We start from the raw sequence: 72,089 nt of genomic DNA on the forward strand, positions 1-72,089 counted from the left end.
ATAAACTATACATGAAAGCGCGATCGAATTTGCTATCATTAACTAAAGAAACTAAGGTATTTTTGGTTTTTGAATAATCACCACTAATTATTGCCTCTAGTATTCTTCTTCATATTTTAGGTTCATGTTGTTGGGTCACTACTTACTACTCGTTTAATACTCTCTGCAAAATCATGAAAGGATTTTAATGGTCGATGAAATTCGAATTTGTTACGTTCAAATTGTATGCTAATAGTCTTCATATCCTTGTTAGACCATTCATCTTAAAATGATACTGTTAAACATATTCCCAGCAATGCTTTTATTTGTAGATTACTTGTCTATGCTTCTGATCATTCCGCTCTTTTAAGACGCCAGTCAAATGCGTCGCTACGCCTTTATCGGCTGAAGGATTCGCTCTCCGTGAGGCAGTCCGTACCTGTGCAAATCTGGGATTGAAGGCGGTGATCTTCGAATCTTACTCTGTGCAAACTGATCAAGGCAGTGAAGTCTGAAGCAGCCATAGCTGAGCTCTATAGTATGGTTGTGGATATTATCTCGTATGTTTCAGCTTTTGAATTTGTCACTTTTTCTTGGATTCCTAGAGATTCCTAGAGAGAAGAATGTGCTAGCTGATTGTTTAGCAAAAGATGCATCGACTGCATCTAGAACTCTGGTTGTTGGTGATGCTTTCATAACTTCCAACTAACTCTCTTAGTTAATCAAAATGTGTTTAAGAAAAAAAAGCTTCTGATCATTCCAAACTTTTAATGACAAATAACTATCCGCCTCACTATTATTCAGCAAAACTATCATTACAGTTTTATGAAAGTTCTCCAAATATGCATATAATGAAACCACAGGTATATATACTTAGCAAAAAAAAAAAACAAGGGTATATATATATACAGGGGCAGATCTACCATGGGGGGGGGGGTCAGCTGACCCCACTAAAATAATAAAATCTCTACATGAGCAAGTGCTCTGTTGGTGAAAAATCTTTGCATTGAACCCCCCCTTTATCAAGATCGATGCCCCTGTCTGCACCCACGTTTGATTTTTTTTTTATTTTCTGTTTAATAATTTGGGCCAAGAACATAATTAATGGAGGGTTCTTAGGGTGGAGTTCATAGCGGAATATAAGAAACCATCTCTTAACTTTTAACTAAAAAAACTAAGAACCAATCCTTAAATATTAATCATCCTCTAAAATCCTCAATTCCAAAAAAAAAAAAAATCCTCAATTCAAAGTGAAAGATGGGTCAACCCAGTTTTTTATTTGCCTTCAAACTTCAGATATTACAATATTTTCTTTCTTTTGTTTAGATAAAAACATGTGATTTAGTTTTAGTTGTTTTACCATACTTTTGCTTCAAAACTCTATGTACAACAATTTAAAAATCCTTTTAGCATTATATCTTTTGTTTTATTGATTTAAATTCCCTTAAAATTAAAACAACTTTCCAACCTTTAATAGTTTATTAAAAGCAATTTTAATAATATTAATAAATTATTACTTTTAATTAAAAAAATTTAATTAATTAATTATTATCCCGTTAAAATTATTTTCTAGTTCCGCCACAGTATATGTATCAATATAATTGAAATTCAATCATGCTTTTTATTAGTTTCACATGTTCACAATTTTGATCCGTATAATACATACTCTTTCAATTTCAGAAAGATGTATATTTTAAGATTTTCGCACTTATTAAGAAAACATATCAAATTTTAGTTACCAATGCATTATTTTTCGTTATCAACTATTTTCCATAACTTTTAACCAATAAAATCTTTATAAACACCATTATATTTTTTGAAGTTTACAATTTGAAATTAATTTACCCATTGAAAATATAAAACGTTTATCTTTTTGAAATAATTTTTTTTTTCTAAAATATGAATATTTTTGAAACGAAGGGAGTATTTTATGGTCTAATATATCTCCAATAATGTGAGACATTGTGGATAGATATCACAGCTGTCGATGGACTTCAAAAACTCGTGGGCATCCCTTTCTTATTAATGGAGGAACATTTTAAAAAAGAAACCTTCAATGTGTAAGTTATTTACAAGGGTGTCATGCTGAGGTGACATCACCACAATCACTCTCAGCCTACATATTAAACTATCCATTTTTTACTAGAGTATTTACATCAAATTCCATTACTATATACAATCATCGTTGGTCCTTCTCTCTTGAACATTACCTTATATTAAAATTTAAATTATCGTTGGTCCTTCTTAGCTTGAATCCGAGAAGTTTGACGAAAATATTACGTGAACACAGCCACCTGCACTATTTAGCCATATTCAAGGTTTTTTTTGTCTATATTACGTATGCATTCTAAACAATCAAATTGACAAAAGTACATAGAAAGAACAATGAATTAATAATTTTTTTTTAAATTACACGGACGGCACCAAATACATTGTTCTCAGTTCATTAACATACCTTTTTAACTGAAACATTGTTCTTTGTCAAATTAACATAATTTTCAAGTATTCATCCTTATGTTTTTTTGCGAGAAAGTTTGTTCTCCATACAACTGACATTTTTTAAAGGTTTTTTTGCATGAATTCGATGAAGAAGAACCAGATTAAACCATGATCTTTTAGTTATTGATTATTATTCTTATTGTATGCCGGTTTATGGAATTTGAGCGTGGAATGTATCTAGACTAATAGTTTACTAAGTACGTCCCTTAAATACGTATGATATGCATTTTTTAATTTAGGTTGGTATTGACAAGGGTAATTATTTATAAGCCACGAAATCCCTTATATATCGTCAACATTTATGTTGATTGCGTGACTTAATACTACATTTATAGAGAATATTGTATCAATGACCTATCTATGGTAAATAGAGAATATATGTTGTAAAAAAAACAGAGAATATATGTTGTAAAAAAAAACAGAGAATATATTAGAAGTCCATTTCAAAGTGATTGGCAAGCTAATTCGATTCCATTTATTGCCTATGATTACGCATATATTTGCCATAAGTCCATTGTAGATCCTATATAAACCAAGGAGGATGTTAGTCATTCCTTCATTCACTATGCCAGAGCAAAAAACCCAAATAAAGCAACATGGCTGCGTTTCACTTTTAATGGTAATTCAAGCGTTCGGTATGAGGTACTATCATCCTACATTTTCCTTAACCGAGGAAGTGTGATTGTGTATATAATTTGTTAGTAACTGTCTGTTATCTATTTGTATTCAGAACCCATACTGAAGTTGGTGTAAGCTTTCAGCTTTAATTATCCAGTAAAATTTGAAGTTTGTTTTAGAGTATCCTCTATTTTTGTTTCTTTTATATGCGTTTCACAAGGTTTTTTTTTTCTATATGTTTTAAGAGACTGTTCTAGAAAATAAAATATTTGCTTTATTCAGTATCCATACAATTATACTACTACTTACTAAGTGTGGTCACTAACCAGGAGATCAATCGTACACTAACCAGTATTCAAATTATATCAATCAATCTCAGAAAATAGAAAGAGGAAACTAACCATGTTATTGTGTGGAATATCTCTTATGCAATCTAGAGAGCGTATTGCAGGGACAACAATTGAGCCCTGAAGACAAACATTAAAAAAAAAAACCTACTTTGTCACAGGCATATTGTATCACTTAGATTTTTCATCTTCTAAGTAGCGTTTACCTAAAAAAGCATCCAAGCATGTATGAAGGGAACCTCAAACTCTTTGAGAGAAGTACTTGCTGATTCAATAATCTTCTCAACATATTTGTTTTTTTTAACTCAGTTGGGTTCCCAAAGGATTGCTACGTTTTAAAAAAAAACGAAACCTAAAGACTAGAACCGTTTATGTTTTAATAATTTTTTTTTCTCTAACTGGTTCAAGATAGTCTATTTTGTGTTTTCTTGGCAAAAAAAAAACAAGGAAAGCAGCGAAGAAGATTTACATTTTGATACATCGAAACCAAAGTGAAATAAGAAGTGCAAAGTTCCGCTTATGCCGTCTCCGCACCATGTGATTAGCATAAGAAGAAGATTTACATTTTTTTTCTCGGCACCAGGTGATTTAGTACTTTGATTTATCAATTTTACATGTGTTTAACATATTATACGACATATTAAACATGTTTTATCCAATTTTAGGCAATGTATATATAAAATGTTAAATACATAATAAGTTTCAAATCTAACTCTCATCCCGCGCAAGGCGTGGATCTTATCCTAGTAATGATACTATTTGTGTTGATTTTACAGATAACCATTTCTGTCACAATTATCATGACTCCCAATGAGTCCCAAATATCTTAGTCAGAGGTTGCTTAATACTCTCTCTGTTTCATTATAAGTTTCGTTTTAGATTTCGACACAAGGATTAAGAAAATCATTAATTTTGTACATTTCCTATAAAAAAACACTATTACCTATACACCTAACCATATTTCAACCAATAGAAAAATAAATTTTGCATAAAATTAATAAATTTTGCATTGAAAATCGAAAACGACACTTATTTTGTAACGAAAAAAATTCTCTAAAATGACACTTAATATGAAACAGAGGGAGTAGTTAATATTATAAATGATACTTCCCTACGGTTGTATCATATTTAGTTGGTTGAGAAATTAATATTCACACCTTTTCTTATAATTATTTTTTGGCTGTTGTCTAGAAATAAGCTATTTGGCGACCTGATCAGATGACTTTTTTATAAACCCTAACTTGTCGATTTTGCATTCCCTCCGTTTCATAATACTCGATATTTTGTTTTAATGCACAAAAATTATATTTAAAAAAACAATTTAAAAATATAAATTTAAAATAAATTAACCAATTATAAAAATATTATAATATCTAATTGGTTAAATAGTTTCCAATAAACTTAAAGTTAATCTTAAAATTTCACGTAAATTGAAATAAAATAATCCTTTTAAAACATTATTAATTATATTGAAACGAATAGATCCATGCAACGTTGATTACGATATATACAACAAAAGAATGAAATATATAGTTTTTTTTTTGAACTTTTTCGTCGAAATATATAGTTCTTGTTATGAACCGTTTAAGTGAATGTCATAACCAAAGGCGGTTTAGACTTTTCCTTTTCTTTATTGGTTTAGGATTTGTAATCTTTCTATTTATCTATGACGGTCTATAACTCTTGTAATTCCCTATATATAAAGGGCACATTATGTTATGAATAAGAACAACTAATTCCCTCTTTCTCTCTTTATTTACAACACGTTATCAGCACGAAACTCTAAAAAATCCTGAGCCAAAGTTTCCGACCCTAAAAACCCTAACCGGTGAGAAAACCCTAATTACCTTCTAAAAAAAATCGTCTTGGTTCACGAGATTTCCATATCGTTCCTTTTGCCGATGAAGACGTCTCCGTGATTTGGTTTATCGTTATCCTCAATGTGAGGGAGGACACACTTTGATGAAACGAAGAGGTCGTCATTACCAATTAAGATCGAAGACATCTCCGATCTCCCCAACTTTATTATATAACTAAGATAAGTATGACTAGTCTTCTTTTAATCTTAGTCTCACTTATAATCAGAACGTGACTCACAATATAATGAGATAACTCCTACTTAGATTAGTGATATCTTGCATATTTACATTGTTTATCCATTCACCCATGTGCATTTTGATCATATAGACTAGGATTTAGCCATGTTTAGGTTGCATTTTGCATACATGAGTCTTTATCAGGTATTGGAGTACCACATGAAGTTCTTGGAGGCATTTGGGTGCATTTGGAGCTCAAAAGAAGTGTTTAAAGCGATCAACGGACGAGCAGCGCACCAGAGCGACCTCACCGGAGCGACGCCGTGAAGTCGCTGTGACACACATCCCGTAGCGACTTGCCAGAGCGACACTCCGAGGTCGCTCGCGTTTCCATGGCGAGACGACACAAAACGAAGCCCGGAGCGACCTCTCAGAGCGACCCACTGAGGTCGCTCCCGAAGTCCGGAGCGACTTGTTGGAGCGACACACCAAGGTCGCTCGCGTCCTCTCGTCCGGAGACACCAAAGTCGAGCATCCTGGAGCGACCCCTCAGAGCGACCTACCAAGGTCGCTCCAAGCCAGAGCGACCAGCCAGAGCGACCAGCTCAAGTCGCTCGCGTTTTGACGGGGCGAGACACGAAGAAAGCGTCGGGAGCGACCTCCTGGGAGCGACTATGCTAGGTCGCTCCGCGTGTTTGATTGGACGATTTTTATGTTATTTCAGGGGCCTTTTGGTCATTTGTTTTATTGTTTTTAGATTGCAAAAACCTAAGTTAAGTACTCTTGGTAGCCACCAGGGCAGATTATCTTTGGATCTATTGAGAAATACACAGAAACTCTCTGGAGAAGTTCATCTCTTGGATTTTGATTGTTATGTTCTTGTGTTATTGTTGATTTCTTATCTATTTCTCTACATGATTAATCTGAAATCCAATATGGGTTTAAGAGAAATCATGGAGATTAGTGAGTAATCACCTTTTGAATTCATGGGTTAGGGAGATTAAGGGTGATTAGGTTAGTTCTAGGATGTTTTAGTGTAAATCATTCTTGTTCCTTGCTAGTAGAGTATTCCTAATGCATCTTCTGAGTTGGCCACTCAAAAGTTGATCAATAGGCATTTCCCACCCGAAAGGTGTTTGATGAAATGCCTGAGACAACTCTCCTAGGATTTTAGTATACTTTGCCAAAGACATTTGTTGTTAAAGATACTAAGATAGCTAATAGACTTGTTAGTAATGATTGCTTTCATATTATTCAACCAAAGACATTTGATGTTTGAGATATGTTAGCAAATGAGCATTCATCTAGGCATAGAGCTTGCTTAGAATTGTATCTAGGCTTAAGGTTGATAGTTTGATTGATCATTTGCCATCCTTAGTTCGATACTTGATCACCCAAGGTCTAATCCCTATGCCCATGAGTTCTCTTTTCCCTTAGTCAAGAAAGTATCATTCTGTTATTGCTTTCTACTTTTAGTCATAGCTTAAAACCCATCTAAATCATTGGTTGCACTTAGATTAAGTGAGTACTTGCATTCTCAGTGCTTTGATATCTCTCAGAACTGGTTCGACAATCTTTTATACTACAACATTTGTCTTAGGAGCCTTGAAAACTCCTAACATCAATTAGGATAATTCTATATTTCCTGATAATGATGTTTCTAAGTTATCGTTATTTGTCCTTATCATGTTAGGACTTACATGTATAAATACTGAGCCTCTTGCTCAGAGATGAATAAGACTTCTATTCATACTTTACAAACCATTACATGGTATCAGAGCGGAAGATCTTGACCTGCTCTAATTCTTAAATTTTTTTTTCTACTAAAACGTGTTTCTAAAGAAACATGGCCGATAATCCAGCATTGGCATCTCAAGGCGCCATCATAGAGGCTGCCAGAACCTCTCCATACTATCTTCATCCTTCGGATAATCCGGGGGCTCTTATCACCTCTGTTATACTTAAAGGAGATAGCTATACTGAGTGGGCAACGGAATTATCAAATTCAATCCAAGCAAAACAGAAGCTAGGCTTTATCAATGGTACCATCGCAAAACCGACGACGGAACCAGACCTTACTCGCTGGTTGGCAACAAATTCCATGCTGGTAGGATGGATTCAAACCTCCATCGATCCAAAGATAAGATCAACAGTGACGTTTGTCCCTGAGGCTCACAAATTATGGGAAAACCTACAACGCCGCTTCTCTGTTAAAAACGGCGTACGTATACATCAAGTCCGAGATTCTATCAACACATGTCAACAGACTGGACAAAGTGTTATCTAATACTATGGTCGCTTGACTAAACTCTGGGAGGAACTTGATAATTTAACGACAACGCGAGCGTGTACTTGTGAAGCAGCGACATATATAGAAAAAGAAAGAGACGAAATCCGAGTACACAAATTTCTGTTTGGCCTTGATGAATCACGTTTCCGCAACATACGCTCACAAATAATAGACGAGGATCCGTTACCAGATATCAACAAAGTTTATTCTCGCGTGATCAGAGAAGAACAACACAACAACTCCCGACCTGCAGAGACAAAAACAGAGGCCATTGGATTCTCTGCTCAAACGGATTTAACTTCATCATCTTCATCAAAACCAGATCCTCTCCAGGCTGCAGTGGTTCGCAGTCGTGATCCTAACAGAGTATGTACTCATTGCTCTCGTACCGGTCATGAGAAATCAGAATGCTTTCTGTTACATGGTTTCCCGGAGTGGTGGAATGAGCAACCAAGGAACAACTCAGGTGGAGGATCATATACTCAGCGAGGTCGTGGAGGACGCTTTTCTAACAATCGAGGTCGTGGGGGTCGTTCCAATACAACTCGAGCAACAACCAATAATGCAACATCATCAACCATCAACAACGATCAGATCGCTCAGATCATTCAGCTGTTGCAGTCCTCTCGTTCGAACATATCATCTGAAAGATTGGCTGGTAAAACAAAATTTTCTGATATCATAATCGATACTGGTGCTTCTTATCATATGACAGGGAATCTATCACTTTTAAGTGATGTCTCAGACGTCCTACCCTCTTCAGTCAAGTTCCCAGATGGTCGTTTTTCACAAGCTCTCAGGAAGGGCACACTTGTGCTCAGCCGTGATTACAGTTTGAAAGATGTTCTATATGTCCCGGATTTCACCTGCACCTTAATCTCAGTATCTTGCTTACTAAAACAAACCGGTTGCATAGCTATTTTTACTGATACTTTGTGTGTCTTGCATGACCGTTTTACGAAGACCCTGATTGGAACGGGTGAAGAACGAGAGGGGGTTTATTATTTCACGGGTGTTGTGGCTGCTAGTGTTCATAAGTCTGCATACAAGAACTCCTCTACATCAGAATTGTGGCACCGACGGCTGGGACACCCTTCCTATAAAGTGTTATCGTTTTTACCTATTTTAGACAAGTTGTCTTTTGATTCACACCAAACAGCATCTTGTGAGATTTGTTTTCGGGCTAAGCAAACCAGCAGTGTTTTTCATGACAGTTCTAATAAAGCTTCCGATATTTTTTATTTGATTCATTGTGATGTCTGGGGTCCTTATCGTACACCTTCCTCATCTGGCGCAAAATATTTTCTTACCATAGTTGATGACTACTCTAGAGCTGTCTGGACATATCTTATGCTTGAAAAATCAGAAGTCGCAACCTTACTACAGGAATTCTTTGCTATGTGTGAGAAACAGTTTGGGAAATCTGTTAAAAAGATCAGAACCGACAATGGATCTGAATTCATGGTGCTGTCATCCTTCTTCCGTAAAATTGGTGTTGAGCATCAGACCTCCTGCGTTGATACACCTCAACAAAACGGTAGGGTTGAACGCAAGCATCGTCACCTGTTAAACGTTGCAAGAGCATGTCTATTTCAAGCCCGACTTCCATCTACTTTCTGGGGAGAAAGCATCCTCACTGCCTCACATCTGATTAATTACACACCATCTCAAGTCCTTGACGGTCGCACTCCTTATGAGCTCCTGTTTGGCAAGAAACCTGTTCTTGATCAACTTCGCGTCTTTGGCTGTCTATGTTACGCTCACCGCAAGTCTAGAGACAGAGATAAGTTTGCTGATCGCAGCAGACGATGCATTTTTGTAGGTTACCCCTTTGGCAAGAAAGCCTGGCGTCTGTATGATCTTGACTCTCGGGAATTCTTCTCTAGTCGCGATGTAGCATTCTCAGAATCTAAATTTCCTGGTGTTGGAACAGAGGAGTATGTGACGCCACCAACAAACTCTTATGATCCGGCTATTGATGATTGGTTACTTCCTGCTACTGCATCAAGGGGGAGCACTTCTTTTCCCACGACTGCAACAACTCCTCCTGTCACAGAACCTACTTCTGCAATTTCTATTCCTAGTACTTAGTCTGAGCCCGTTATGAGCTCTCCACCGGAACTGCCATCAGCACCTACTGCGATAACTATACCCGATAACACAGCACCTCCTTCTCCGACACCTCAGGAACCTCGCATCAGTTCTCCTCCGGAACCTTCTTCTCCAGGGATACCTGAGATTCTTGGTCGTGGTCAGCGAGTGAAGACACCTTCTGTTCTTCTAAAGAATTATGTCACACACTCAGCACACGTTGATAATAAACCCTTTCTTTCTCTTCCCACGACTGATTAGTGTCTTCTGCGAACATCCTCAGGTATCACTCCGTATCCTATTTCTAGCTATTTATCTGACCATGTCTTTTCAGATGGTCATCGTGCCTTTATGGCCGCCATTGTTACGAGTGCGGTTCCTCTATCGTATAAAGAAGCAGCACAACAAAAAGTCTGGCGTGATGCTATTTCCAAAAAAGTCAATGCGTTTGAGGACACTGATACATGGGACGTCACAGACCTCCCTCCTGGCCGCAAAGCTCTTGGTAATATGTGGCTTTTCTCCGACAAATATGATGCTGATGGGAATCATCTTCTCCACAAAGCTCGACTGGTCGTCCTTGGAAATAATCAGATAGAGGGAGATGACTTCAATGAAACTTTTGCTCCGGTAGCGAAATTAACTACAGTTCGATTTATTCTAAAAGTGGCAGCAGTAAAGAATTGGCTTGTGCATCAGATGGATGTTAGCAATGCTTTCTTGCATGGGGATCTTGATGAAGAAATAAATATGGAGCTTCCTCAAGGATATAAAAGCGCGGATCCGAACAAAGTCTGTCGTCTTAAGAAGTCTCTGTATGGGCTTCGTCAAGCCCCTCGCTGCTGGTATGCCAAGCTCACAAACGCCCTTCTACGGTTTGGGTTCTCACATGACTACGCGGATCAGTCCTTATTCTCTAAAGTCCGTGGGTCTATCTGTATTCACATATTGGTTTGTGTTGATGACTTCATCATCGCTTGCAATGATACACAAGCTCTTCAAGACTTCAAAGACTACCTCCACAAATGCTTTCTAATGAAGGATCTTGGCAAGTTAAAATACTTTCTTGGTCTGGAAGTTGCTCGCAGCAACTCTGGTTTTTACTTGTCACAGCGCAAGTATGCTCTTGATATTATCGCCGAGACTGGTCTCCTTGCATCTAAGCCATCTCCGGTACCAATGGAGCTTAATCATAAGCTCGCCAAGGCTGAGGGTCCTTTGGCAAACGCGCAACAATACCGACGCCGTGTAGGTCGCTTAATTTATCTCACTAACAATCGGCCTGGTCTTGCGTACTCGGTTCATATACTAGCCCAATTCATGCAGAAGCCACTTCTCCCACACTGGGATGCTGCAATCCGAGTTGTACGCTACCTGAAAGGAAGTCCAGGCCAAGGCATCTTCTTCAACGGTGATGATTAACTTCGTATTAGTGCATTTTGTGACGCTGACTGGTCGGGTTGTCCTCTTAGTCGTCGTTCTCTTTCTGCCTACATTGTCTTTCTAGGTGATTCGCCTGTTTCCTGGAGGACTAAGAAACAAGATGCAGTGGCGCTCTCTTCTGCCGAGGCCGAATACAGGGCCATGTCTGATACGGTTAAAGAACTGAAATGGATGAAAGGTCTTTTCTTATCATTTGGTATCTCTCATCCTGATCCTATGCGTCTCTTTTGTGACAGCAAATCTGCTCTCTACATTGCTTCCAATCCAGTTTTTCATGAACGTACTAAACACATTGAGAGGAATTGTAATCATGTTCGGGATGCACTCAAGGCAAAGCTTATCGCCACAGAGCATGTCTCGTCACGCAATCAGCTAGCTGATATTCTTACTAAGTCACTTCCTCGCCCTCTCTTTGAAGAATTGCTGTCCAAGTTGGCTGTTCGCAATCTCACACTTCCAACTTGAGGGGGAGTAATGAGATAACTCTTACTTAGATTAGGATAATTCTATATTTCTTGATAATGATGTTTCTAAGTTATCTTTATTTGTCCTTATCATGTTAGGACTTACATGTATAAATACCGAGCCTCTTGCTCAGAGATCAATAAGACTTCTATTCATACTTTACAAACCATTACACAATAACCAAAATATGAGTCACAAATAGAGTTAGGCTTACGCGGACAGATTTCTTATTCGCTTGTTATGTCGTTTGATGCTTTATTGTTTATTCACATCTATTGCTTGTTCACAAGTCAACCTGATATGCTCTGTGAATATATTATGATTCATTTAGTTTGGTATAAGTTGGTTAACTTTCAAATTTGTTCAGAACGGTATATATTAGAACAATTTTGGTTTCTTTGAAATCATTGTTCATTCATTTGATTGTTTGATGAGATGACACTTGTTATTATGAGCTGAGAAATTAACAAATAAACAAGGCATAGTCACGAATCTCATAGTTAATATATTTTATGATTTTGTGGATATATTGATGTGTTGTCATGATCTCATGAATTGCTCTATTGTATCATTATTTGATCAATATGTTCAGTGAATTTATTGGTTATTGTTTTATAGTTTTAACATGGGCCAGTGACAAACCGTTGGTTTGTTTGATTCTTTATAATATGATTTAGTGGTCTGTTTGAATAGATTAAGATAACTGTATGGTTACTGAACAATGTTTTTGATAAAACATGTTTTATGGTTTACTTTTTATTGATTTAAATCACTGAACGAGTGGTTATGCTTAGTATTATAGTTGATATTAATGTTTACTAACATAATAGCCATGTTTTCATGAGCAAAGTTTTGAATAATACAGACTTGTATATGTTTTGTAAACGATGAGATTTTACATGGAGCTTAATCAACGGAGAAGTATAAATCATTCCCGATGTCATCATTGTGTCAGATCTCCAACGATGCACTTCTCCTTATTAAGATAAGTATTTTATTTTATGCTTTATACACAAGGTTAATTAAAACTTATTAGATAAAATAGTTTGCATGAAAATTGGCACAAGTGATATAAATTCGTTCACTAAATTCGTTCGCTAAATTGACTGATTGATCAAACCTTGTTAAATAGCATGAAAGTAATAATCTAGTCCATAGAGTATTATCTATTTTTTGATATAATAAAATACTTGTGATTATACATATTTTTATATAAATTGAGATAATTTATTATTATTACTATTATATATGTGAGAGTTTTAAGTTTAAGACTTGGCCTTAAGAGAATCATAAGTTTTGGAAAACAAATTCAAAGAGGTATAATCACCTGAATGTGATAACTTAAAGCTCATTATGTATTTTGCATCTAAAGATTACAAGACCTTTACTCTGTAAATATAATTCAATTACTTTGGATGTTCAGTTCAAAGTAAAATTTCTCGGAAAATATTTAATGATGCAAAGATGAGAATACATATTCAAACAAGTAATGTTGTCCAACAGGCAAAAGAGATTAAAGAAGTTTATATTTGTATCTTGTCTCTTTGAGACTCAGAAAAACAATGAGCTATTAATGTAAGGTCAAGATCCAAAGAGTTTCTTTTTAAAACTCATACTCTCACTTGAAGTTGAGAAAATAAAGATGTTAATAAAAAGAAATGATATGATTTAACCATCTAAAAGTGAACGAAAATTATTGTGAGTACAATGTCTTGTAGTATCAAGATTATTGGAAGCTCTAGAAGAGCAGATACGTATGCCTATGGGAACGAAACTTATACTTTCCAAAGTCCCAAAGATCAAAAGGATCTAAGATATAACACAAGACCTTAAGTTGGGTATGTTGTTGATTTTCTGTTGAGATTCTTTTCGAGATTGACAAAAATGTAGTGTTATCATCTCGAGGGGGAGAATTAGAGAATCTCACATCCCTAGTAAGTGGAACATCCAGAAGTATGTTCATACTGAAAATAGACTTGAGACAATAAGTAAAGGGAAATGTTGAATACTTTCAATCACAAGTATTACCCAAGGCACTATTATATTGTACTACACAATGATTAGAAAATGGAGATAACTGTAATAGTAAACCAGAAGTTTACTGAACGTGTAATATTTGGCAAGCCGGTTATGCCATCCCGGTTTATTAATAATGCGAAAGATAATCATATAGACATTCATTGAAGAACCAGAAGATTCTTACGAATGATCTTCTATATGCTGCTTGCTTATAAGGCAATATAAGAATACGGTTTTCACCAATCAAAAGATTTGGAGTCTATTTATACAAGGAGATGTTGTGGGCTTGATCACCCACTGGTGGACTGATCATCCACCATATGTTTATAATTAATGCATCGACAAGAAGGTCGCATGTATCCTTGTCATAGATCTGCAACCTAATGTTTGCGAGACTAATTGGTAATACTGGTGAATTCACAAGCCTTTGATGATTAGTTTTGCATGTGAGGATACATGATGAACATATTGTATCTAATGTTTATACGTAAGATGCAGCAGCATTGATTCGCATAATGCCAAAGAGTGATTAAGAACTCTCCCCATCAAATTGGTTTTGGGTCAGAAACCAAAGATGCCCATATAGAAAATTTGGATAAGTTGTAGTTGCTCTACCACATCAATAAAAGATGGGACCTCAAAGGAGGTTATGAATATGTTGGATATAATCTCCACTGATGATAAAATCTAGAAGATTTTACAAGATTTATTTAAAGACTCAAAGTTAGTCTATCCAACATTAGGGGAAGAAAATAATCAGCTGGAGAATTAACGTGTTGAAATGAATTATCATTGATCCTCGGACTAAAGAGCGCGAATACAAGTCCAAAATGAATGTATAGAGATAATTCTATTACAAAGATTAACATATGAGTTGCCAGACTCGTTAACTGACTCTAAGAAAGTGATTAAGTCACAAGTACCAGCTGTAAATGCTCCAGTTAATATAGATGTCCCAGAAGGACAATTTCAAACTGCTAATGAGTCTAAAGATCACCTGAAGCGTGATAGACCTACCGGTTCCAAATATAATAATCCTCGAAAAAGAGAGCATGAATGAGAATGGCAGGAATTGAGTAATGAAATATTAAAGATTTCGAGAAGAGATAGAAAACATGACAAGAAAAAAATTCAAATACCTGAGAATAAAAAAATCTCAAATAGCTATGTCATGTCTAGAATAATATGGAACCGATATCAAATCGACGGCGTTAAATATTTATGCATGCAATGTAGGAGTTGATTAGAATGAGGATCATAAACCATCTATTGAAAAGTGTACACAATATGATAAATGGCCGAAAATGAAAAGAATCAATAGATGCAGATCTCTTGGAAAGAGAGAGTATTTGGACAAGTAGTCCATACACTTGAAGGTGTAAAATCAGTGGCATATAAATGGATCTTATGTGAAAGAATCAATGAAATGATGAAAAAAAATTGTGAGGTGCAAAAGAGTAGTTGCACAAAATTTCTCACAAAGACCTGAAATTGTTATAAGAAACACATCATCATGTGGTGGAAGCATCATCTTTCAAGTTTCTATAGTCTGGCAAGAATTGAAAGCCACTGGAAAATGATGATGATGTCAATGATTTAAAATAATATAAACTGCAAGAAGCAGTAAACTCCTAAGAATTTGGTTTGCTAAAAGCAGTAAATACTAGTTCTCGAGAACATTACGCGATAGTATTTTGAGTATATAAATGAAATAATTCTTACTCATGAAGTACCATGAAATTGGAAAATTTACAGATCTCTTTCATGATTGAAAGATGTGATTTTGTATGATAAGATGAATGGTCATACTATTTAATTTTATAAGAAGAGGGGGGAATAACTCGTATGTACAATATACATGTTTAGAAGATTGTCTATAAAAAGGAAATTTGGACATGGATTCCAAATAGACCAATATATGATCTTGTGTGAAAGTAATGTTATGGGCAAGAGTCCAATGGTCTAAGAGATTATCTCACAATCAAACAAGTTTATTCTCTAAGAATATGCTTATAGCAATTCCTAAAAGGATTATAAATATGATGAGAATACATCTCCCTAAGATGATGCTTCCAGGGGGAGAAATATGATGATGTTTCATAGTTGTACTTTTTTTCCTTATCATGAGTTTTGTCCCATTGGGTTTTCCATGTTAAGGTTTTAACGAGGCAACAAAGAACACTTAATGATAGATACCTAAAGATGAACGTTATCACTTAAGTGATAAAGATATCAATCTTCTAATGTATTTTTGAGACTGAGAAGAGAATGATCAAAGATCAGTCATACTTTAAAAGTAATCTAGGTATGAACACATTCCATTCGCGGGACAGAAACAAATGTCAAATGTTTGCGAATCAAAAAAGATCTTCTAGATGGAATTAAAATATGGACTTGGCGTCCAGAGAAAGATCTTCGAGTCTACTTTCATCTCCAATTTGAATCAAGTCATTCCAGATGATATAGCTTGAGATATGACTGTTTTTGTGAGACATTTACAAGCTGTCTCAGAATACCCAATTTCGACCGATATCTCAAATATTGCTAGATATTCTCATCTTACAAGATCTAGACGTGTGCCTGAAGTTATACATGGATGTTAGCTTCGATTTACAAGTGTTTCGAAGTCATTTGGTCCTACGGTCATCAAGATATTCAAGTTTCAGTGAGGAGTGTCAAATCTGCCGGCGAGGTCCAAGTGCTACAAGTTCGTTCAAGTGACAATTCAGCCGACTTATTCACTAAGTCACTTCCGACCTCTATATTCAAGAAGCTTACGCATCAGATTGGGATGCGTCGACTGAAAGACTTTCAGTGAGATACAAATCAGGGGGAGTAATACGTGTTGTACTTTTTTTTCTGTGAGTTTTACTGGTAAGGTTTTAATGAGGCAACATCCAAAGCGTATTACGAGCTCTTAATAGTTATAACATTCAAGGGAGAGTGTTATGAACCGTTTAAGTGAATGACATAACCAAAGGCGGTTTAGACTTTTCCTTTTCCTTGTATGATTAGGATTTCCTTTTCCTTATTGATTTAGGATTTGTAATCTTTCTATTTATCTACGACGGTCTATACTTTTTATAATTTCTTATATATAAAGGGTCACGTTATGTTACGAATAAGAACAACTAATCATTTCTCTTTTTGTTTACAACAGTTCTACGATTAATTATTTGCATGTAATCATTTTTTTTACTGTAACATGTAATCATTTCCATCAACTAATTCAATATGGTTCTCTGAAATGACAATAATACCATCGACCTTGAGCCGCCATATAAAGGGGTTTTGATAAAATGCGACTAGGGTCGTGCGCTCGAATATGAAAAACAGACGACACTGATTAATGGATATATTAAAATCGAATATGTCAGACCTTTTCAGCTAGTCTTTTACGACATACTACTATAGATCAACGTGGCTCTTATATACATTTAAGTTTTCGGAAAGATATACCAAACATTTTTGGTTTACTATATATTTCTCGGAACAACTTAGAGCATGAATAACACTAAATGTTCTTAGTTTTTTTTTGTTTTTTTTCTCTGATTTAAAAAACAAAAATTAAAAATGAACCAATCGCGGACCGCTACGTGTCTGTAAAACCCGCAAACAGTACAAAAACCCAACCAAAGTTGCCTCTTGCAGAAGAGAAAGAGAAACCGGGTTTTATGAAAATGGTGAGGCCCACCTCCTAAGAATCCAGTTAAGAGGCAGGGTTAATGATGGCCTTAGCCTAAATTAATTAGAGTCGGCCACCACTTTTTTTTAAGCGGGTCATCCACTACGAATATATATAAAAAAACTCTCGCGCGAGACGATAATGACTAATGGATTAGGTCAAATCGAATATGTAGAACATGTTCCGCTAATTTTGTAGCAGTAATAGAGCTTTTATAGATCAATGTGGTTTCTCAACCAAAGTACAATGATATAAATTTATTGTAAGAACTAGTAAAACAAGATGTTGGTTTGGCTTCATGAAAACTTAAATGTATAAATCATAGCGATGGTAAAAATAAAAGGAAAATTTCAATTCTATATATATAATTGCAAAATGTTATATTATGAAAACTATGGCTCCGAATGTTTACGAACCGTTCTTCCTCGCATTGCAATTAACAGTAACAAAAATCTCTACATATATCAATTTATCTAAGTGTTTTTGTTACTATTACAACCGCACCGCAGTTGTTTCGTAGTTATATACGTTGTCATTCGGATCCTATATACATAATGACGACTGACTACATATTATTAAAATGGGTTCGAAATTCTATATATGAACACATGAGTCCCCACCACGCGGTCTAGTTGCCCTCATTGAATACTCGTTTAAAAGAATTCAACAAAGATGATCAAAAAGCTATAAAGGTGAATCGTTCTAATTAGAATATAAACCTCTTTAATCATAAACTATACAAATGTAAAGAAAAATCATAACAAATATCTCTCTCTCCAGTGGTAGCTGTAATATATATATACACGATTCCTCTGCTCCTCAGTCCTCATCAGAGAAACATAAAAAAAAAGATTCAATAAAAAAAAAAAAATCTAAGTTGGATTCGAGACAAGAGTTGAAATGAAGTTCGGGAAGGAGTTTTCGTCTCAGATGGTGCCGGAGTGGCAACAAGCTTACATGGACTACGATTATCTCAAAACCCTTCTCAAAGAAATCATCCGCTTCAAACTAAGAACCAACAATGCACCTACTCGTGGTGGCGCCAAGAATCACCACGGCGGAGGATTAAACCGGAAAATGACTCTCTACCGAGCGTTTAGCGGTTTAGTCTCAACTCCGGGAAGACATAGACGCGGTAACCCTCACGACGTAGAGGAAGGGATACAGCTGACTGGTACGACGACGACGACGTCAGGGCCTATTCTTGTGAACAATACCGCAGATCGTGGCTACGAGACGACGTTTCTTATGGCGGCGGAGGAAGGAGGAGAGTACGAGCTGGTGTTTTTCCGGAGACTGGACGACGAGTTCAATAAAGTGAATAAGTTTTACAAAGAGAAAGTTGAGGAAGTGTTAAAAGAAGCGATGGTGCTTAACAAACAGATGGACGCTTTGATCGCGTTTCGTGTTAAAGTTGAGAATCCAGAAGGGTGGGGATGGGATGAACGAGCGGTGGAGATCACTCGCTTGGCTTCCGACATCTCTACTTCCGCGGCGGCTATCTCAGCTTCAACTCCCGCCGGAGCTAAATCCAGTAAGCAATCATAGACATTTATCTACCTTTCCACCTAACTCACTGACTTTTTGACAGCAATACAGGAGTTTAAAGTTGGTCCCGTTTTTATGTCCGGTCATGTCTTGTTATATTCATAGATATAAATATATAACGCTTTGACAACTTAATTTTCATAAATATTTTAAAAGTTTGGTTTGTACCCGTCCACGTTGCAATCAAATCATTACGCACTGCACTGGACTCCGAACCGAATTTAAAAGTGGTTGGAACTAAGTTCCGGTTTATTCAAATTCGTATTGTGATTGTGCCGCCAACTTACCAAACCGACATTTCAAATTTGTTAGTGAAAGTTCGAAGTCAAGCTCACATGGAGGTAATACAGGAAGGAGGGTCGAGCAAAGCTGGGCAGTTAGAAGATGATGATGAAGAGGAAGAAGAAGCGCAAGCAGAAATTGTAGCCTCGGTGTCTACCGGAGCTAGCACGGCCAGGATGAGAGCGGCGAGACCAGCTCCGTTAGATGTACTAGATCGAGTGACGATCAACAACACCAAAGAGACGCCTCGTTCCACCATCAAGAGAGTTCTCCAGGTATCGAAGCAGACGGATTTAAAATTCAGCAGAGAAAACCTGATGAAAGTCGAGGAGAGACTGAGGAGCGCTTTCATCGTGTTTTATCAGAAGCTTAGGCTTCTCAAAAGCTACAGGTGCGTATAAATTTGGTATTATAATGAGTTTTTGTATTTATTTTTGTATAGTTTTAATAATTGATGTGATTTAAATCATGTATATGCAGCTTTTTGAATGTATTGGCGTTCTCTAAGGTGTTGAAGAAGTATGATAAGGTATGATTTAAGAATTTTATTTGGAGGCTCTTTTGTTAAGGAGTTATATATGTTAATATGTTATGAACCTTTTTTTTAATGATATTATATATGTTATGACTTATATGACTGAAATGTGTGTGTTAAAAGATAACTTCGAGAGATGCAACGAAGCCTTACATGAAAGTGGTTGATAGTTCATACCTTGGAAGCTCTGATGAAGTAAGATTTTTACCAGATTTTGAACCAATTGGTAAAGTATCTTTTGCAAGTCCTCTGTTTTTACTTTTTATCTTCTCTGGATCCTCTGTTATGAAAGGTTGTGCGACTCATGGAGCGTGTTGAAGCTACGTTCATAAAGCATTTTGCAAATGCTAACCGAACCAAAGGAATGAACATTTTACGGCCTAAAGCGAAACGAGAGAGACACAGACTTACATTCTCCACAGGTAGAATCAGACACATCAATTGGTTTTGAAGTTCATATTTTGTGGTGCTTATGAGGATATTGGTTTTAGGTTTCACGGCTGGATGCGTTTTCTCTCTTATAGTGGCTCTTGCCGCTATCATCCGCACGCGAAATCTCTTGCAGGAGGAAGGACAGAAGCAATACATGAATACTATGTTCCCTCTTTATAGGTAAGAAGCTTAGTCAACTTGCCCAAGTATTTATATTCAAGTTTTGGAATGATGTTGCTTATATGTTGTTTTCTCTGCTGTTTCTTGCAGCTTCTTTGGTTTTATCGTGCTGCACATGATAATGTATGCTGCAAATATATACTACTGGAGACGATACAAAGTAAACTATTCCTTCATATTTGGGTTCAAGCAAGGAACTGAACTTGGTTATAGACAAGTCCTGCTTGTGGGTTTCAGCATTGGAGTCTTTGCGTTGCTTTGTGTTCTTGCCAATCTTGACATGGAGGCTAATCCCAAAACCAAAGACTATAAAACATTCACCGAACTTCTTCCTCTTTTCCTACTTCTTGTAAGTTAGTTTTTTGTGATAAAAATCAGCAATTAAAACAATGGCATCATAATAACTCTATCATGATGTTTTGTTTTCCACTTTTACAGGCCATGTTTGTGGTTCTAATCCTGCCATTCAACTTCTTCTACCGGTCGAGTCGCTTTTTCTTCCTCACTTGTCTGTTTCATTGTCTCGCCGCTCCTCTTTACAAGGTAACACTGCCTGATTTCTTCTTGGGAGATCAATTGACTAGCCAGGTTCAAGCTCTTCGAAGCATCGAGTTCTACATCTGTTACTATGGTTGGGGAGACTTCAGACACAGACAGAACACTTGTAACAAATCCAGTGTGTACAACACTTTCTTATTCATTGTTGCTGTCATCCCTTACGCCTCTCGCCTCCTTCAGGTACATATTAGCTTCTATTCTCCAAAAGAAAAAATATCTACCATTCATTTAATATCTAAACATGTACTCAAATGCAGTGCCTGAGACGTCTGTTCGAAGAGAAAAACCCGGAGCAAGGGTGGAATGGACTCAAGTACTTCTTGACTATAGTGGCGGTTTGCTTGAGAACTGCTTACAGCATCCAGAAAGGTCAAATCGCTTGGAGGGTTTTAGCCGCTATCTCCTCAGCTGCAGCTGCAATATTCAGTACTTACTGGGACTTCATCCATGATTGGGGTCTTCTAAACCGGACATCAAAAAACCGCTGGCTTCGTGATAAACTCCTCATTCCTCAAAAGAAAGTATATTTCATCGCCATGGTGAGTCTCAAAACAAACAAAAAAAAAATTGATTCTATCAAAACACGTTTCACAGCAACTGATGTCTGGCACATGTATCTCAGATTTTGAATGTCCTGCTGAGATTTGCATGGATCCAAACGATTCTGGATTTCAACTTCTCCTTCATGCATAGGCAGACAATGGTTACCGTTGTTGCTAGTCTTGAGATCATTCGTCGTGGTATATGGAATTTCTTCAGGTGAAAAACCCCTTCAAAACTCATATCAATGATTCCAAAATATGTTTTGTTCCATTAATATTCAGTTAGTAACTCTCTGTATTTTTTTTGTTCTTGGTTTGGTTTACAGGTTAGAGAACGAGCATTTGAACAATGTCGGAAAATACCGAGCCTTCAAGTCGGTTCCCCTACCGTTCAACTACGATGAAGATGAAGATAAAGACGATTAGTAGTTTCAGAAGTTGGTGAATATTACTCTTTAGCTACCAAACTGTTTACGCTGTCTTGTTTTCTTTGTTTTTCATTTTTATATATCAAATGCATATAAACATAAGGCTCGATCTCTAGTGGTATATCATGTAAAGAAAATATGCTAGTGCAAAGATGACACACAAGTGAGTAATGCAGAAGATAAATCAAGAGACAAAATAGATACAAGTAACCAACTATTGCTTTATTAAAAATTGCCTAAACAATCTATTACAAGATTTGTTTATCAGTTTTACACAGTCTGTTAACACCCTAACAACTGTTACTGAAAGATTTCTAATCTACCCAAACTTGTCTCTCTGTCTCGTCAGTACTTTAGCAACTGTTTCAGCACGACCCAAGAACACCCCTAAGGGATTTTCACCATTCCTCTATAATAATAGCCAGTGTCTTATGGAATACACACAACTCCATAGCTCTTTTATATTGATCTCCACGTTCCTGAAACTTTAGTCTCCAAGGAACATAAATATGGACAACTTCCATATCAAGAAGTACACTTTCCTTTTCTTAAAATGCACTTATTCCTCAAGGCATAAACTTGCTCCACAAGTTTATCTCTTGTCTTTTCCCCACGGCATAAACTTGCTCCACAAGTTTATCTCTTGTCTTTTCCCCACGGCATAAACTTGCTCCTCAAGTTTATCTCACTCCAGCTTAGCATCTTGCGTCCACATGGTCTCCACCACTCTGCATGCCTCCTGGTTCACTCTCTAACACACACTGCCTCATCAACTACTTCAACGATTACGTCAAGACATAAACCTTCGGTTTATCCTTCTCCATCTCAGCATATGTTGCATCCACATGGTAACCCACCACTCCACATGCCTTATGTAGTAACGACTAATGCATTCAGCATCAGTGACTTCGTCGTCTAGTTAGTCACAGAAGACTATTGACATCTACAAGCTCCATTTACATCTTCAATCTCCCCCTTTTAGCTTTGTGTGCCGATCAAGCACAGTATCCTTATGCTTCAACAACCACGTTTCCCCACCTGGAAACTTCCACACTCGGCAAGCCATTCTCCCCCATGAGACTTGCATTATCTTCATCTTCATACATAGATATGCTTTTCTCCCCCACGAGATAAGCACCATCTACATCAGGACATCCATCACTATGCTCTTCTCCCCCACGAGATATGCACTCCTTGGACCAGAACGTCACTACTTCTCCCCCTGCTTGATTGCATACTAAGCTAAAACAAAGATGCTTCGATGTCAAGCCTTCCATCACAGACACACCTATTTGCTCCTTCATGCGTACTACATCAGACTCTGACGCATCCGCTGAACTATTTCTCGAACTACCTCTCGAACCACTCCTTGTCTTGGCTCTTTAGGCTTGAGCTTCTTCCCCTCTGCTGTAAATATTGTAGGCTCCTCCCACCCAGTCTTCACAGCTATCCACGCATCATCATTGATTCCTCGAACCAACAGCTTCATGCGCACCTTCCACTGACCATACCGGCCATCCTTCAACATAATTGTCTTCTGCATAGAACAATCATGTCCATCTTCACCTTCAGGATCACACCAGTAACTTAGGTGACCCGCTCTGATACCACTTGTTAGTGCAAAGACCACAATTGAGTAATGCAGAAGATAAATCAAGAGACAAAATAGATACGAACAACCAACTATTGCTTTATTAGAAATCGCCTAAACAATCTATTACAAGACTTGTTTATCAGCTTTACACAGCCTGTTAACATCCTAACAGGTGCTATTGAAAGATACCTAATCTACCCAAACTTGTCTCTCTGTCGTCAGTACTTCAGCAACTGCTTCAGCACGACCCAAGAACACCCCTAAGGGATTTTCACCCTTCCTCTATAATAATAGCCAGTGTCTTATGGAATACACACAACTCCATAGCTCTTTTATAGTGATCTCCATGTTCCTGAAACCCTAGTCTCCAAGGAACATGAATATGGACAACTTTCATATCAATAAGTACACTTTCCTTTTCTTAAAATGCACTTATTCCTTAAGGCATAAAATTGTTCCACAAGTTTATCTCTTGCCTTTTCTCCACGGTATAAACTTGCTCCTCAAGTTTATTCCACGCCAGCTCAGCATCTTGCATCCACATGGTCTCCACCACTCCGCATGCCTCCTGGTTCACTCTCTGACACACACTGCCTCAACAACTACTTCAATGACTACGTCAAGACATAAACCCTCAGTTTATCCTTCTCCATCTCAGCATATTTTACATCCACATGGTAACCAACCACTCCGCATGCCTTATGTAGTAACGACTAATGCATCCAGCATCAGTGACTTCGTCGTCTAGTTAGTCACAGAAGACTATTGACATCTACAAGCTCCACTTGCATCTTCAAAATATAGTATTCTTCAGACTCTTCATTTCAGTTTTATATGATTCCTTATATTCAACTGGTACCTAATTTGAACCGACAATATCTTTTACCGAGCCTTCAAGTCAGTTCCACTACCGAAATACTCTTATTCAAGTAGTCAACCAACCCTCAGCTACTTCCTCTTCTTTAGAGATCATCTTCTTCTCGGCTTCCTCAAAGCAATCCATATAAGCCATGGATAATTCTTTGCAACCACTTCCTTTTATGAACTCCCCCGCACCGCACATCGAATTAATTCGTCTTCCGGTTCCTTCGAGTTGTAATTAATTTAAACAAATCTCTTAAGGGTATTTGCTTAGTATTAGTCAACGGATTGATTATGAATATTCGAGGGAGTGCTATAATGGTCTGAAAAACAAGATGAGTGAAGTTATTTGGCTCTCACACTTTGAATAGTTGAACCAGCGAACCACTTCACCTAAACACATCTATGTATCATGTTATTTAGAATGGATGATTTAAAAAGGTAAGTTGTCGTACATGCAATATTCTTTAAAAAAAAATAGTCGTACATGCAATTAGACGTGAATCTATCAAAGACAGAAAATGGCCGGATGTGGCTAAAAAAAAAATGTGGCCAAAAAAGAAAGAAAAGAAAATGGCTGGTTTTTGGCATCAGAGACAAGTGTCATGTATTATAGTTTCACTCTTGAGACGAATGATATTTTGAGATATGTGGTTCCTTTTCATTATTTGGATATTCCTTTATGACGATCACGTAAGATTTAGCACCAATTGTCTATATGTACCTTAGAGTAAGTGAGATTGTTTACTGGAATAGAGAGTTCCTTCAGCTCAACATTCAGTTGTGATTGCTTTTCAATACAACTTTCTTTAGTAGGCTCCAAACCCTGTTCCAAAGTCTGTGCAGTAAGTTCCTCTCGTACTTCTTTAGCTGAGACTGAACTCAACTCTTGATTTTCAGTTGGTAATACTGATTGATTTGATGCAACAGTAGACTGAGCTAGTATATTTTCTATTTCAACCTGAGATTAGCGGATAATCCTCATGTGTGGGACTTGTTTCCACATTCAATTAAACAGCTGGAAGTATACATCTTTTTTCTTTGTGTCCCAAGTTTCCATCTGCCACAAACACTTGGAATCCATGTATACTCAACATCCACCAAAAAAATATTACCTTGTTTGTCATCTAAAGCAATATGCTTTGGAAAAAGTTTGTCAAGTTCTACTTCAACCAACAACTTTGCTTCTCACAAACAAGTTGGATCAAGTCTAGGTTTATGTTTTATAGCTCACCAAGTCCGGACTCTACGTGGCTGAGACCCAATCTTGAGTAGCAACTATCCGGAACATTTTTAAGATTTACCAACACAGGGATTGTTGATACCTTAGGGACTTTAAATGAGTTAACTGATTTCCAAGACGAAACAAATAACAAAAATTCATCAACATGCCATACACCTCTTTGAATTACCCATTGCCGAGTTGAATCATGAGGTATATGAAACATGTAACAGAAGTCACTCAGGTTACGCCAACCTATTCTTCAGGTTCTATCCCACGGCCTATTCACCACAGCGTGGATTAAACCCTCATGATGGAGAGAGCAGCGATGAAAGTGGCCAATGATATATCCCTTTTTGTTCTCTGGTCCTAAGCGAAGCACCTGATAAGGAATAGTTACCTGAAGCGTTCCATCAAGTCGAAAATTTGGCTTGGCCGCTCGATAGAGGTTTCTGGTAGCAGGGTCCATTCTAGCTGCCCATGGAAATCTTAATGTTCCATCCTCTTTAAGCTCAGGGACAAGAATCTTCGGCATACAATGAAACTCTCTTACAACACTTTGATGGTCTCTTTTCTTCTGGTTTGGCCCAATTCCGTCAGTCAGCATTGGCCAGAAAGAGTCAAGGAGATTGTTCAGATGCTGCGGATAGAAACCACTTGGCTTTGCAGGAATTGGAGGAATTGAAGTGGTATAAAAGTAAGTGGTTTGGCCCAGGCTCCAATCGAAGGAACAAAAGTAGCAACTGGAGAATCAACTGATGACTCCAACTATCTTTTCACTTCATAACCATTAGCAGACACACAATCTGCTCCAACTAAAGCTACTATTATGGAAGAAATTCCATCTCCTATTATTGTCCTCGAGGCCAATTTGGTTTCAAAGGACAATCATTGGTCCCTCCATACTCTCCTGCACATGGCAGTCCTCCTGTCACTCAAATTGCTTGTAATGATCAAGATGATGAAAGAGGAAATATGAGTGATGCTACGGAAAACCTCAACATGTCACGAGGTGGAAGGGCAATTAAACCACTTCAAAAATTTCAAGATATGGAATGGAAAACAGTGAGAAGAAGAGGTAAAAAAGATCGTCGAGGCCACATAAACTACCTTCCACTTTCCTAGTAGTTTCATCCTTCTCTTGTAAACTAATGTTTCGTTGAATATGAGGCATGTCCCATCACAGTTTCTCAAACTTATGGTTGTTTCAACCATACATTATATGTTTTTAGTATTTTAATTTGAAAGCTTTTTTGCAAAAAAAATAATTTAACACCAAAAGTTAAATAATAAAACATAACTTACTTTCACATGTGATAGGTGAAAAAGACTTATTAATTAAACATGGTGATGATAGAGGTCGGTGGATTTTCTTTATGTAATTTTGTTTCGCATAAAACATCGTAAAATATAACTGTTTGACATCTAGCACTTTAGTTTATCGTTTGATGTAATTTCGTTTTGCTATATTCCTCGCTTATGTAATGGTGTTGATGATGAAGTGGCTAAGGGCGTACTGATGCAGCGGCATCTCCGCCAATAAGTTGGTTTTCTTTGTTTTCATAACTTACGATTATCTTTATAATTTCCTTTTCTAAACTAGAGTTTTATTTCCTATTCTAAGTAGGTTTGTGGCTTTAGAATCTTTATATAAAGAGAGCTATAACTCTCTTAATACAGACGTTTTGATTTATAATAAGAAGAGCTTTGTTTTTATACCTTGTTTAATTCGATACAATTCATCAAACATGAAGTTGGTCCCAAAAAGCTATCGAAAGAAACTCTTGATCGATCCAAGAACATGTCTCAAAGAATCCTAAATTCTTACATCGACCGTTCACCCATTCGGTGCACTGCGTCAGGTTGGTATCAGAGCTCTGATACGCTCCGAAACTTTCTCAACCGCTACGATGGTTCAAAAAACACGATCTCAACAATAAGTTGAGGATGACACACCGGCTACGCAACAGTCCGTGAATGATCTCCAAGCTCAGGTCGGTAGCTGCCCTATCCACACAAAACACTACGCCCGCGATCCGCAATAGACGCAACACACGCAACGTTGCTGATTCAGATGAAGAAGATGACAACCCCTTCGCCCCATGACGACAACATAAACCACAAAACAACCGCAATATCAACTCTAATTCGGATTCCGAAGAAGACGACATTGACTCATCTTGTAAATCCTATTTTAAACTTGATATCCCCGAATTCAACGGTTCCACCATAGCAGAAGAGCTGTTAGATTGGTTTGTTACGATCGAAAAAATCCTTGACTTTAAAGACACTCCCCTTGATCGATGCGTTCCATTAATTGCAGTCTGTTTCCGTGATAGAGCTGCAGCATGGTGGTCACAAACCAAAACGACACGCGCTAGTCTAGGTAAATCGGAGATCATGTCATGGGATAAACTGAAGCAGGAGATGCATAAAAACTTCTTACTGTACAACTATGAACAGTGAATGTTCCAAAAGTTTCAGAATTTTCTGTGGATGAATACGCCACATAATTTTTCAAGATGATCAATCATGTTGAGACCCGTGATACGGAACAACTCGGAAAATTTAAGATGCTCGGGGATAGAAAAGAGGGACAACAACTGGTCCCACGTTTTGTGGGAGGTTTGCGTCAACAAAGTCAGTTCACGTTAAACTTGTTTCGACTGCAAACTATTTCCGAGGCTCATCAACAGGCGATGACACTGGAAGCACAATAGCGTACCAACTCTCAACCTTGGGGAACAAGTCGTTAGACTCGACAAAACTCAACTCCAACGTCGAAGGTTACTAAGGATGCCACGACATCAAAATCAGAAACCGCTATCGTCCATATCGATCCTTCTAAACAGCACCGAACTGGTGGGCTCCGATGTTTCTCATGTGGAGAACTCGGCCATCGTCAGTCGGCATGTCCTTCTCGGAACCGCCGTGGCTTGCTTCTTGATACTACAGGTCGGGATGTAGAAGTTATCTATGACGAGAGTCCACAAGATTATGCGAAAGAGTTAGAAGCTGATGAAGGTTCTTTGTTAATGATTCGTCAGACTTGTTTGACCCCTCGAATAACATAAGAATTCCCTCAACGCAAGAATTTATTCTTGTCACGTTGTACCATCAACTCTGGGCGTTCGGGCACCCGTTGGCGTTTGGATTAGTTTTTTTTGGGTTTTTGGATTTTCGGGTTTACGCTCCTAGGTACCATACTAAAATTTTATTAGTACGTGCCGGGTTCGGATAATAACACTTCGGGTTCGGATAATAACACTTCAGGTTTGATTCAAAATTATATTGCGTCCTAAAACCCATAAAGTAATCATATATCAAACCGATTCGGATTATATCGATTCAGTTCGGATATAACCGAAGTAAAAAACAAAAAATTTAAAGCAAAACATAAGGAAAAACATCTAAATTAAATTAATATATCACACATATAATTGATAAAGTAACAATAAAATATTAAATCAAGCATGAAAACAAACATCACTTGTAAACAATACACTACAAGAAAACATATTTTTATTAGGGCAATATTCGTTGTAAATTCGTCGTAAACGGTGTGTTACGACGAATTGACGTCGAAAGACGTTTCGTTGTTAAACGTCCGTCGTAACGGAGGTTTCGTCGTAAACGACTCGTTACGTTTACGACGAAATATATTCCTCGTAAAGCGCAGGGAAAGGATTCGTCGTAAACGACACGTAAGCTTTCGTCGTAAAGCCCACGTAATTAAAACGATGTAAAGCACACGTAAATACATTCGTTTTAAATCACTCGTAAACATTTCGATGTAAAACCTTCGTAAATGTTTCGATGTTAATCACTCGTAAACATTCGATGTAAACTCCATGTAATGTTTACGAGGAGTTTACATCGTTTCTTATTATATTATTATTAATTAGTATATAATAAATTTTAATTTATATTTAATATTCAGAATTTAAAATAATTTAAATTTTAAAACGAAATATGAAATTGGAAAACATATTTTAAAAAGTCATACAATAATATTTAAATTCATAATACAAACAGAAAAAATAAAAAAAACTACATATTCTCGAAGTAGTTGGGGGGGTTGCTCGGCTGTTGACGGGTTGGATCGGACTCTTGGGGATCTCGTGGTGGCATTCCAAGAGCGGCTCGTCTCTCACTCAACATTCTCTGCATAACCGGGTTTCCCACGGCCATCACGTCTAGCAAATCCTCAAGAGAGTCTAAACGAACCTGCTGGCTATCCATTCGAGCCTTCATCTGAGCAGTCTCTTCATCCCGTCTCGAAGTGTATGACGAAGTTGCCCTTGCAATTTCGTTAACAGAGCCTATACCGACTATCCGTCCCTTCTTTTTAGGAGTCACCTATAAAATCAAAACATATATTAATATAGTTAATTATGTTAAAATATTTAAAATAATGTAAACAAAAATTTTAAGTTGTACCTCTTCGAAGATTTTGTCGACCTCTTCGGTGGACAATGTGACTGGTAATCCATCGGGAGACTCCTGGGTTAGTTGCGTCTCCCATTCTTCAATCCGACCAGCCACTGTTTGGAAGAGTTTCTCAGATGCAGGATCCACAAAAACTCTGTCGGATGTGGCGTGAGTCATCTTGAATAGGTCAGACAGAGAAGGTAAGACTCCCGTCTTCTCGAACTACAAAAAAAAATTAAATTAAATATTATAAATTATATTAATTGAATATTTTAAAATATATATTTAAAACAAAACTTACAGCTTCTAGACGGACTCCTGCATGAGGTTTTTGTCCGGTTCTGTGAAGCATGGGCAAATGACCATCTTTATCCTTCGTCCTTCGAGAAGCCGAGCACGAATTGGCTTTTTTGATCGAAGAGGGGTGCTCCCAATAGGCGATGAGGCCATCCCACACATCCGTCGTGAGCTTAGTGGGCTTTTCCTCATACCCGTAGATCTCCCACTTGTCCTTCCAATCAGAGACTGTGTTGCAGAGGCGTATCTTTGCCTTTGCAACGAATTCCGCCTTCACCCTCTCGGTGATTCCCAAAGACCAATGCCACTTTTGCTGAAACATAAAAATTTAAAAAAAATTACAATTAATAATAAATATTAAAAATATATATATATATATATATATTTAAAAGTGAAAATTTAATTAAATTTAAAAATCTTACCGCAAAACATTTAAACCACGTGATCTTAACGTGATTTGGTGTCTTGCTCCAGTTAGGGTATGCCCCATCGTAGTAACCCTTAATCGTCGCCGAAACGCTCCGGCTAACACGGTTGTTAGCCCCAAACCTGAAAAAAAAAACAATTTAACCGTTAGAAAATAAAAATTAATTAAATTTTAATGTAATAAAAATTAATAACTTACCAATAAGTTCCTCGGGGTCTATCGGGGTCTAGAACATCCAAACCCTCCCGTCCAGGCTAGGCAAGCAAATCCTCCACCGTATATCTCGCGAAGGGAGCATATGAAGGCACACGCAAATCCGGATGAACTGCACCTTCTGGGACAGGCTCAGGAGCAGCCGCTGGAGGAGGAAGTGGAGGCATCTGCGGTGGAAGAGGAGGACTCGAAAAAACTCTCTGAGAAGTCTGAGAAGTCTGAGAGTCTGGAACTGCATCGGAAGGCGATGGACCAGAAGAAGAGGTACCGGAACCATCGCCAAACAACTGGGCATAAGTAGGTGCTACTGGTTTCCTTCTAGGAGCCATCTAAAAAACATTTAAATAAATTTAATCAATTATGACGACATAATTAAAAAATTATTTTGTTACCTAACTAATCACCTAAACTATAGTATTCCGTCATCTAACTAATCACCTAAACTAATTATCTAACTAATCACCTAAACTAATTACCTAACTAATTAATAACCTAAACTAACTTAAAAAAAAAAAAGGAGGAAAGAGAATGTACTTTAGAGGGAGAGGAGAGGAATTTGGGAGGAATGAACGAGGCTGTCTCGTCTCGGCGTCTCAATATATAGAAAAAGATTCGTCGTAAACGCGACGTAATATTACGACGAAGTTACCAGGCCCGCGTTTTCATTTACGACGAAGTTACCAGACCCGCGTTTTTCAATTTACGACGAAATTACGTCGAAACGTCGGTTTACGACGAATTTACCAGCTCGCGTTTACGACGAAGTTACCAGGCCCGCGTTTTTCCATTTACGACGAAATTACGTGGAATCGATTTAACCATTTACGACGAAGTTACCATGCCCGTGTTATTTTTACAACGATTTTACAACGCTTAACCCTAAACACCGAGAATGAAATCCCTAAACCCCAAAGTCACATATCATCTAACATCATATCTCTTCTCTACTACTTTGTGCTCTTTCTCCAACTTAAATTCTAAAACCCTAAAACTCGAAATAATTTTTTAAAAACTAAAGCAATACATATTATATAAAACAACATTTGTTACACATATATTAGGATGGTAAAAAACAATATTTCTTTAAACATACGTTACAATAGAGAAATACAACATTTGTTACATATATTACATCGCTCTAAATCGTTTTCGTTCTCATCAATATTACATCACTCTAAATCGTTTTCGTTCTCATCACTATCATTACAATCATCATCGTCGCTTCTCTCGAACTCGTCTTCACGTGCTTCATCTGTCGCATCTTCGGGAATATCTTCATATTGAAAGTTTTGCGGGTCGATCAAAAGGATTTCATCAGTTGGTTGTTCTGGTACCTCAACTTCATTGATAGCGTCTTCTTCTTGCAAGGGCGGTTCTTCTCCAGCGACAATGCGTCCACGAGGTGTAATTTTGATAGCAGCTAACCAGTTTATCCCGGAAGTTCGAAGCCGAGGATAAGGAAGGAAGCTAACTTGCTCGGCTTGTGAAGCTAAAATGAAAGGCTCAAATTTGTTGTATCTTCTCCCAAAATTGACATCCACAACACCAAATTTGTTATACCGAATCCCTCGGTTCACAACAGGATCGAACCATTCACATTTGAAGAGGACGCATTTTAGCTTCAATAACCCCGGAAATTCCACTTCAATAATCTCCTGCAAGATCCCGTAAAAGTCTGTTTCACCTTTCACACATATTCCGTAGTTACTCGTTGCCCGATGTCTCCCATACTCGTATGTGTGAAAGGTAAATCCTCGTGTGAAATACATAGGTGATGTGGTGACCTTTGCAACTGGACCTTGAACCAATTCGTGAAACCATACGGGATAATAAGGATCGTCATAATCAACCTGCACAAAGCAGTTATTCTTAATTAATATTGAAGTATCAAAACACTTACTTAATTAATCAATGTATGAGATATAATACGTACCTGTGATTTTAACCACTTGACAAAGTGCTTATCTTTACGTGTGTCCACATCAGTTGCAGATATTCCTGGTATTGCTTCTTCAACTTGAGATACAAACATGCTGCAAATTAAACAAATAATCAAGTCATACATAATTAACTTCAATTCATATAATTAACATTCACAAAAATATATACCTTTCAAAGTAACGGGTCACTGCATCCTCGCAGTTGAGCAGAATATAAGTGTGGGCACTATGTTTATCCTCTTCACATGACCACCATACTTCTTTCGTTTTACCACCAAACCGTGCAATTTCGCAGAAAATGTCAGGAACACCATCAATTGGATATGATGTCGGTACTCCACCATCATCATATCTTCTAGGAACTCTTTTCCTCGTACGAACAGTTGGAGCAAAGTAGTATGATGTGAAGTTAGATGTTTCGGCTGTCAAACTCCCCGCAACTATTGAACCTTCCACCTTTGCAAGATTTCTTGCTTTCCCCTTCAAATGTTTCATCTGTCGCTCATACGGATACATCCATCCGTTGTGAACAGGTCCACGAAGCAATGCTTCATACGGTAGGTGGACAACTAGATGCTCCATGACGTCAAAAAATGAAGGAGGAAATATCTTCTCCAGGTTGCACAATATGATCGGAATGTTATGATGAAGTTGTTCGATGACTTCTTCCTTGAACGTACGTGTGCTAAGATCTCTGAAAAAAGCGCCGATGGCTGTATATTGCAAAAGTAATCAAATTAATAACATTTCATAACATATGTATATATATTATAAAATTATAATTACCTGCAAGTGCTTCATGGACATTTGCTGGAAGGAGCTCGGCAAAAGCAAATGGAAGTAGTCGTTGCATAAACACATGACAATCATGACTCTTCATTCCGGAGAACTTTTGACCTCGTTCAACACATCTTGACAGATTTGAAACATAACCATCAGGAAACTTAACTTCTGATGCAACCCAGTCAAACAAGGTTGTTTTGGCTTCTGATGACAACCGGAAGATGGGAACAGGAACGTTTCCATTGCTCTTGATATGTAACTCACTTCTTGAGCAAATATCAGGTAAGTCCATCCTTGACTTTTTGTTATCTTTTGTCTTCCCAGGGACGTTAAGTAATGTATTCATGATGTTCTCAAAAAAGTTCTTCTCAATATGCATGACATCCAGATTGTGGCGTAAGAGAAGATCCTTCCAATAGGGTAGCTCCCAAAATATACTCTTCTTATGCCAATTGTGAGACACACCATACCCATCAGACATATTTCCAGGAACATGCCAATTTCCTCCAACTTTAACTGTTTCCTGAGCTCCGTAATAATCAATGTCTGCTTCGATCTGCTGGCCGGTGAGATATGGAGGAGGACCGTCTCTGACAATTTTTTTGTGCCGAAACAATGTCTTATTTCTTCTGTACGGATGGGCAAGTGGAAGAAAGCGACGATGACAATCAAACCAACAACTCTTCCTACCATTCTTCAGTTGAAAAGCATCTGTCGATCCAAGACAATATGGACAAGATAATCTTCCATGTGTTGTCCAGCCAGACAACATCCCATAAGCAGGGAAATCACTTATCGTCCACAGCAGAACTGCTCGCATCGTAAAATTGTTTTTCAAGGAACAATCGTACGTCCTCACCCCTTCTGACCACAATTGCTTTAGCTCTTCTATCAACGGTTGAAGAAAAACATCAAGAGACCGTTTTGGATGCTTCGGCCCAGGGATTAATATGGTCAAAAATAGAAATTCTTGTTCCATGCACATATCCGGCGGTAAATTGTACGGCGTAAGAATGACTGGCCACAAAGAATATTGTCTACCAGACATTCCAAATTGACTAAATCCATCGGTGCATAACCCAAGATAGACATTCTGAATTTTTGTAGCAAAATCTGCGTGTACCTTGTTGAAATGTTTCCACGCTCTTGCGTCTGATGGATGTGCAACCTTACCGTCTCTCTGGACATGTTCCGCATGCCACCTCATCGACGCAGCAGTCCTCTCAGATTGATATAATCTTTTCAATCTGTCTGTAATTGGTAGGTACCACATCCTTTGGTACGGTACCCTATTCCTCCCACAGCCTTGCGATTTGAATAGTGGTTTTTTGCAGAATCGACACTCTTCTAACTTGTCATCTTCTTTCCAGTAGATCATGTAGTTGTCGATGCAAACATCAATCATCTCCGAAGGCAACCCAAGACTATAAACCAATTTCTGAATCTCATAATAAGATTCAGCAGACACGTTGTCTTCTGGCAAATACTCTTTAAACAACTCCGCCCATGCATCCATGCAATTCTCAGGTAAATTATGATCCGTTTTAATATTCATCATCCTAGCTGCTAGAGACAATTTAGAGAGACCTCCTCTACAACCAGTGTAGATTGATTGATTTGCAGCATCTAGCATTTCATAAAACCTTTTTGCATCCAAATTAGGTTCTTCTACATTTCCAGTTCCATCAGCTATTGTTGTAGATGTTTCTAAAAATGCATCACTTATCATATCTTGAACCCTATCATGATCTACCATCTGCTCCTGATCTTGAGGATAATTATATTCATTAAGCAAATGATTCGGTTCTTCACTATGATGACCATCCTCAAAATTATTATTACTACTACTAGCTTCATTTCCCCCATAACCCTCTCCATGTTGATACCAAATGTAGTATTGTGGTGTAAATCCTCTGTTTACTAAATGCTTCCATACAGTTTCACTACGTGCAAATTTTGAATTCTTGCATTTTCGACAGGGGCATAACATCTTACCGCTTTCCTGTGTGATCGGTGTACAACCCGCCTGGTGCATGAATGTCTCTAGCCCGCTCAGAAATGCGTTCATCACCCTCCCGTTGGAATCTTTGTGCAAATACATCCAACTCCGTAACTCGTAAAAACAACCGCCACCGGCCATTTTTTTCTTAAATTTTTTTTGAAATTTTTTTTTCTGATTTTTTTTTCCGTTTGTGTGTTGTGAGGAAGAGAGTTTTGAGAAATGACATATATATAGAGAAATTTTCGAGTTGGGCAGTTGAAATATAACAACGATTTTACAAGGAATATTTTACATGGATTTTACATGGTTTTAACATAATATTTACAACGACTTTACGACGAAATTAGGTAAGTTAAAGCGCATTGAATACACGTTTTCACCTAAATATAACTGTAACATGTTTCGTTGTAATGTCGATGTAATGATTACGACGTATTTCTCATTCCACGTACATTCGTCGTAAACTTACATGGATTTTACGACGAAAACTGTTCATCGTAAATTTACATGGCGTTTACGACGAAAGTTGGATTCCTCGTAACTTCGTTGTAAACACCATGTAAATTTACGACGAAATATTTTCGTCGTAAATTTTCGTTGTTATGGGCACGTTTTCTTGTAGGGATATATATTGCATTATAAAGACTAGACTTTTTATTTCAATGCGCAAATTATAAAATAATTATTTATATCTAATTGTATACTTAATGCATTTATTAAAATTTTAATATTTATTATTATATATCATATTACCACAAATATTGAATTTAATAATTGAAATACTTATATATATTTCAAAATATTTATATTGACTATTAATTTCGGATTTTTTGGGTTACTCGTTCGGGCTCAGTTAATAACACTTCGGGTTCAGATATTTTTTGTATCATCCTATAAGACCTGTTCGGATATTTTTACACTTTGGGTCGGATAACGGGTCGGGTTTTTTGGTTCGGTTTTGGTTCGGGTGTCGGGTTCCGGATTTTATGCCCATTCCTACTATCAATGGTAAGGTATGCCAATTCATCATCGATTCAAGAAGTAGTGAGAATGTGACTGCAGAATCAGCTGTACCAAAACGTAATCTTGAAATCGAGCCTCATCCCTCTCCTTATAAACTCGGCTGGCTTCATCAAGGCAACGAGTTAATAATCACACGTCGAGCTCTTGTTCAATTCTCTGCTGGGAACACTTATAAATACCAAATTTATTGCGATCTTGTTCCAATGGATGCGTGTCACCTACTACTGGGACGTCCTTGGGAATTCAACCATCGAGTGATTCATGACGGGTTCCTCAACACCTACACGTTTCGCTTCAACGACCGAACCTTCACTCTCAAGCCAACAAATCCATCGGTTCCTGAACAACCTGCAGAAACAACATCATCTCCAAAACCGGTTCTCTTCCTTCAACGCTACCCATTTGAAACGGCTATGCGGGAAGATAGTGTAGTCTTCATCTTCCTCACCAAACCAGTATCTCCTGACCGCTTTCACAACGTCCCACCGGCGTTTACATATCTCGTTCATGAGTTTGCTGATGTTTTTCCCGATGATCTTCCTGAAGGATTACCGCCTCTTCGTGATATCCAACATCATATTGATTTTATTCATGATGCCACTTTGCCGAACAGGGCCCATTACAGAATGAGTCCCATCGAGCATGAGGAGTTACAAAGATAAGTGGAAGAATTCGTCTCCAAAGGATTCCTGCGTGAGAGTTTAAGTCCATGTGCGGTTCCGGCGTTACTAATTCCCAAGAAAGATGGATCATGGCGAATGTGCGTTGACAGTAGAGAAATAAACAAGATCACTGTGCGATATCGTTTTCCTATCCCGCGCTTGGATGACTTACTAGATCAAATCGGCACAGCCACCATATTCTCTAAGCTTGATCTCAAAAGTGGATATCATCAAATTCGCATAAATCCGGGAGATGAATGGAAAACAACGTTTAAAACCAGGGAGGGACTTTTCGAGTGGCTCATGATGCCTTTCGGCTTATCCAACACTCCAAACACGTTCATGCGTGTGATAAATCAGGCTCTCCGGCCATTTATTGGGAAATTAGTTGGCGTCTACTTTGACGATATTCTTATTTTCAGCTCGGTATTACAGGAACGCGTCGACCACTTGAAGGAGGGTTTAATAGTGCTCCGGAGGGATTAGCTTTTTGAAACACTTAGGAAGTGCGAGTTTGGTTCATGAGAGCTACAATTCTTGGGTTATATAGTCTTTGATAAAGGCCTAGCCGTTGACCCAAGCAAAGTGTCCGCTATACAATCCTGGCCAACGCCAATAACTATCACAGAAGTACGAAGCTTCCACGGGCTTGCATCTTTTTAACGTCGCTTTTTCTCAGTTTAGCAGTCTCATGGTGCCAGTGACAGACTCAATTCGAGAAGGGCGGTTACTCTGGTCTCCGGAAGCAGCTCAAGCTTTTGCAACGATCAAATACAAGCTCTGTTCCGCACCCATTCTAGCACTTCCCGATTTCAGTCTTGTTTTTTAATTACATTGCGATGCGTCCAAAGCAGGAATTGGTGATGTGCTTAGTCAAAAGGACGTCTGATAGCCTTCTTTAGCGAGAAGTTGGCGGGTGCGTGATATATTATGTTTTTGGCATATTATATGTATGTCTTACTAATAGTTTTCAAGTTTTTATCGAGTCTTTTTAGTTCGTTTGAGTCATTACAGGTCTAGAGTTGCATTGTATTGGAGATATCCCAACTTGAGGACAAGAGGAGAAAAAGAGTGTGATTTGGAGTCTTTCGCGCAGAACAGTCGAACGGAGCAGCCTGAGTGCCTGCTCTAGCGGCAGAGATAAAAAAAGGAAGTTTCCAAATATTTCGGGATTTGCCATAGATTTCCTATTTTTCCCTATAGCCGCTTGTGGCTCCTATATATATAGTCTCCTATTATTTACTTTAGACCTACCTTAGTTTTCACGCAAGAAAGACCTGATATAGCTTTAATTGTAGCGATTGCTACTTGTAAGGGAGAAGGTCTCATCTATCTCCTAGAGAAGATTATCCTGAACCCTCTGATTTCTATTATTTATTATATGCAGTATTATTCAGAAATCATGCTTCTCTGTTCTGGTGTTATGTCTGAGTAGTCACCGAGTTAGTTTAGGGTTCTAGGGTTTTGGATTCATAAACTGAAGCATAAATAAGTTATCTTAAGATTGTCTACATTCATATATGTTCTTATTGCTCGCATTGAACTGATCACTTAGTGCATGAATTAGGTTAATCAATTTAGCTAACCGTTGGTTGATAACTTGATATGATTTGAATGAGCTTTTCATCCCTAGACAGCGAGAGTAGATATTAGGGTGTATTGTGAACATATCGGACTTGATCTATAAAGTTTGCTATCGCGTCTTGATCCAAACAAAAGTTTAGGTATCAAGACCGATCTGCAAAGGAATCAACACCACGACAGTGGGTTGTTTCAACCTGAGTGATCCGAGTTTAGACTTGTGTAAACTGGACTTGAATAATTGCTTGGTTTACGATTTCCTTACCTGAAGAAGAAACCCTAGACTAGCGCCTTTAATAAAATTGAAAACAATCTCACTTGTTACTTGTTATTCACGTTACTTTACTCTTTTAAAAAAAAAACTATTCTTGTTTTAGCTTAATTTTGATCCCATAGAGATAAAGTGTGAACTGGTCCTCTGGAATTGAATCTAAAGATATTACAACTACACTGTTAACTTGACAGTAGACAAAGATTCAATTTAAGTGTATCAAGTTTTGGCGCCGTTGCCGGGGACCAGCTTTTTACCTTTATTTTTCGGTTATTTATTTAGTCTAAAACTTCTAACTTGTTTAATCCTTTTTGCAGCTAATAACCCAGGTGCATGACCAGTAGACATACTCAGAGCAATACAGAAGGGGAATTACTTTCGCTTACAAATCAGGAACTTGCAAGTTTAGAACGAACAAACCGTCAAAAAAGGCCGAATACCACCACAATGGAAAACTTCGACACTCCAGAACAAATCGCTGCTTCTATGCAACAAATGCGGCAACTGATGCAACAGATGCAGCAAATGATTGCAACACAGCAGCTGGCTGCTCAACAAGTTGGACAGCATGAACCACCTGTTCCAATTGGTGAGAGGAACTTACCGCGTAACATCCCTGCTACGCGCTCTGCTATCGCTCCACCACCATGTCAAAGGGAGGATTTCAAGATCAAACCCGGCATGATCAATCTAGTGCAGAGAAAGATGTTCCATGGACAGTCAGCTGAAATACCAATGGAACACATTGAAGCTTTCGAAGAGATTTGCAGCTTCACTCGTGCAAACGGCATCCCACCCGACTTCATCAAATGCATGCTCTTTCCATTCTCTCTAGCGGACAAGGCTTCACGATGGCTTAAGTCGTTACCTACAGGCTCCCTAACTACATGAGAGTAGGTAAGAGCAGCTTTTTTGGGTCACTTCTACACGAAAGGAAAAATGGCTGCCCTAAGGAACAAGATCTCTTCGTTCAAGCAGCTCGCTAACGAACAATTTAATGAAGCGTGGGAACGGTTTAATGATACCCTCAGAGAGTGTCCTCATCACGGATTTGACGATGACCATGTCCTTGGAATCTTCTACGATGGTGTGGATTGGGAGTTCCTCAATGCTCTGAATGCAGCGAGCAATGGAGACTTCATGACCTAAACCACTGAAGGAGCTCACGCGCTAATAGAGAACATGGCAGCTAGTTCATCCAACAAAAATGAGGAGACTGACCGCTCTAAGAAGGTGCATAGCATGGACACTAAAAAGATTGATGACCTCGCCGCCAAGGTTGATCAGCTGCTCAAGAACAATCAGAGCCAGATCTATGTAATGGAAGAAACCACCGTGGAACCAGGTGCTACTGATGCTACAGCAGAGACCGAGACATCGGAAGAGAATCAGCAAGAGGTCAGTTACGTCAACGGTCAGGGTTGGAAGTTCAAGAATTACCATCCAAACCCTAATGTGAGAAACAACCCGCATCTGTTCTCATACAAGACCAATTGATACCACTCAAATTACCCTAAGGAGTGAATTAATCTCTCAAATAAGATGTTCAGTTGCAGTACTTAGGGATCCAATCCACAAGGAGCTAGGGAACCTATTAAATCTAGTCAGGTTATTAATTCTAGTTGTTTGTTGTTTTATGGTTTAAAAGTAAATAGCAATCCTAATTGAGCAAGTCTATTTCTCGACTAACAAGATGATTGGGGGTGTAACTTTATTGGAAGATATTAGATGCAGGGTTTCTATTGAGGTGTTAGAGATTATAATCCTATAGATGCCTAACAGTTGCATGCATGATATATTAGAGCTTAACTCCTTAATCACAGTGATCAGCGATGACAATGTTTCAATGGTTAACTAACTAGATCTTGGATCTCAACTTTCATCTTTTGATCACAAGAAAGTGTCGATCGATGATCCTATATGGATATCGATCAATACATCTTTCGCAATATCGATCGATTGTCAGAAGACAATATCGATCAATAGCTTCTAGCTAAGCCCTTGGCGCGGGTTGATAATGCTCACAAGTCTCCTAGATCAGCGGTTAGCTCTCTCTCTCTAGCAGTCCTAGCATGACATATTAGATTCAGGATAGGATGATCAAGGATGCTTGACACATGCAAATTCCTAGGTTCATGTTCTTGTTAGCAAGGCTAAAACAAGCATTAAGAACAATCAATCAATGAATATCACAACTCAGCAAATCTATAGTTGGGGCTACTCCCTCTAACTTATTTGAACCCTGAATCTAACAAGTAAACTACTCAGACATAGCTAAGTAATTCATGACACAAAAAAATAGATAAAAACTGCATAGAATAGAATAGATGAATCAATGGAGTTTCAATCACAAATCTCTCTATGATTTTCTCTCCTAAAACTCTCTCTCTCCCTTGCTGAAAGTAAGAATACAATGGTGGCTAAAGCTCTCTGCCTCCTAACACTTAGGCAAGTATATAACTATTAGGTTAAAAACTCGTCAGGGGTAATCTTGTAATTTGGTGAAGCCTTGGGATTAAAGTCGGCTGGAACCAAGTCGCGCATCTCGCGTCTCGACATCGATCGATGGTACATGATGTACATCGATCGATCATAATTTTCAATCGTTGAGGCTTCTCTTCTGTATCGATCAACGGCACTGGATGTGTATCGAACGATTGCTTCTTCTTCGTATCGACCTCTAATGGTCAGCTCGGATGAAATCTCTTTTAAGCTCCTAAATGCTCTATAATCATCACTTTACTCCAAGATACTGTTGAACCTGAAAACATACCTAATATGATAAAATATAAAATATATAGATAGTAAAACACTTATATACCATGGATGAAAATGGGTCAAATCCATGGTATATCACCAATCTAGACAACCCCAACGACCGATCTCAGGGAAATCAGTTCCAAAACCCTGGATATCAGAAGCCATACCTTCAGAATCAGAATCAAAATGGAAAGATGTTCATCCTCAGCCAAGCTCAGAACCAGTTTCAGAACAGGCAGAACAATCCGCAAGCTGCTTCAACAGCCAGATGAACTAAAGGGAATGATGCAACAACCTTTGCAAGGTCAGCAGATTCAAGGAAAAGCACTGAACCAGATCACAACCGAGATCAACACTCGCATGGACAACATGTTCACGGAATTAAATTCCAAATATGATGCTGTAGCAAGCCACATAAGGAAGATGGATGTCCAGATTGCTCAAACTCCTGAAACAATCAAGAGGCAACAGGGAACACTCCCTGGGAAAACAGACAAGAACCCCAAGGATTGTAACGCAGTCGAGCTGAAAAGTGAAAGACATCTCTCTGATCCTGTCTCCAAAAAGCTCACTGCTAAAGAGAATGGAAAACAGAAAGAGGGAGAACAACCTCTACTTGAGGATGTCCTAGACGACGAACAAGACGTAGAACAGCCAACCGTCATAGAACCTGTAGCTCCTACGACGCAAGAGCAGCCTGTTCCTACTCGCTTCTACATTCCAGAAGTTCCCTACCCAGTCCCTGCTAAGAAATCACGCAAGGATTGCGAAGAGATGAAGTGCAAGAAGATGCTAGAGGAGTTGAATGTCAAGCTATCTCTTAAGGACGCAATTCAGATGATTCCTTCAATGCCCAGTCTTGTGAAGGGGCTAAATATCTGGGAAGACCTTTGCAGACAGCGATATCATGATGGTCTCAAAAGAATGCAGTGCAGTCCTTCAAAACAAAACAATCAAGAAACTGGAAGATCCTGGACAATTTGTCCTCTCGGTTCAGATTGGAAAAATAGTTTTCGCCTGTTCCTTATGTGATTAAGGTTCCAGTGTGAATCTCATACCCTACTCAGTTCCAAAACGTATGGGACTAACCAACATCGAGCCAACCAGGATTTCGTTGGTGTTCGCGGACAGATCGGTCAAGTTGCCAGTAGGTGTTCTCGAAGACCTGCAAGTTCAAATGGGCAACACCACTGTTCCGGTGGATTTCGGGGTTCCGGAGCTTGAAGATGAACCAAAAGACCTTCCCATTCTGGGCCGACCCTTCTTATGCACAGCTGATGCAATCATTGATGTGCGTAATGGGAGGATCGATCTCCAACTAGGAGATATTATGATGAAGTTTGAGATGGACGAGTTGCTCAAACGACCTATGTAAGATGGTCAGAATGTCACGATTGACGACGAGAACGCTGCCTTGACCCCCAACAAGGGATGATTGAAGAAATCATAGCAGATGTTCCTTTGGAAGTGGCTCTGATACGAGCCGAGTCCGAGCAGAACACGTGCAACATTGATGTTGATGGGTACGAGAAGATGCTAGACTCGAGCCAAAGCATTGAGAAGATGGTCGCTTTCCTAAGTTTGGGGGAGACGAGCAATCAGGTCCCACCAGACGGAACAACTGCTCCTAAACGAGGGAACAAACCGACCAGCCTGCTCGATGATTCCTGGAGCGAACTCAAGGCTCCAAAGATCGAATTAAAGTCCCTCCCAGTGGGACTCAGGTATGCGTTTCTTGGACCTAATTCCACATATCCTGTCATTTTGAACTCTGAGCTTAATAATGTGGAAGCTGCTAAACTCTTGTGTGAATTGAGAAAATACCGTAAGGCAATAGGGTATTCATTAGAAGATATTCCCGGTATTTTAACTGATTTATGCATGCATAGAATACATCTTGAAGATGAATCAATGACTTCTGTGGAACATGAGAGGCGGTTAAACCCAAATCTAAAAGATGTTGTTAAGAAAGAGAATGAAACTACTGTGTTCGCTAATGAAAAGAATAAATTGATACCTACTAAGACAGTAACTGGCCACCGCTTGTTCATTGATTTTCAAAAATTAAACACGGCTACACGAAAGGATCACTTCCCGCTTCCATTCATTGATCAAATGCTTGAGAGATTGGCTAACCACCCATATTACTGCTTTTTAGATGGTTATTCAGGTTTCTTTCAGATTTCCATTCACCCAGACGATCAGGAGAAGACGACTTTCACGTGTCCCAACAGAACTTTCGCCTACAGGAGAATTTTGGGCTGTGCGATGCCCCTACGACTTTCTAGCGTTGCATGATGTCTATTTTCACTGACCTAATTGAGGACATAACGGTAGTTTTCATGGACGACTTTAGCATCTATGGGAACTCCTTTTCTGTCTGTTTCTCAAACTTGTGCAGGGTCCTTCAGCGGTGTGAAGAAAAGCATCTCCTGTTGAATTGGGAGAAGTGTCACTTCATGGTGCGTGATGGGATTGTTCTCCGTCACAAAATCTCAGAAAAAGGGATCGTAGTGGACAAAGCAAAGATAGAAGTGATGATGAGTTTACAGCCTCCAAACTCTGTCAAAGGAATTAGGAGTTTCCTCTGACATGCTAGTTTCTACAGAAGGTTCATCAAGGACTTCTCCGAAATCGCAAGACCACTAACTAGACTGCTCTGCAAGGAGACAAAATTTAAGTTCGATAGCGATTGTTTGGGCGCTTTCCACACAATCAAAGGAGCTCTAGTCAGCGCACCCATTGTGCAACCACCAGACTGGGAGCTTCCTTTCGAGATAATGACTGGCGCAAGCGATTTTACGGTTGGAGCAGTGCTCAGCCAACGAAAAGATAAGAAGCTTCACGTGATCTATTATGCAAGCAGAACACTAGACGAAGCTCAATGTCGCTACGCAACTACAGAGAAAGAACTTCTTGTAATTGTCTTTGCCTTTGAAAAATTCAGATCTTACCTAGTTGGCTCCAAGGTGATAGTGCACACTGACCATGTAGCGTTGAGATACTTGCTAACAAAGAAGGATGCGAAACCAAGGCTGCTCCGATGGATGTTATTGCTCCAAGAATTTGACCTAGAAATCAAGGACAAAAAGGGCATCGAGAATGGCGTCGCAGATCACCTCTCCAGAATGAAGATAGATGAAGAAACATCCATTGATGATAGTCTTCCAGTCAAGCACGTATACTCGATCAGTCTCGGAAGCATTGCAAAACAATCGCTCCGTCCGGATTGCTCCAGCGCACAGGAACACCTTTTTTTGTGCGATCAAAATAGCAATACCCCAATCTTCCATGGTTTGCTGAGATTGCCAACTATTTGGCCGCTGAGAAAGAACCGGTCAAATTCACTGGCAATGATAAACAGAAATTCCTAAGAGGCGCCAGACACTAATATTGGGATGAGCCATTCTTGTACAGAAATTGCAAGGATGGAGTATTCGACGGTGTGTATCAGAGTCTGAGATTCCAAGAATCCTCTTTCATTGCCACGGCTCCTCTTATGCAGGGCACTTCGCAACATTCAAAACCGTGTCTAAGATCCTACAAGCCGGCTTTTGGTGGACAACAATGTTCCAAGATGCCCACTTTTACATCTCTAGGTGCGACTCATGCAAGCGCCAAGGGAACATGGGTAAGCGGAATGAGATGCCTCATAACTTCATCTTGGAAATAGAAGTATTCGATTGTTGGGGGATTGATTTCATGGGACCATTCCCACCATCCTTCAAGAACGAATACATATTGGTGGCAGTTGACTACATTTCTAAGTGGGTGGAAGCAATAGCCAGTCCTGTTGGGGTAAAAATCGGTCAAGACGGAATCAATGTCTGAAAGTCAGTAAAAATCGGCATGAATGTTTTTACGAAAAATAAATGTTCAAAAAAGATTTATTTTTACGAAAAATCTTGCGGAGAAAACATATTCACGAAAAATCGGAGAAAGACGTGAACAAGGTTGCCGCATAGCAACCAACGCAAAAGCTGGTCGCTACGTAGCTACGTAGCGACCGAGCAAGCACACGGCTCGGTTGCTACGTAGCGACCAAGCTCAAGCCAAGTTCGGTCGCTACATAGCGACCGAGCAAGCACACAGCTCAGTCACGACGTAGCGACCGAGTTCCAGTCAAGCTCGGTCACTACGTAGCGACCGAGCATGCACACAGCTCAGTCGCTACATAGCGATTGAGCACGCACACAGCTCGGTCGCTATGTAGTGACCGAGCACGCACACGGCTGGGTCGCTACGTAGTGACCGAGCTCAAGCCAACTCTCCACTCGCTACGAAGCAACCTGTCAGGCCTAAAAAGGTACTCCTTTGCATTCTCTTCTGAATCCTCATCGTAACGCTTTTCGTTTCGTTTCAATCGGAGTTTCCGTTGAGATTTTACGACGAAAACGAGTAGGACTCTTCTTGGCTTGCTTCCAATCGCTACGTAGCGACCTGTCAAACCTCCACTCACTACATAGCGACCTGCCAGGCCTCAGAAAAGTCCTCCTTTGCGTTCGCTTTTGAATCCTCATCGAAACGCTTTTAGTTTCGTCTCAATTGGAGTTTCCGTTGAAATTTAACGTCGAAAACCAGTAGGACTCTTCTTGGCTTACTTCTACTTGCTACATAGCAACCTGTCAGACCTCCAGCTCGCTACATAGCGACCTGTCAGGTGTTGGGGTTAAAATCGGTCACGATGTAATCAATGTCTGAATGTTCGTAAAAATCGTCATGAACGTTTTTACGAAAAATAAATCTTAGAAAAAGATTTATTTTTACGAAGAATCTTGCGGAGAAAACACGTTCACGAAAAATAGGAGAAAGACGCAAGCAAGGTTGCCGGGTAGCAACCAGCGCAAAAGCTGGTCGCTAAGCAGCGATCGAGCTCTCACCAAAGCTCAGTCGCTACGTAGGGACCGAGCACGTACCGAAGCTCGATCGCTACGTAGCGACCGAGATCTCACCGAAGCTCAGTCGCTATGTAGCGACCGAGCACGTACACTCTCCCCGAGCTTTGGTCGCTACATAACGACCGAGCACGTACACTCTCCCCGAAGCTCGGTCGCTACGAAGCGACCGAGCACGTACACTTCATGGTCGCTATGTAGCTACCGAGCTCTCACCGAAGCTCGGTCGTTACGTAGCGACCAAGCACGCTCACGACTCGGTCGCTTCGTAGCGACCGTGCTTTCTTAAAAATTGATACGACACGAATCCATGCTTTCTCGTCTACTCTTTAATGCTATCTCCCGAAGACCGTAGCCAACCCATTTCATGCTTCTCGTCATTTGAAGTCATCAATCGAACTTTACGATAAAAAACCACTGAAAGTTTGTTTTTATCAAGGGAAGCCGTAGTAAACGTTTCGAGTCAAACAACGGCCCAAAGAGACTTAAGACGTGACTCAAAACCCAGTTACGATTTCTTAACCAAAAGCCCATAAGCCGTAGGATGGTTTATGCTTGGTTCGCAAGGAAATATAAATGTCAAGTTTCCGGGGATAAATACGAAGTATTCAAAGATAATTAGAAAGATCGGGAAAAATGGAATATCTCCATTTTTAAGTTATGACGGCTTAAGGGCAGAAGAGGAAAAAGCGTAAACCGACCTAGGAGCGAGTATATAAGGAGTCCTAGGCAAGAAGCACGGAGGACAACTTTTTAGACTCAGAACTCTCGGCACTTAGAAACTCCGATGCATTATTCTCGACATGCTCTGTTTCCATGACTGGCACCCGATTACCAGACGAACGTGCACAAGCAGTTCGATCTCTTTGTTCACTCTTGAACTACGTTCGGCTTGATCCTCGAAAGGGGTACGTAGGCAGCCTTTCATAAGGTTCAGTCCGAAATCAATCAAAACCCTTTTCTGTATTTTCTTTGTCTTTTGTTATCGAGCTGCGAGTCAACTAGGTTTGACCTTTTAGGCAGCTAGAACTAGGTAACTCGCTGACAGCCTTTGCGGCCAAAGCTTTTATGATCTCTTGTAATGATCGCAACCCTCTCACGCGGACTTGAAATAAGATCTACTGTTATCTCTAAACTCGTTTGTTATCTTTTCATGATTTCCGCATATATTTGGTCACTTGCCGTTGGCTCTCGCAGAGATCCGGGACCTCTGGGAAATTAGATTTTTCCTAGTTTCTTAATTTAAACGTAAATCGACAGTGCGAATTTTGGTTCCCACAAGTCCCACAAACGACGCAAAGGTGGTGACTAAGATGTTCAAAACCATAATCTTTCCAAGATTGGGCGTAGCACGAGTGGTCATCAGTGATGGTGGTAGTCACTCCATCAACAAGATCTTTGCAGGTCTATTGAAGAAGAATGGCGTGAAACACAAGGTAGCCACGCCATATCACCCTCAAACAAGTGGTCAAGTGGAAGTTTCAAACAGAGAGATCAAGAGCATCCTGCAGAAGACAGTCAACACCAGTCGCAAGGATTGGTCACTCAAGCTAGACAACGCTCTCTGGGCCTACAGAACAGCCTACAAAACACCAATCAGGACCACTCCCTACAACCTGGTGTACGGTAAAGCATGTCACCTGCCGGTTGAGTTGGAGTACAAGGCAGCATGGGCTGTGAAGCTACTCAACTTCGACATCAAACCAACAGCAGAAAGACGATCCATGCAGATCCACGAGCTGGAAGAAATTAGGCATCTCGCCTATGTAAGTTCAAAAATCTACAAGGAGCGAACTAAGGCCTATCATGACAAGAGGATCATCAGCTGAAACTTTCCGCCTAAGGATCAGGTGTTCCTTTTCAACTCTAGGTTACGATTGTTCCCACCATCAAAGAGGTCCTCCCCTACAGAGCTGTTGTGTTGCTGGACACAAAAGGTGAGGAATTTGTTGTCAATGACCAACGACTAAAGCCATATCTTGTTGAGACAACAATCGCAGAGGGTGCAGAAATTCCCTTAAGCGATCCTTCTTTACCCTAACAAGCTAACCAAGTCAAGCTAGTGACTTAAACCAAGCGCTTGGTGGGAGGCAACCCACTGGTGAGTGTAATATATCTTTTAGATTTTTGTTTTGTGTTTCTATTAATCTATTTGCAGGATAAAAATCAGAAAACCCCGATTTACTAAACCAGAACAGTCTCCGGCTGTTCCTGATTCGGAGCAACCTGCTCTTCTCAAAGGACCAGACGTCAACGGTGACACGAGGGGAACTGCATATGTTATTTGCAGGAGTTGAGGACGAGATCAAATCCGCAGACATTGGGATTCCGAACTCGGAGATGCAGAACAGTCCTGGATGTGTGCTTGTTCAGATGTTTGTGGACAAGAAGGCAAGGGTGATTAAGGGTTCTCTGAAGAAGGACCGTTCTGGGAGTTTGCTCACTCCTCTATTCCGCCACTTGGAGCTTGATCTCAGCTCCTACCAGTGTAACGAAACCGCACAGTTCATTGATGTTCCATACTTAATCAACTGCCAGATTCTCCGCGACGAGACAACCTACAATTTCATTGGTAAGGACGGGGACTACCTCTACTGCAAGCTGCCTCAACCAAACATCACCTCGTTTGGAGATGTGGTCAACATCTGTTTCGTCCCCGAGCCTCAGTATCTCTGCGCGGACCCAAAATCTTCTTACCAGGATGATACTATGGATGAGCCAGAGTTTGTAGGCACAGTTGGAGGCGACACTGGTTACGACCTAGGCCCCCTTGATGACGACGTTGATGACGCCACCTACCGTCGCTGGATGGTAGACTCTCAGCGCAAGAATAACGGTCTCATGAAGAGGGTCCTGAAGGCGATCACTGGAGGATGCTTGGGAACTCCGAGCACAGCTGAGCCTCGTCGAGAGCAGCCTACACCGAGCAGTCATTGACTAGGGAAGGAACCGGCAGGAACTGTAAGGGATGGTGACGAAGAGACTCCATGGGCCACTCCGCGCAAAAGGAACATGCGTTCCGCTGGCCAGTCCGAGAGCGATGATACTGAGTGGGCAGTCTCCTAGTTCTATCTCCATTGTTATATCTGTTTGAACCATTTCTGTTTCATGCACTTGTTTATTATTTTGGCATTTCCTTGAATTATTTTCTCAACAGGGATGGTGAGAAGTAAGTCTGGGGGAGGCGCTTATCTTCTACTAATCGTTTACCTTTGATTTTATGTTTAGAGTCAGTCCGCTTTGAGTCGTTTTGATGTCTTTATCGAGTCAGTTTGTTAAGATCGAGCCAGTCCAAACTTTGTGGGAATCAAGACCTTATTCTATGCTGTGATTTAACCACCCTCGTGCTTTAGTTCATCTTATTCAGTGACCTTAGCAGAAGCGACAGACGCACATGTGGATCCAGAACACCCTGACATTACATCATCTTGTTCTCTAAACGCTCTCAGCTTGTCGAGGTTGCTCTGGAAAGACTTAACTCCACCTAACTTGAATTTAATCTTGACTGCAATTCTTCTTGTTATGGGCGTTGGATTAGGGTTTAACGTGATTAACACTCAGGACTTCTTATTCTTTCTATCCATCTTGATGATCCTGAGTGGCTTGCTCATCTTTAGTTAGTACCCACCTTGAAACCCTCAAGCCTTTGTTCCGCCCTCATGCATTTGTTATTCAGTATCTTATGTGTAGATATGTGCAAAAGGGCCGGAGAGGAAAGGATCGACACAGTCTCTTACTCGTTGATGCAACATAATTTTCTGCTGAAAATAGGTGGAAGCACACAGAGCAACCGCTCCGCCGCCGATGATCTAACAAAGAGAAAATGAGAAACAAGAATGAATGTGAAGTCAAGAACTCCAGTGGCATGTCGAAAGTACAATTGTTACCTCCTGCTTCGTCACCATCACCTCTATTCAAAAAAAAAAAAAAATTTAGCTTTATATACTTCTGAATAAGGTGATGAAAGAGGAGAGGATTCCTAAGAAAGACAGATGCCACTGGTAAAATAGAAGGGAGTATAAAGAAAAGAGATGAGAACCATGCAGATCAGAGCGACTGTTTCTAAAGAAGAACATGCAAAAACGAGTAGAGGCTGTGGACATCAATGGATCTATCATCTCTTGCAATTTTGTGCGATATCATACATCCTCTACGAAATTTGGTAACCCCTAAACACTGATTAGCTCCACTTAAACACAAAAAGGCCTGTTTCATACCTAGACTGTTACTCTATCTAATGCATGTGATAAGAAGCTCACGCCACTCTTAATTGAATGTAAGGAGTTTTGTCTGGAAAGTTTGACTTTTGCAAGTCTGAGATACATACTATGGAGCCGTTTTGAACAGCAGTCAGTGAGGTTCTTGGTAAGGATGTGTTGTTTTAGCTAAACTGCTTGTATGGTTCAAAGATTTGTGGTTATTGTATGGTTGCTGAGAATAGGAAGGTTCCCACACTTTCAAACCTTCCTCTCGGTTCTTGGTACTTGATTTTGTTTGAGGACAAACAAAGATCCAAGTCTGGGGGAGTTGATATATTGTGTTTTTGGCACATTATATGTATGTCTTACTAATAGTTTTCAAGGTTTTATCGAGTTTTTTAGTTCCTTTGAGTCATTACAAGTCTGGAGTTGCATTCGATGGGAGATAGCCCAGCTTGAGGAAAAGAGGAGAAAAAGAGTGTGATTTGGAGTCTTTCGCGCAGAACAGTCGAGCGGAGCAGCCTGAGTGCCTGCTTCAGCGGCAGAGATAAAAAAAATGAAGTTTCCAAATATTTTGGGATTTACCCTAGATTTCCTATTTTTCCCTATAGCCGCTTGTGGCTCCAATATATATAGTCTCTTATTATTTACTTTAGACCTACCTTAGTTTTTACGCAGGAAAGACCTGAGAGAGCTTTGATTTTAGCAATTGCTACTTGTAAGGGAGAAGGCCTCATCTATCTCCTAAAGAAGATTATCCTGAACCCTCTGATTTCTATTATTTATTATATGCAGTATTATTCAGAAATCATGTTTCTCTGTTCTGGTATTATGTCTGAGTAGTCACCGAGTTAGTTTAGGGTTCTAGGGTTTTGGATTCGTAAACTGAAGCATAAATAAGTCATCTTAAGATTGTCTACATTCATATATGTTCTTATTGCTCGCATTGAACTGATCACTTAGTGCATGAATTAGGTTAATCAATTTAGCTAACCGTTGGTTGATAACTTGATATGATTTGAATGAGCTTTACATCCCTAGCCAGCGAGAGTAGATATTAGGGTGTATTGTGACCATATCGGACTTGATCTCTAAAGCTTGCTATCGCGTCTTCATCCAAACGAGAGTTTAGATATCAAGACCGATCTGCAAAGGAATCAACACCAGGACAGTGGATTGTTTCAACCTGAGTGATCCGAGTTTAGACTTGTGTAAACTGGACTTGAATAATTGCTTGGTTTACAATGTCCTCACCTGAAGAAGAAACCATAGACTAGCGCTTTTAATAAAATTGAAAACAACCTCACTTGTTACTTGTTATTCACGTTACTTTACTCTTTTAAAAAAAAAAAACCATTCTTGTTTTAGCTTAATTCTGATCCCATAGAGATAAAGTGTGAACTGGTCCTCTGGAATTGAATCTAAAGATATTACAACTACACTGTTAACTTGACAGTAGACAAAGATCCAATTTTAGTATATCAGTGTGCAGTTTCGTTACAGCACTTACCACGTTGAATTATATGCCATCATTCAAGCTGTCAAGCACTGAAACATTACTTATTTCACTGAGATTTTGTGCTTTATATTGATCATGATGCTTAAAACACTTGAGCTGTCAGGGCAAAAGGTCTCATCACGTCATGCTTCCTGGATCGCATATCTCCAGCAGTTTACATTTGTGATCAAGCACACTTCTTGTGCTTCCAACCGTGTGGCAGACGCATTGAGCCGTCGACATTACCTTCTCGCCGTATTGCATTCTTCAGTACCAGGGTTCAGTGCGTTCGTTGTTCTCTACCCAACGAACAGTTTCTTTGGTCCGATATTTGAAGCAACAAGCGAGGGACGTTCTTCGGAGTACACCGTTCAAGACGGTTTCTTGTTTCGTGGCACACAGCTGTGTATTCCAGACTGCACACATCACGGAATTGCACCAAGAGGGACATGTAGGTCGTGATCGAACACTCCTGTTGGTCGCCTCATCATACTTCTGGCCTGCTCTTCGTCGTGACATCGAAAGGTTTGTTGAAAGATGCGTTATCTGTCAACAGTCCAAGGGTCATGCCCCTAATGCAAGGTTATATATGCTGCTTCCGGTTCCGACACAGCCATGGACGGACATTAGTATGAACTTCATTGTTGGTCTTCCATGCACACAGCGAGGTTTTGATTCCATCTTCGTAGTGGTCGATCGTTTCTCTAAGATGACCCATTTTATTCCTTGCAAGAAGACGACTGATGCGTTACAAGTGGCTTCTTTATTCTTTCGAGAGATTTACCGGCTGCATGGTTTACCAATGTCAATTGTTTCCTACCGTGATTTTTTTTTTCTCAGGCATTTCTGGCTTTCATTATGGCGGCGACTTGGTACTTTTTTGGATATGAGTTCCGCCTACCATCCTCAATCAGATGGGCAAACGGAAGTCACTAATCGTTCCTTGGGTAACTTGTTGCGTTGTCTGGTTGGTGATGCCATCAAGGCATGGGATTCTAAGTTACCACAAGAACAGTTTGCTCATAACCATTCCTTAAAACGCATCCTGGGATTTTGTCCGTTTGAAGTAGTCTACGGTTTGGTACCACGGGGTCCAATCGCTTTATCTACCTTACTTGATCGTACAAGGATACATGGGGACGCAACAACGTTTGTGGATTCTTTACACGACATTCATCAGAAAGCAATCTCAAACTTGGAGTCATCGTCGTCAAAATACAAATCCGCCGCTGATTCCTATCGAAGAAGTCTTGTGTTCGAAATTGGTGACTCTGTTTGGGCATATTTGACTCAAGATAGGATTCATGCTCATGCGTACAACAAACTGAAGGCAAGGAAGATTGGTCCACTTAAAATCGTGGAACGTATCTATGATAACGCCTACCGGCTACGTCTCCCTGCGGATGTTAACACATCAGACGTTTTTAATGTCAAGTACCTTTCCCGCTTTGTCTCTACAATCGATGAGCCCGATTCGGGGTCGAATCCTTCAAACCGGGGGAGACGTGATGCAGCAGCATCTCTACTCTTGGTACCAATATGGTAATTCATATTGTCTTCCGTTATTACGTAGGTTTTCTTTGTTTTCAGAACTTAGGATTATCTTTATAATTTCCTTTTCTAAACTAGAGTTTTATTTCCTAAGTCGGTTTGTGGCTTTAGAATCTTTATATAAGAGAGCTATAACTCTCTTAATAGAGATGTTTTGATTTATAATAAGAAAAACTTTGCTTTTATCCTTGGTTCGATTCGATTCAAGTCATCAAATAGGAAGTTGGTCTGAAGCTATCGAAAAAAACTCTTGATCAATCCAAGAACAGATACGCTGCGCCACATACCCAACCCTAGTCTATTTTCTATTCTAAACATCATATTGGAGTAAAATATACTCTAACTCTCTACTCCATTTTTAAATTATTTTTCCATAACTGGACTGTAACTTTCTGTCTTTTGAAATGAACCGTAGTTTGACCTGAAAAAAAGGTCGGTGGATTTTCTTTTCTTTTGAACAATAGGTAGGTGGATCTTCTGCCAGTCTTTTTCTCGCATCAAACTCGTTGCCAGTACAGATTTGTACTCGATCATAAGAAAGGACTTGTCGAGTTATTGACACAGCAAGCCAAATGTAATAGTGAAAAAGCACTCAAGTGTACTGTACCAAGTTGATCTAAACTATCCATATCCAACACGGATAACAGTTTTTTGTCAAGAAACACGGATAACAGTTTCGTGATAGCCGTTTCTTCACTCGCTTCCATGATTTCAAGCCACTCTTTTTTTTTTACTATCTCACATCTAAATGAAAATGTTGTGTTTTTTCACTTGTTGTCATCTAAATATCCCCTCCAAAGTTAATATCCGATGGATCCCTCGCTCTTTCGGACGGTAGAGCTTTAAACTATTCTTTTTTTTCAAAAACAATTCCAATTTTCTGGTGCCAAACACTATTTCGTTGGTTTCTTTCGACTGTTACTGATTTAAATGCCGAATAGATTGAAAGATTTTTTCTATCATATTTTACGTGTCTATTCCTTGTGCAACAGTGCATGAAACTTTGCTTTTTAAAATATGTATTTTCTAAACAATATATATTAACCGCTAAAAATTAGAGAAAAATCTATAAAAGTTTTTAAAGTATCAAACTTAGGCAATGTGACTGTTACAGCTATTAATCAGTTTGTTTAAAAAAAAATTAAAATTGACTTAGAAATTTAGAAAGCCAAGAGCATAAATTTTTGCGATAAAAGATATGAGCAATCTTCTATATACTAAACCGCAAGTCGCCTGGTCCGGTTCGTGGATCAGTCCATCGGAGCCGACCAGCATGGAGATCAGGACGTTCTGATCAATTTGACCGAGGTTCGTTCATCCGACCGTACCGATCCGACTAACCGAGCCGTCCCGCGTGCGTCTCGATTGAAGCTTCGGCTGGAACCACGTCCAGACGACCAAACCGACCGAACCACAGCCCGTCTTCCTCGACCAACTCGACATTCTAAGACCCACGGTCGAGCCAGACTTAGCTTGGGTCGTGAAGAAACCGAAGACATACATGCATTCTTATCCGGCGGACCATTCGGACAGTCCCGCAAGCGTTCTTATCTTTACCCCGTGCATCCATTTGGTTCGGATGAACCTGGACATCTTGACATTTCTTCTCTATTTTTCGTGCCTTGACCAGATCTAGTCTTCTCTATTTTCAGTGCCTTGACCAGATCTAGTCTTCTCCATTTTCCGTGCCTTGACTAGATCTAGTCAAATTTGTATTTTCTATGTATTGTTTTCCCACATTTTCTTTAATTATCTTTGACTACAAAATACTATAAATATGTAGTCCCTTTGATGAATAAAATCAGTTCAGTTTTGGTTGTTTATTTTCGAATCTTCTTTTCTGTGAGTGAGAGAGGGAGTTCTTAGCTAGTTCATCGGTTTGAACCGGCTTGTTGATTTGGTGGTCAGTCAATCATCTTTGTGTGTCGTTTGGTGGTTAGCCAACACACTACATTCGTTCTTGGGTGGTTAGGCTTAGATCGTGGGTATATCAAGAGCCATTCCGCATCTCTTGACGATCCTTTCAATCCATCTCAGTTCTAGAAGTGTCGTTTGCCCTCTCGGATCATATCAGTTCCAGAAGTGTCGTTTGCCTTCTCGGATCATATAGAAGCCGCAAAAAACGGCTAGGACCCAAAGCCACCAAACGGCCGGTCTCAAACACATAGTTCACATACCCTCAAGTGATCAATCACTTTAGCTGGGTGTTGGATATGATCCGAGAAGGCAAACGGCACTTCTGGAACTGAGATGGATTGAAAGGATCGTCAAGAGATGCGGAATGGCTCTTGATATACCACGATCTAAGGCTAACCACCTAAGAACGAATGTAGTGTGTTGGCTAACCACCAAACGACACACAAAGATGATTGGCTGACCACCAAATCAACAAGCCGGTTCAAACCGATGAATTAGCTAAGAACTCTCTCTCTCACTCAGAGAAAAGAAGAATCGAAAATAAACAACCAAAACTAAACTGATTTTATTCATCAAAGGGACTACATATTTATAGTATTTTGTAGTCAAAGACAATTAAAGAAAATGTGGGAAAACAATGCATAGAAAATACAAATTTGACTAGATCTAGTCAAGACACGGAAAATGGAGAAGACTGGATCTGGTCAAGACACGGAAAATAGAGAAGACTAGATCTGGTCAAGGCACGAAAAATAGAGAAGACTAGTCAAGATGTCCAGGTTCATCCGAACCAGATGGATGCACGGGGTGAAGATAAGAACGCTTGCGGGACTGTCCCGATGGTCCGCCGGATAAGAATGCATGTCTGTCTTCGGTTTCTTCACGACCCAAGCTAAGTCTGGTTCGACCGTGGGTCTTAGAATGTCGAGTTGGTCGAGGAAGACATGATGTGGTTCGGTCGGTTTGGTCGTCTGGACGTGGTTCCAGCCGAAGCTGCAATCGGGACGCACGCGGGACGGCTCGGTTAGTCGGATCGGTACGGTCGGATGAACGAACCTCGATCAAATTGATCAGAACATCCTGATCTCCATGCTGGTCGGCTCCAATGGACTGATCCACGAACCGGGGCACATCAATAGGGATGGTGGAGTCTGATGTTCAGATATTTTCTCTACACATCCTCAAAGGTATCAACTATGTACACTCAACGAAAATCATCCACTGTGATATTAAACCGGCTAATATCCTGGTTAAGCCGGTTAATAGTTCATCTATAGTTGGTTGTTTAATGCCTAATGGATTTGAGCCAAAGCTTGCTGATTTTGGTTTAGCATTGAGAAAAACTTCAGATGAGATGAGTATGGAGATGGTTGTGGATTTGCAAGAGGGACACTGTATATGTTGTCAGCGAGCTTTATTTTTCAACAATAATAAATATTCTGCAAAACAGTTTTAGCTTTATTTTCTCTAATATTATCCATTGTAGATACTAATTTAGAGTTATATACTAATATCAAATTTAAAGTTGTAAAATTGTAAAGCTTGGCCCGTGTAAAATTTCAGAGGTCATGACCCGATGTATAATTGGATATGTATAAATAACTCATTTAAAAAAAAAATTATGATAAAAGTTTGTTTGTACAGAGGATGTTATGTTTAAAACATCCACGTAACTCTTATGTCAAGAAATTTTTAGGTAACTTTTATTCAGAAAACATACTAAGAATGATTATAGACGTACGTGAATTTCGACTAATAAAAAAAAAAATATAAAAGATTATGTAGTGCTGTTTATTTAGTTATATCTAATGTTTATAAATGATGGTGATGGCTTGCCATCATTTATTAAAAAATTCCTAATTTTTTGCATAATCTAAGACTATTACGATTAAATAGTTATTGTCATGTTTCTACCATTTGACCAATTTTTGTAGACCGGTCAGGTTTCGGCCACAAACAACTTAATTTCTTATTTAGATAGATATATATAGTGATAAATGAAGCAAGCCAATTTATATTCATTAATCTAACTTTAGTTTGTTAATTTGAATCATGTCTTTAGTACTTTTACATAAAAGAATTACAAACATAGGAGATTTGCTCAGTGCGAAGTAGGGGAGACACGCTAGTTTTCTTTATAAAACATGATAACTCAGTAATGCACTCATTCTTTCAAAATAAAATGCAAATACAACTCTTACATATTTTGCAGCTCACTTTTAACAAACAGTTGACTTATATTAGTCGTAAGTCAAGAACAAAAATCCTAAAAACATCTTTCGTGCTCAACAGTGACATGATAACTATACGCAAACTTAAGGAATCCGCTCATCCAATGAAAGACTGAGAAAAATAAAATCATAAAATCTAGCCAATACTATGGATGACGTCATGGGCACACCTAAGTGCATGTGCATCACCAACTCGTAAAACCATTTTCATATAAAAATTACACTACTAATTTTTTTTATTTTTCCAACTACAACACCAAAATTATATTTTATATTTTATATTATTAAACTACATTTTTATTATTCATTATATATAATAACTAAAAAATTTTATATAATTATATTGCACAAAAATTATCACACTAAAATATTTGTTTTTAAAATAAATATTTACTATTTTATTAATAATATTGATAAGAAAATTAATTAAAAAATATTTTGATATATGTAATATATTAATTTTCTATATTTAGTTCTATTTTATATGTATTTATCTTGTTACTGAAGTTTATTTAATTAATGTTTTGTTAATCAAATTTGTGAATAGAGTTTAGTGTTGTGAGTAATACTAAAATTTATGTTTAATGCAATCGTGTAATTTTATACTAAAATCGTGTAGGTTTTAGAGTTGGGTTGTTGAAGATATCTTAGTGCAAAAGTTACACTAAAAGCATCTTCAACGTAAAATTTTATTTTTCCTCCAAAATGGAGTAAAAGTGATTATGGAGTGAAAGTACTTCAATCTTATTTTATTTCTCAGTTCATAACGGAGTGATGAACAAACAAAAATAGATTACTCTATTTATAGAGTTTAACTCCATTATGGTGTGAGAAATGAAGTGGGATTGAAGCATTTTCTACTCCATATTCACTTTTACTTTCATTTTGAAGGAAAAATGGAGTTGAGTTGGAGATTATCTCAAACAAGTTATGTAAAAGAAGTTACACTAAAGTGACGTTTTATTGTTGGAAATAACCTAAAACTAGGTCTGAGACTTATTATCCGAGATCCGGATTCGATCCGAGATCCGCTCCGAAAATAGGATATTCGGGGTGTCCGGATCCGAATCCAGATAGTAAAATCTTGGATTCGTCCAAACCGAATCCGAATCTGGATATCTTAATTTTTAAGTCCGGATATCCAGATCTGGATCCGTATTTTTAAAACACATTAAAATTTTAAATTTCATTAATATTTATATTTGATATATTAATATTTATACATGAATTAATCTTATATATTATATTTTAGTTTTTACAATATTATAGACATATATAAATATATTTATAAATATTTAATTTATGTATTATATTAAAAATATAGTATTTTTTAAATAAAAAATATTATTTTTAATTATTTTTACGGATCCGGATCCAGATATCCGCGGGTATAGAATATCGGGACGGATATCCAAAATCCGGATATCTAGAACCACGAATCCAGATATTAAATTCATGGGTCCGGGTACCTTGAATTTTCCGGATATCCGGATCCGTCCCAGGCCAACCTAAAACACCTATTTGTTATTGTTTTTTTTTTATTTAAATAAGAAGAAAAAAAAAGAATTGTCGGCAATCAAATTTGCTTTTATTATTTTTAATACTATAGCTCTAGCTGAAATTTTGTTTGGATCCGCCTTTGGACGACGTGGTGGTCGGATCTACAGAGCTGAAGGATTGGTCAACAAAATTTTGAATATTTACTTGCTTGTTTTCTTGCTTTTCTTCTTGTCAATATTCTCGGGGGACCATTGTCAGCAAAGTTTTTTCTTTTTTTTTTTCAGCAAAGTTTTTTTACAAAAATGTATAGTTAATATAATAATATAATACAATGTAATTATTTATTAATTAAAAAATCATTTAAATTTAAAATTTATGATAAAAATTTAAAGCATCTTTTTCGTCAAAAAAATTTAAATCATCTGTCACCAAGTTTTTTTATCTTTAGGGCAAAAACTTTCAAGATATAAGTAGATATTTTATCTTTTCTTGTTGTTCTTTTTTTTCTTTTCTAGTGAAAGATTAGAGGAGAACTCCCAACACTGAGATTCATTAAAAAAATTATGAAATCCAAGTGAGATCATTTCAATAAAAACTAATATGTATATTTCAAAGAGTATTTAAATAATAAAATGCTAAAATGATATTTTAACTATCTGCCTTAGAGCACCCGCAACCGTGGATTTTGGTCAATCCTTAGACCAAATCCGTAGGATTAGTGTAATTAAATAATAATATTTATGTTAAATTGGGGAAGGACTAGGCCGTCGCGATGGTTTACACGGATCAAATCCTTAGGTACGTGTCTTCTTCTGAGTGGGGAGAATCGGCTATGCGTTTGGGTAGGGTCGAAAAAAAAAATCATTTTCCACCGAAAGCGAAAAAAAAGGTGGGGAGAGAAAGACGATTTACAGGCGATCTCTCTCGATCTCTCTCCCTCGGCTCCAGTTAGGTAAATCGAAGCTTTAACTCCTAGATTTCTGGATTAAGATCACTCTCCATTTTCTTTGTTCTCTATTAAGGGTTTGGTTGTCTGGTTTCGACAGATTATAGGAAAGTTGAGAAATTAGGGTTTCAAAAAAATTTGGGGATAAATCTTTATTTATCGTTTTTGGTTTGTATCGGTCTCGGATCTCCTCTTTGTGTCTTACAGATTGGGGTTTCAATCGATTTGTCGTTTCTTAACTGTTTTCAATTGAAACCTTTTAAGTGATATTGTTATCTTATTTGTGTTCGAATTCACTCTGTTGATATTGTTTTGGTTCCTTCTCGTTGGTTTTGTTGGTTGATAGATGATGATTAATTTGTTTTAACTCTGTTCTTAGTCGTTGTTTGCTGAATATATTGGTCTTTAACTATCTGTTTACAATTTTTTTTCCAGGTAAACGATAATGGGACAATACAGTTACAGCCAGCCATCTTCATCATCAAACTCTGAAGACTTAACCTCCCTCAATGAAGCCGAAGCTGAGATGTACGCGGCTGAAGCTGAGATTAGTCAGTGGAATGCAGAAGTCATTCACTACGAACCATCACCAGAGGGTGATGATAGAATCCCGAGGACATGCTACTGTGGGTCGGAGCCTGTTCACGGATATTCCCAAACTCCTAAAGATCCATACCGACGGTACATTACGTGCCCCAATGTTGATGATGGAGACTGCCACGTCTGGAAATGGTGGGACGTGGCGGTCGAGGAGGAGATGAGGGACATTCAGACGGAGCTTAGTGAGCTTAAGCTTAAACTAATGTCAGAAATGTTATGATCTATTATTAATCTTGCTTTTGAGGTATTATAACTTGATCACTCTGTTTTTTTATTGTTTGATTTTTTTTTAAAACTTACTAACTTTTGTCACTCTGTTTTGACAGGTTTACGCATGTGGGAAGGAGTCACGGGTGCATTTGGTCTGTAGCTGATGTGGGAAGGAGTCACGGGTGCATTTGGTCTGTAGCTGTTGTGGGAAGGAGTCACGGGTGTTGTAGGAGTCACAGATGACTCTGTTTCCTTTAGTATAAGTAGTAGTGTAGCAGTTTCCTTTAGTGTACTGACGGGTGAACATGTTTTCCTCGGAGAGTTTGTAATCTACTCTCCTTGTTTTCCTCGGAGCCGTTGTAATCAAGTTGTTCTTACATTGCACGGCAGTTTTGGTAATCTACTCTCCTTGTTTTCAAACTTTAGTTAACTTTGACGTCATTGCTTTTTAAACTCACGTCACCCATTTCTTCCTCGAGTCGATTATTTGGTCATTTAAAACGTTTTAAAGTTCCCAAAATAATATTCCCAAATAGTTCTAGTAAAAAAGTAGTCTAAAATGTTGATAGTGAACCCGAAAATGTGTAACTTAAAATAAGGTAAAACGCACTAGTCTCCAACAATTGTAATATCTTACTCGTTTTTGTTTCAATCTTATTTGGTAATCTACTCTCCATGTGTAAGATGCATTAGTAACGTCTGATAATGTCTATACAATCTTATTTGTTTAACTTATAGATAATTTAATTATTTTCTAGATGTGTCATCATCTTCATTTGATGAACTCGATGAAAGATTGGACGAAATTTGCGATGAATACGTGGAAGAAATATACAACGACATAGTGGAGGCCCAAACCATACCACAAAGGACACGTCGGTATGTTGAACGACACCGCGAAGGAGGACAAGACCAATTATGGAATGACTACTTCAGCGAAGATTCGACATTCTCGACTCAATTATTCAGACGCCGTTTCCGCATGAATAAGGAATTATTCTTGCGTCTTGTTCATGGCCTAGAAGCGTGCTTTCCATTCTTTCAGCAAAGAAGAGATGCAACCGGGAGGTGGAGTCTTACTGCACTACAAAAATGTACCGCAGCTATTCGTCTGCTTACTTATGGTACTGCAGCTGACACCGTTGACGAGTATCTCCGACTTAGTGAGAGCACTGCACTTTCGTGTTTACATAATTTTACTGACGGAACAATACAGTTATTCGGAGATGAGTATCTACGACAATCCACACCGGAGGATCTTCAACGACTACTCGATATTGGAGAGAAACGAGGGTTTCCTGGGATGGTCGGGAGCATTGACTGTATGCATTGGGAGTGGAAAAATTGCCCAACCGCTTGGAAAGGACAATATGCACGTGGATCATGAAAACCGACAATTGTATTAGAGGCTGTAGCTTCCCAAGATCTTTGGATATGGCACGCCTTTTTTGGTCCTCCAGGTACCTTAAACGATATTAATGTCCTCGATCGGTCTCCTGTTTTTGATGACATTTTACAAGGTCGAGCTCCGAGGGTAAAGTACATGGTCAACGGACACACGTATAAGTTGGCGTACTACCTCACAGACGGTATATATCCAAAATGGTCAACATTTATCCAATCTATCACACTCCCTCAAACTCCTCAACAAGAGTTATTTGCTAAAATTCAAGAAGCAACCCGAAAAGATGTGGAGCGGGCTTTTGGAGTATTGCAATCTCGATTTTCAATTGTGAGAAATCCAGTAAAAACATTGAACAAAAAAAAGATAGGGAAGATTATGAGAGCATGTATCATACTCCACAATATGATAGTCGAAGATGAACGGGATGGGTACTCTCGTATTGATATATCTGAATTTGAAGAAGGAGACGCCCCCAGATGTTCAGAGGTGGAAACCGAGAGACCAACAAATCTGAATAATATCTTTCCCACTCGGAATGATCTTCGTGATAAGCAAACGCATGAAAGATTGAAAAATGATTTAATTCAAAATATTTGGAATAAATTTGGTGACGAAGATTAACAATTATTCTATATTTATGTAAAAATTTTGTTTTTATGTTTAATTAATGTATTTTATGTTTATTTATATTTCACTAAAAAAACATTTTTTTTCTAAAGATTCTAACATCGGAATAACCATTATACACACATTTTTAACAAGAGTCCTTAACTATTCAAAAAAAAAACAAAAAAAATATTGCTAAACTAATCCTATGGACTCCACAATGGATGTCACCGGTGTGGATGCTCTTACGATTATTCATCAAGACTGACATTACAGTTGAATAATATTATTATTATCCATATATATATACTGAAACCAATGGTGTATATATATATATATATATATATAGAAATTTATTTAATGATGTGGGACATTGTGAATATACTTCAGACTTCACAGCTGGCGATGAATATAACTCGAGGTCCTATTATCAGTGTTGATTTTAGACAACCATTTTTGTGGCATTTGTTATTCTACTATGAATGATATCTGTTCGCCCGGCTGTATCATTAATTGCTTAGTTAACTTTTTTTGTATGAACACCCCATGCTTAAATAATTAATATTAATAGGAAAATTGTAGAGAAATTGGGATGTATAACCATCAAATAAATTATAATACACTTTGCCTCTTATACATAATATTGACATATTTTCCTCACATACAACCGGTTGAAACCTGCAAAAAAAAATAAAAAAAAGTTAATAATAATAATAATACTCAAAAGTAACGTGTGGTCCTTGAAAATCATACATTTTCTCACATGTGCTTTATTTTGGTAACTTTACAGTAGGTGAAATTCTTCTTCCCATATTTTTTTCTTGAATTGATTTCTTCTCACGAGAAGAACAATCAATTGTGGTAAAAAAGAGGCAATGATGAAGGCGTAGACGGTTAGAACACACACCAAATCTTTCATTTTTTTCTCCCTTCTCTTAACTCAAGATTCTCACAAATCATGCTTTTGTTTTCATATTGTTTTCGTTTTTAAATCTTGCAAATGAGATTGGGATTATCGCATCGGAGTTAGATCCATGATAGATATACACTGATGAAGAATAACGACAGCGGATCTGTAAAGTGTCGTTGTGTCAGAAAAAAGGGAGGAGATAGAGACGATCTCTATATGGTGGTAAAGAATAATGAGAGTGAGCCAAATGAATGTGTGTCAGCATGTCTAAGAAAGAAGAATTGAAGAAGATGAACTCTTTGTTTATACTATATTCGGTGAAATGAATAGTATAGTATATATTCTTTAGGGTAGCTATTTGTGTAAAGATATCATACTATTTGAGACGAAATGCTATACTATTCCTTAAAATGTAATAACATGCCATGTTTTCAAATTCAATAGTTATTTTCACTGTCATTTTCTGTGATTGATTGTAATATGAAATTCATTTTTTTTTAAATGTTGAACAAATTTGATTATTTGGAATCTTCATTATTACCAATTCTAGTTTAAAAATCTAAATTCTATTATTTAGAGGAATGGTGGTGAACTTGAGTTTTGCATTAGATTTTGAGATTTGGGTTTACAGTTTAGGGTTTTGGGTTTATATTTTGATTTAGGATTTAGTGATTAGTGTTTAGGGTTTAGTAATTTCGTTCTCAAACTTGGTCATTTGGCAAATGTAAATGGAGTGGACCAGTACTTCTATAACATTTATAGAGATTCCATACTATGTCGTGTACATTAAGAAAATTGACAACAATTATATAGATTTTGTTTGGGTTTATACTTTAGTTATTTGGGTTTAGATTTAGTAACTAGGGGTTTGTCTAGGGTTTTAGTATTTAAGTGGGTTAGTAGAGTTTAGTGTTTAGGGTTTATATCTGTGTTTAGGGTTTAGTGATTAGGGTTTAGGGTTTATATTTGGGTTTAGGGTTTAGTGGTTAGGGTTTAAAGTTTAGTGATTAGTGTTTAGGGTTTATATTTGGGTTTAAGGTTTAGTGATTATGGTTTAGGGTTTATATTTGAGTTTAGGGTTTAGTGATTAGGGTTTAGGGTTTATATTTGGGTTTAGGGTTTATATTTGGGTTTAGGGTTTAGTGATTAGTGTTTAGGGTTTATATATGGTTTAGGGTTTAGTGATTTGGGTTTAGGGTTTATATTTGGGTTTAGGGTTTAGTGATTAGGGTTTAGGGTTTAGTAATTTCCTTTTCAAGCTAGAGTTTAGGGTTTAGGGTTTATATGTCATGTCTTCAAATTTGATATTTCTCTACTATATCCTTTTGTATGATTGCTCGTAATATAAAGTTAGTTTCATTCAAATGTTTGGCAATGTTAGGGTCATGTCTAGTTCAAGAACGTCTTTTTCATCAACAAGTATTTTTATTTTTTTCGTACTATTTCACATATGATGCCAACTAATATAAATAGAACAAACATTTGTATACTATTTTATCCAATGTTCCATACTATGTATGTATAGTACTTGAAAATGTTATAAAATATTATATATTTCAGATTTTGATTTTCTTTTAAATATATATTATAGCTTAGATCTGGGTTTCAGATCTAGTGGCCAAAGTTTAAAGTTTAGTAATTAAGGGTTCAGTTTAGAGTTTAGTATGATATTTTCCATCTTTATAGACTATAGTTTAATATCACAAAATATTATATATATTTTTCAGATTTTAATTTTATTTTAAAATTATAAATATATAATATAGTTTACATTTGAGTTTGGGTTTAGTGATTCATTAGGGTTTAGTATTTAAAAGTTGGAGTTAGATTTAGGTTTATATATGAGTTTATGGTTTATATTTGGATATAGGGTTTAGTGATTATGGTTTAAGGTTTAGTATTTATAGATTAGTTTCAGATTGAGATAAGTTTTAGTATCTAGATTTAAGAGTTGATGTATAATTAATATTCTATATTATTTTGGTGATATGAAGTAGAATTAATGAAATGTTTCTGGTTATATGTATGTGATGTGACTTTGTTATCTTCCTTTTGTTGGTGACAGTTTACATTAATTGCTGGTCACACTTGGATTTTGTCAACGTCATCTCCACATCTTTAAGTTTCCGGCAACTTGTATGAATCAATGATAAAACTGATGGAAATGAAGCACAATTAATAGATAATACATTATGTCAAAATCAGTGCTCTGCACTTAATTTATTTCCCAAACTTGGTCAGTTCACAAATTCACCCAAAATTGTATTGTATTACCACCAAAAAATTATAATTCATCCTCTAATCAATTGCCTTAAATTTCATCGATATATGATGTATTATATTTATAATGTAGTTTTACCCTTTCATTCAACCGATGCAACCTGTGAAAAAAAAATAAGTTAGTTATTATTTACTGAACAAAGTAAATGTGGCTCTTCTTTTGTCACAAACAATTAATCCAAGTAAATTTTTATATGATAAAATTGAGAAAACTGAATAGTTTCTTTCTCACTTTTGAGTTTTGTGCAACATTGAAGACACATCGATGTATTTTGGAGGAGCAGACTGGTTGTGGCGTCTCTGTCGGAGAAAGATTCGCCAATTCAAAAATTGACAATCGCAACGACGGCATAGTGGCTCAGTGAATAAATCTTCCCGATTTCATAATTTCCAGTGAAGGAAGACGGTACGTGAAATCATGTAAGTCTCAATTTGGGATTCAGTAGTTATACTACCCCATCGAAAACGAATAAGAAATAGCAAATCTCACATAAAACCGAAAATAACTTCACTTTAAGATATCTCAAATCTTTTAATCTGGGTTATTCGAAACACAAACAACTTGAAAATATAAGAGACTGGTTTAGATTCTTCTAATCTGCACCATATGTCATTGCAAAAGTAAAGTAACCACAAGTTTACGGCTTTTTGTTTGTATGAAAGGTTTGTTTCTATTCCAGTGTTTAAGGCAGTCCATATGAATGAGTATCAACATGGAATAGATTTGTAAATGTGCATCAACGTAAATGTGTGTGGATATATTTGTAAATGGAATATACTATATATATATAGTAACATAAATAGTACAGATTTATGTCTGCATAGTATAGACACTGTTTGTTTATTTTATATTTCATGGAATATGTCGTGTGTTGTATAGATTCATTTTTCACATGGTATTTCTCCCACCAATCAGCCTTTGTAAGCGAATTCAAGTTAATGTTCGTCAGTGACAGAAGGGGGAAATTTCTGGAATTCCGGATAGTATTTGATCATATGTAAAATAGACTTAACTCATGTAAACATAACATTTTTTTGGACTCTTGTATAGGAAAGATCACACATCAATGTGTATATTCTCATTTATATGTAATGATGCAGTATGTATATAGATTAAATAGATCATGGACATGTAAAGGAAATGTCATACATGTGAAATGGAATATCATATTATCATTTCGTTAACCGCACTCATACAAGTCTAAATTTTATTAGCATTTAGTTAACTCAATTTTTGTATTTAGTTAACCACATTCATACAAATGTAAATTTCACACAAATTTATATTATTATGTTTATAATGATTATATTTTACATTTAAAAGTAGATTATTACGATGAATGCTCTATATTGTATAGTTTAATATTACATAATATAGTTTACTATTACATAATATTATGTACTATTTTCAAATATTGATATTTGGATTTAAGGTTTATATTTGGGTTTAGGATTTAGTGATTAGAGTTTAAGGTTTACCATTTGGAAGGTGGAGGTTGAGGTTGAGTCAGCATTAACTTCTTTCATGCAATTATAGATATTTCATAATTTCACTAATACGTACTATGCTACTTGTTTTGTTCCATTCTATTCGAGTTTATGCTTTATATTTGGATTTAGGGTTTCTGTTTGGATTTAGGGTTTAGTGATTACGATTTAGGATTTTGTGATTAGGGTTTAGTATTTAAAGGTTGAAGGTGAGGTTATGATATGGTTTATTATTTAGATGTTGGGATGGTGCTGGTGTCCTATTCTATTTTTGTGATATGGAATAGATCACTTCGAAATGGGTGGGATTAGTATCCTATACTACTTTTCCGATATGAAATACTACTTTTACTAAAAATCTGTTTTGATTCACTCATTTTACATTATTTAATTATTTTTTGTATTCCCTCTTTATACTAAATGGTTGTTATGGAAATGGACTTACATTGTGTAATAAATGAAATACTCCATTCATTAAAACAATGTTATATTTTCATCTACTTGCTTTATAACACATACATATGTGGTAACTAAACGTGTGACGTAGGTGAGTTTACGTGCTTTCATTGTAATTAATGCTCGTTAACCCTTGTCCATTTCTCCCTTCACTGATGTCAAAGCTTTCTCCCTCATTCACCAGGTACCTGCAAATGAAGAGGGTATAACCGGCTCAATAGTGGGATAAATGTTAGTTTGATAATTATGTCAAAATCAATGATATTTTCTTAATTTTCATTCACAATATGGTTATTCAGAAAATTATACCTATTGAAAAATGTGCTTATTTGTGTAATAGCAATATATGAAGTATAAATTAGGTAAATAGCATTGATTTTGACATAATGTAATGTCAGACATTTACGCCATTTCCCAGCCGGTTTTACCGCTTTTTTAATAAGTTTGCAATCAATATGAATAATAGGAAAGAAGGAAGAGTCATCCACATCACACGTTTATTGACCACATACATACACACTGAGTGTTATATTTCATAAATAATAAACCTTAAATCTCGATCACTAAACCCAAACCTAAATATAAACTATTTATATATTTATAATATATTTACAAAAAATAAAAATCTGAAAATAGTATATAATATTTTGTAATATTATACTATACTATATAAATAGATAGGAAATAAGGAGAAGCCATCCACGTCACAGGTTTGTTGACCACACACATATGCATTGAGTGTTTTATTTCATATGGCCGAAGAAATACATGATTATAACCCATCCACAACTCCTAATACTAAACACTACTCCAACCCATAGATACTAAACCCTAAATCCCAGTCACTAAACCCAACCTAAATATATATTTATAATATTTACACAACTGGAAAAAAAATTAACAGAATATAATATTTTGTAATATTATACTATATTATATAAATAGACAGGAAAAAAAGAGGAGTCATCCACATCATACGTTTATTGACCACACATATGAACTGGGTGTTCTATTATATATGACCGAATTAGCATAGGATTATAATCCATCCAAAACTTCTAATTCTAAACATTATCCCAATCCATAAATACTAAACCCTAAATTTCAATCACTAACTCGAACTCAAATATAAATAATATATATATATATAATATTTACACAAGTGGAATAAAATTAAAAGAGATAAATTGATGATGAGAATAAAACAAAACAATAAACATATGTAAATGTTAATTGCATAGAAAAGAATAAAGAAGATAGGATAAGAGGTTAACCGGTTGTGTTCAAGAGTAGTTTGATATATATTTTAGAAAATACGTTGAATATCTTAGTCAAACTTTTTTTTAGTTAGTTACCTAATGATAAATTTTTTTGGTGGTCATAAAGCCCGATTTCCATTTAATAACCTTTTGTTTTGCTGTAGTTTTAGAAACCAGGCTATTTGACCACTTGACCAAATGATACTATCGTTCTAAAATAACAAAACTAGGATAAGACCTGCGCTTTGGTGAGCTTATTTGTATATATTATCAATAGTTTCTTTTATATATTTGATCATTTTATTTATATATATAAAATATTTTTTATTGTTATTATATAATTTCTTTTCGATGGATCGGATCAATTTGTATTAAAAATAATGGAACAAAACTATAATTAATACATCATGGGTTGATCGGATTGGACATTAAACAAATTATAACATAAAAACCTTATTTTTTCCATCGAACACATTCTTGTCAACCATCGAATTGATACATGTCATTTTAATGTTTTTAGTCGTATACTTAAGGAAAACTTACATTTTTGTAATTTAAAGTCGTTTTAAAAAATTCAAAATATAACATATAAGAAAAAATATAACATATAAGAAAAATATAACATATAAGGTGTCCTCATTTTTGTAATTTAAAGTCATTTTAAAAAATTCAAAATATAACATATAAGAAAAAGTCTATTTTTTATTATATGGTTAATGTGATTGTTTATTTTTTTTAATACTATAAAATTAAACAAAATGAAAAAAGATGCAAAAATTGTTATCAAATCTTTATTAGTTATAATCATTAATTGTCTTATATATGTAAATCATATTAGGTAATTTCGTAGCTTTTATTTATGGAAAGAATACACACTTCTTATATTTTAGGTTAATATAATGTTCTCTAGTGGACATTAAACAAATTATGACATAAAAACCTTATTTTTTCTCTCGAACACATTCTTGAAAAAGTGAACACTATTGTTTTCACAGTTGAATTATTTTGATTTTTATCTTACATATGATTTTGAAAGCTTTCAAAACAACCATCGAACTGATACATGTCATTTTAATGTTTTTAGTCGTATACTTAAGGAAAACTTACATTTTTATAATTTAAAGTCATTTTAAAAAAATTTAAAATATTACATATAAGAAAAATATAACATATAAGGTGTCCTCATTTGTGTATTTTAAAGTCGTTTTAAAAAAATATATAAGATATAAAGTTTCTTCATTTTTGTAATTTAAAGTCATTTTAAAAAATTCAAAATATAACATATAAGAAAAAATCTAATTTTTTTATTATATGGCTAATGTGATTGTTTAATTTTTTTTAATAATATAAATTTAAACAAAAATGAAGAATGATGCAAAAATTGTTATCAAATCTTTATTATTCATAATCATTAATTGTCATATATATGTAAATCATATTAGGTAATTCCGTAGCTTTTATTTAAGGAAATAATACACACTTCCTATATTTTAGGTTAATATAATGTTCTCTAGTGTTATATAATAATGGAATAATGTGACACCATTAGATTAAACTATATTTTATATTAGATGCTATAGAATTCTTTGAAATAGAATTTAGATGGCATTTAGAGTGCCACCTAGGATTTGGGGTTTTTTTTAATTAATACAAAATTAAAGTTCTAATTTTTCAAATGCTTCTCAATTAATATATAGGAGATTCTCTTCTTAGTAAATAATTTCTACTCTTGTATTTCTTGTTCTTAACTTGAAAAAAAATTTCACGTACTTTACGCTTAACAAACCCATGCAAGGTTAATTACGATATACTATATACTATAAAATAATGAAATATAATTCCACAATTAATTATTTGCATGTAACCATTTTCATCAACTACTTATTGAAATGAATAATACACCCGTATGCTTGAATTAGTCTGGATATTTTCACAAACCAGGAATACCCAAAAGAAAAAATACGTCAACCAAATCGGTTTGGTCTAGTGGTAAATAAATTTCATCTTAAACTCTGTCATGGGTTTGAATAGCATTGACTGCCTAACCGTGTCCTTAACAATGGAGTTTTGTATGTCCGGATGCAATGCCTATTG

The 72,089-nt window shown here is 37.4% G+C and overlaps 3 protein-coding genes and 1 non-coding gene across 4 annotated transcripts; 3 read left to right on the forward strand and 1 right to left on the reverse strand.

Annotated features, from left to right (window-relative positions):
• Positions 1–18,223: 18,223 nt before the first annotated feature.
• LOC106377448 (phosphate transporter PHO1 homolog 3-like) lies at positions 18,224–22,086 on the forward strand. Its single transcript, XM_013817686.3, has 11 exons — positions 18,224–19,006; positions 19,333–19,693; positions 19,783–19,831; positions 19,961–20,032; positions 20,130–20,259; positions 20,329–20,449; positions 20,540–20,798; positions 20,888–21,187; positions 21,265–21,546; positions 21,630–21,766; positions 21,876–22,086. The coding sequence occupies exons 1-11, from the start codon at positions 18,373–18,375 to the stop codon at positions 21,973–21,975; spliced, it is 2,445 nt and encodes an 814-aa protein (XP_013673140.2). The 5' UTR covers positions 18,224–18,372; the 3' UTR covers positions 21,976–22,086.
• A 14,647-nt stretch (positions 22,087–36,733) lies between these two features.
• On the forward strand, positions 36,734–37,432 carry LOC106374105. Its single transcript, XM_013814199.2, has one exon. It carries the CDS (start codon positions 36,734–36,736, stop codon positions 37,430–37,432), a length of 699 nt encoding a protein of 232 aa, XP_013669653.2.
• A 2,797-nt stretch (positions 37,433–40,229) lies between these two features.
• LOC125588134 lies at positions 40,230–40,336 on the reverse strand. The gene has a single exon (XR_007324528.1). It is a non-coding gene; the product is annotated as a small nucleolar RNA R71 (small nucleolar RNA).
• A 1,894-nt stretch (positions 40,337–42,230) lies between these two features.
• On the forward strand, positions 42,231–43,419 carry LOC125587038. Its single transcript, XM_048757146.1, has 2 exons — positions 42,231–42,978; positions 43,082–43,419. The coding sequence occupies exons 1-2, from the start codon at positions 42,231–42,233 to the stop codon at positions 43,417–43,419; spliced, it is 1,086 nt and encodes a 361-aa protein (XP_048613103.1).
• Positions 43,420–72,089: the final 28,670 nt, after the last annotated feature.

This window comes from Brassica napus, chromosome C5 (genome assembly GCF_020379485.1).
Source record: "Brassica napus cultivar Da-Ae chromosome C5, Da-Ae, whole genome shotgun sequence".
Taxonomy (NCBI): domain Eukaryota; kingdom Viridiplantae; phylum Streptophyta; class Magnoliopsida; order Brassicales; family Brassicaceae; genus Brassica; species Brassica napus.

Coding starts and splice junctions, on each gene's coding strand:
- LOC106377448 (XM_013817686.3), top strand. CDS start 18,373: ATGAAGTTCGGGAAGGAGTTTTCGTCTCAGATGGTGCCGGAGTGGCAA. Junction 19,694..19,782: donor AGGCTTCTCAAAAGCTACAG/GTGCGTATAAAT, acceptor ATGTATATGCAG/CTTTTTGAATGTATTGGCGT. Junction 20,260..20,328: donor CAGACTTACATTCTCCACAG/GTAGAATCAGAC, acceptor TATTGGTTTTAG/GTTTCACGGCTGGATGCGTT.
- LOC106374105 (XM_013814199.2), top strand. CDS start 36,734: ATGCCCATTCCTACTATCAATGGTAAGGTATGCCAATTCATCATCGAT.
- LOC125587038 (XM_048757146.1), top strand. CDS start 42,231: ATGGAAAGATGTTCATCCTCAGCCAAGCTCAGAACCAGTTTCAGAACA. Junction 42,979..43,081: donor TCTCAAAAGAATGCAGTGCA/GTCCTTCAAAAC, acceptor TATGTGATTAAG/GTTCCAGTGTGAATCTCATA.